The 71,557-nt window shown below is 41.3% G+C and overlaps 4 protein-coding genes across 5 annotated transcripts in view; 2 read left to right on the top strand and 2 right to left on the bottom strand.

Moving 5' to 3' along the window:
• Positions 1-4,490: 4,490 nt before the first annotated feature.
• On the bottom strand, positions 4,491-8,002 carry socs6a (suppressor of cytokine signaling 6a). The gene is made up of 3 exons (XM_080864924.1): positions 7,602-8,002; positions 7,079-7,148; positions 4,491-6,746 (listed from the first exon to the last, which is right to left on the bottom strand). The coding sequence occupies exon 3, from the start codon at positions 6,618-6,620 to the stop codon at positions 5,010-5,012; it is 1,611 nt and encodes a 536-aa protein (XP_080721050.1). The 5' UTR covers positions 6,621-6,746; positions 7,079-7,148; positions 7,602-8,002; the 3' UTR covers positions 4,491-5,009.
• A 14,910-nt stretch (positions 8,003-22,912) lies between these two features.
• rttn (rotatin) lies at positions 22,913-58,377 on the top strand. 2 transcript variants are annotated; one of them, XM_080864170.1, is made up of 49 exons: positions 22,913-23,055; positions 23,328-23,515; positions 23,831-24,020; positions 24,203-24,283; positions 24,380-24,470; positions 24,710-24,824; positions 26,339-26,489; positions 26,775-26,943; positions 27,556-27,746; positions 27,995-28,107; positions 29,002-29,169; positions 29,254-29,466; positions 30,513-30,625; positions 30,718-30,844; positions 31,180-31,305; positions 31,552-31,668; positions 32,225-32,364; positions 32,976-33,147; positions 33,232-33,331; positions 35,274-35,359; positions 35,903-36,020; positions 36,608-36,704; positions 36,796-36,861; positions 37,001-37,192; positions 38,041-38,283; positions 39,645-39,801; positions 41,347-41,513; positions 41,922-42,141; positions 43,193-43,321; positions 43,466-43,576; positions 44,366-44,524; positions 44,924-45,001; positions 45,745-45,943; positions 46,123-46,220; positions 46,306-46,393; positions 46,716-46,917; positions 47,268-47,358; positions 47,657-47,807; positions 48,049-48,186; positions 48,854-49,056; positions 49,244-49,349; positions 49,579-49,676; positions 49,918-49,995; positions 50,396-50,522; positions 52,707-52,900; positions 53,077-53,347; positions 57,608-57,711; positions 57,958-58,027; positions 58,146-58,377. In XM_080864170.1, exons 1-49 carry the CDS (start codon positions 23,025-23,027, stop codon positions 58,223-58,225), a joined length of 6,717 nt encoding a protein of 2,238 aa, XP_080720296.1. In that variant the 5' UTR covers positions 22,913-23,024; the 3' UTR covers positions 58,226-58,377. The 2 variants fall into 2 exon arrangements, with proteins under 2 accessions (XP_080720296.1, XP_080720295.1); XM_080864169.1 differs by having other exon boundaries at positions 27,992-28,107.
• A 285-nt stretch (positions 58,378-58,662) lies between these two features.
• cd226 (CD226 molecule) lies at positions 58,663-63,315 on the top strand. The gene is given in 7 exon segments (XM_080864171.1): positions 58,663-58,724; positions 58,727-58,870; positions 59,511-59,834; positions 59,995-60,372; positions 60,777-60,879; positions 61,193-61,247; positions 61,700-63,315. Coding segments are annotated over 7 exon segments (1,170 nt in total). The 5' UTR covers positions 58,663-58,696; the 3' UTR covers positions 61,838-63,315.
• A 3,161-nt stretch (positions 63,316-66,476) lies between these two features.
• Positions 66,477-71,557, bottom strand: part of dok6 (docking protein 6) — a gene marked incomplete at its 5' end in the record, with an annotated part of 58,775 nt that continues 53,694 nt past the window's right edge. Inside the window, one exon of the mRNA XM_080865817.1 lies at positions 66,477-69,443. Coding sequence (XP_080721943.1) covers positions 69,289-69,443 — 155 coding nt within the window. The 3' untranslated portion in view covers positions 66,477-69,288. The remainder of the gene's footprint in view (positions 69,444-71,557) is intronic.

The following is a 71,557-nucleotide window of genomic DNA, read 5'->3' as shown; positions in this document are numbered from 1 at the left end:
ACCGCAAGAATTTATACTATATTAGTTACCAACGGTTTTATTAAATCACACACTCAGTGTGATTTGAGATATTTAAGGAAATCCTGCTATGCAGTTCTGGGGTCATTCCAAACTGTTCAAACTGCCAAAAGTTGTAATTTTCTTACCAAACTACTTTCTGGTGTTTTTATAGTCCATTCGAGCCTTGTGGAAATAGGCAGTCTTGTTCCTCACATCCTTTAATAGATCTTTGGACTTTTTTTATGGAGGTCAAGTTAAAGATGTATACTAGGAGTGCTGGTATACTACTCAACAAAGTGGTGCAATTAACTGTGAATGCTGCCTTGATAATTGTTAATAATTAAGTTGAGACTCGTTAAAACTCATTTCCCTTATTCCTTTGTGATTTTGTTGATACATTATATTTAGCTATAAAATGAAACTGCTCATTTCTCTGTAAGGGGGTGTAATTATAAATTAATCACAGTGTCAAATGCTCATTTCCTCCCACTGACCACATTACACCAGACCAAACTGTGATTATTGACTTTCATGAACATAAACTGTAGATTGTGTATGTTGGACAGAATGCACTTAAATTTCCATTAATGTGATGTGTCAGGATTGCTTCTTCAGAGGAGTTAAATGCTGAAGCAGCATAAGCGACGACAAAAGTGACAGCATTTCTTCAAAACAGCCACACAAAAGTGATGTACACTAAAGTGAGGAAACGCAGGCAACTTCCTGGGTATGAGTTGGCAAGGTGAATGAGGCCAATGTGACGTCTGCAGACAAATACAAAACTGCTGAGATGCTGTGTCACAATATGACAGGCTGCACTCTGCCAGCAAAGTTAAACCTCCCCCGCTATATTCTGAATATAAACAGTTTGAAAAACTGCAAATTAAAAAAAAAAAGAAAAAAAAAAAAAAAGGTAACAGTGGAAGGCAGAGATGAGTCCTTTTATGATGGAGGCATCTCTATATGACATGCGACCACCAGTGTGCGCCATGAATAAATCATCCCGAACCGGGCGGCGAGAGTAAACAGTTGTGTATCTTCACCTCAAATGCCTAGAGAGGCCTGTCAGACACAGCAGTTAACAAAGCCTACCTCCTAATCATCATGCGAACCATGTTTCAGCAGATCCAAGTCCACAGCTGACACCATTACCCCACTCCCATCTTCTCCTCTCACTTTACAACACAAGAACTCACTCAGTATTTCTCCAGAGTCAACTTAAAGTGAAGTTAAAGCAAGATGGTAGCATTGCTGTTAATCTTTCCCCAGAGTCTCTGCTTCACTCAGTTGTATTCAAAGACCGCCTGCATTGTCATTGTAAATTAGGAAACCGGGGCTTTGGGATTAGCTGCCAATTTGCACCCACTGTGGAATGAATCTCCTCAAGACCTCCGTGATTTACCCATTAACACGGCTGCACGCATGACCCGGCTCTTATCGAGTGCATCGCTGGAACAAAGTATGGTTTAAAACAAAATCAGCATGCTTCATCCTGCCATAAAAAAACTCTTTAAAAACCACTTTTTTTTCTAGAATATAGTTTTATTTATAATTTATAATTGGCAGATACAAAAAACTCTTCAACTGTATCCAAAATGTGCAATAAATCACTGTTGATTTTTTTTCCCCAAAAGAAAAATACAAAAAGACCATCTATTTTGGAAAGTTGACAACCAATGTAAACTGGAGTGAACTGGTAATTCTACAGAGGGTTTACTAATCGCTACTAATTCTCCTTTGACTACAAATCTGCTTTGCTCTCCCAAGATGAAAACCAAAGTCACTGTGTGTACATACATCTACATTGGTGACATTCTATCCCCGCCCCGCCCACACTGTTAAATACAAGAAAGGCAATCATATCTATAAGCAGCACAAATGTGTATAACACATTAAAAGAAAAAAATAATAATAATAACAAAGAGTTTTCAAATTGTACCAAGATATTCACGTGAGAGAGGGTAAATAAAAGGGAGGGGCATGTCCAAACGTAATGTTGTAAACAATTACCTTCACTCACCGAGATGCACAAAACAAAACAAAACAAACAAAAACTCGAAGCTTGTTTAGTGCTTAACAGCTGTTCTCACTACAAAAAGCGTCAGCAGTCTGAACAAGCATCAACCTCTGGAATCAAACTTTGAAGGTAATAATGCTTAATAATAAACTAGTATTTCGAGAAATCACAGCAGCATACCGTATGAAACTGGCTCCTGCGTGTCAAAATTTGATAACAGATTAAACATTTTAATGGCAATACATTTAAAAGAACATAGTATTATGGGAAAAAAAAAGACTAACATTTTCTTTTTCACATTTCAACTGAAACACATACAAACACACTGAAAACATGATTAATATCAACATTCATGCTGTGATCCCATTCCTTGACAGCCAATGAGCATTTGCAGAGGCTTTGAAATGATGCTGGTGAACTACCCTTTTTATCCCACAGATATGACAACAAAAACTCTTTTTAATCTTGACAGTTATATGAACACATTGGGACAAATGTGACTATTTAACCATTAAAATTAAAAGAAGAAAAAAAAAACCAAACACATACACACACACGCACACACACCATCTGAAGGAAAACTGTAGGCAGGAGAGGATCCAAGTATAAAAAATGTTCAAGTGCAAATAATGTGTCAATGTAGTTTTTATGCTTCCCATGCTTTCTGAAAATGGTCTGCAGGCAGATAAAAATGGATACCTCAAACAAGCGCACATTCCCTCTATACAACCACATCCCCCAGATGGCAAATGTCACAAAACAAAATAACCACAAAAAAAAAAGAAGAATAATCAAGAATTCAAAAAGAAAGAAAAACACATTTCTTGTACAAAGAATATCCAGCCAATGCTTGTGACAGAAACATCTCTCGACACAGCCGAACGCACGACCCAAATCCTTCATTCCTATACAACTCAAAAGCTTTAAAAGGTTACGTTTTTAAACATGCAACACCATTCAAAGTTCCTATCTAATTTCTGCTGTGCTAGATTCATAGTAACTTCCGCAGACACCACCGTTTCCAGCTAACAATCTAGAACTATGCGCTAACGACCTACCAATGTTGTTCCAAATACTTTTAAGGACACTGATGTCAAAAAAATTATAATAATAATATAAAGAAATGCTCATTCATAATGTGAAAGCACAATTCCCTGTCAAGTATCCATATAAAGCACTTGCGTAGCATACTGTGTGCTCTTCCCTTTACTCTGGCAGAAACAGCCCAGTAGAGAGATAATCCGTGGGGTAGTGCAGTTCTGTGGAGACTGAGAACAATGTGACTGAGCAATGACAAAAACTGTACGCCTGTTTACATGTCCTGAAAACCCATGTAACACTAATGACAACATGCAGCTGTGACTGAACTTTTGTCATATGCTGAAACACTGGCATCACTCCGAGATGGCGAGGAGGACTCAACTCTGGCTTTCCCAAATCCGCTCACCTAAGCATCCTCAGTTTTAGGATTCTTTTGATCTGTGTCCAGCTCATTGCAGGCATTAAGAGACTAAGAAACAGCCATCCCTACATTCAGATTGTCAATTGACTAGAGACCTGTTTTTTTTTTTTTGTTTGTTTATTTGCACCCCCCCAGTCATAAGTTAATTGAGGGCAATTTTGTCTATATATAAACTGCCCAAGGTAAATGCAACTGCGCATTTAACAGCCTTTTACTCAGTGTCGCGCTTTAATAACAGCCAAAAATCCCCCCCCCCCCCCCCCCCTTTTACTGTGACATCTTCTCTCAATTAGTGTAGTTCTACATTGCCTTTAATTGACAGTCTTAAAGCCTTTATAACATGCAGATAAAAGCATTACACATAGTGACAAACTTGTTAGGCCTGAGCTGCGGTGCAGTTTTTGTAACATTCCCAAAGCAGATTTTTTTTTCACTTTTAGCATATTTTAAAAAGGTTTATACATAAACTTTATGCTGTTACCACAAACAGCACAACATTAAAATCCAGCATTATCAGTACCTTTAGGCTTGCACAATGTATAATGGCTGCATGCAGCCATATAATTTAAAGCTACATCTCTCAATGATCTGTTTGAAGGCTCTGGCAGGCTGGCAGATTGTGGACATCTTTTGCTATACAGTTGTAAATCCTGGATACTAAAGGTAAACCTTTCATCAACAGATAATCATGTTTATTAAAGCCTATGTGTTTAACAGTACGGCTGAAAATAAGCCGTGTGACAAGCTCCAAAAGTAAAGTCGGTCCCATATTAAGACAGAAGCATTTAAGTATTGGTTGTATAACCGTTGCCACGTGCCAATAAAGGGTCACGGAGAAACTTAATCCTCTGAATGAGGAGTTAGGTTTATAATCTTTCTTTTTGCAAATTTACAATCAGAATAATAGGTCAGTCGTTGCAAATATGATGATGCCCTATCTTTCTATTTGACTAACAGCACAGTACAGATGCATAATGTTCTCATTTGCAGTCTGAGTGTTGTAAGTGAAGGAAAAAAAAAAAAAAAGCAAAAGATGAGCCAAATTGGTCAGTCTGCAGAGACCTAAAAAAAAAAACACCGCTCCATGTTGGAATCATCCTTCATATCTACTACAGATTGAATTTAACAAGTGATAGAATTTTAAAGGAATATTCTTTTCCCTACTCTGCAGTCTCAACGCCGATATAATTTCTTTTAAAAAACTAACAAAAAACTGTTACACTTGCACAGCTGGATTATTGTTAATGTAACCAACATCAGCTTCTGCACTTGATGCATTCGGATAAGATTACTTGGCTGTATATCTCTGCTGTGTTTTTGCGATAGATTATGTGCTGGCCTACATTTCTGGAAGTAGAGCCTCCTGCAAAAAACCCCAGAATAGTGGAATGAAGGGCCGAACAGTGACAGGGTCACACGGACACAAATCAAGAGCCACCAGAACCAATCATCTCAAAACTGTAGTTGTCTGTAAACCCCTTTTGTAAATCTCTTAACTGAACACAAAAGTGCAAATTACCATCCGTATCCTCAGTAGTGCTTCTCCTGCAGATAATCTTTCATCTTGTTAGGTAAGGGCAGTTTTTGGATAAGGTCTATTCTTGTGTATTGCCTAATGACAAAGCGGCAAAGGTACTGCAGGGAGCGCACTTGCATAAACCGAGATACTGGGTTGGTTAGTCTGACGGGGTAGGTTGCAGATCCTGGTAAGCGAGATCTGGAATAACAAAAAGCCCCATTCTCTGAGTCTTTGATAGAGTGTTCGATTAAGTCAACAATTGATGTGTGTCCCTCCACGTCGGGCTGCTCGTAGAAGCTGAAGCGTCCGTTGGAGTGTTCGATGCGGGTGTGGAGGGTTTTGCTCTGCGATCTGAAACTCAAGCTGAGCAGGTATCTGTCATCAGAGCTGTCTCTGACCAGAAATGATCCATCGGCCAGGTTGACCAGCTTTTCCTCTGCCTCCCAGCGTGTGATGGGACCCCAGTACCAGCCCTGCCTAGCAAGCTTCTTCAGCTCCTCCGTCAGGCTGGTCACAACCATGGGCCCGCTGCTCTGGACTGAGTCGTATACCCGACTAACCCCAGGAGCCGAATTTGGGTCAAAGTTGAGGTGGTGTCTTACCCTCTCAGCTACCTGGCTGTCTGCAGAGCTAAAGCCCGAAAATGTCCTTGGAATATGTCCATTACTAGTCATGGGTGGCAGGAGTGGAGAAAGGGGAGGTGGCATCTCCACTCTTGAGTTTTGGAGCATCATGCCAGCAGAACCAATAAGAATACTATTGACTGAAGTCTCCATGAATATATCTGGAGGCATCCCATTCACCAGTTCATGCTCCTCCTGTCCCTGCTCTGTGTGGAGGGACCCATTGTCTGCCTCTGTCACCACCTCCATAGGAGAGGAACCTTCCAGGCAGAAAGAGTGAGACCCTTCGGGATACATTCCCTCATCTAAAGGCATTGTGTACTGGATGTAGTCCTGGGGCGTCAACCCCAGCACCACAGGCACATCATTTTCATCAATATTTAGATGCAGCTCACCATTTTGCGGTTGCTGGAGATTCTTTAAGGACTCTGCTTGGTCCTGAAGGAGCCCTTCCATCTGGAAATCATGAAATTCTTTCCGGACACCGTTTAAGTTGGGACTTGGGTTAGGAGAGTGAACCATGGCTTTAACTTTTACCTCCATTTTGATGCACGCATCATCAGAGTTGACAGACCGCAGAGGCCACGGAGAAGGGCTATAATGGTGACTCCGGAGGGATGCAGATCTAAGGGGTCTCTGAGCTTTTACCTCATTGAAGCTGATCGGGACAGAATTAGATGAGAAGGTGTCTTCATCGTCCACTGAGCCTATGGTCGAGGCGCCGCCTTTCACTTTCGCCTTCTGTTTGGTAGACAGCCTTCTCTTTAGCGATCCCATCAGAGTCTCACTCTTTGAGCGGCCCTTGTTCTGTCCCCCTTTTTCATCTTCGCTAGCAATATCACAGGCAGAAAGCTCTTTGGTGTAGCAGCCCCCAAAAAGTGACTCATCCTTAGAAAACTCTGCAGTCACCGAGGGCTGCTGGAGCATGACAAAGTCACCCTCCTCTTTGCCCTTTATGCTGAGTGACTTGCGGATGGTCTTAAGGCTTATCTTCTTCATTCTGACAGGCCCTCCAAAATGAGGGCATGAGATGGCTCTCCTGGTATCCTGATGAAAGTACTATCCACCGTGTCCTCCCATCAGGCCACATGAAACAAGTCATGCACACAATGGAGCCATTAAACCCTGTAGTGAGAGAAAAAACATGCAAGATATTCTTTGTTTGACTTTTAAAGCACACTCTGAGATTGTTATTTATTATGTTCATAATATTGACTTAAGCCCTTGAACCACATAAAGAAAAATAAAGCACTGAAGAAGGTAATTGTGGCCCTTAAACAGTCTCCCACTCTCTCTTTTAAGTTGTACATAACCAAAAAACAAAAACAAACAAACAAGCACACACACAAACAATATCATCAGTTTTAATATCTAATTCACTAAATATTTCAAATTTAAGATCCTCAAACACGAACAGATGTCTGATAACCAAAAACAGCAGCAACCTGATTACTCACCATGATGAGCAGGAAAATGGTGACTCAGTTGGCTGGGTCAAGTTCCACTTCCACCACCTTTCATTGGATGCTACCAAAAACAACACAAAGCCAGCTCATTTGAAATGTTCACGTCTGATTAACATGTAAATTTACCAGAGGAAAACGTGCATCGTCAATCACGCACATTAACATTTAAAGTGGTTTCTAATAACCAGACCAAGCTCAGCTACATTTGTCCTTACCTGAAAAGGCCTGCGGACACAAAAGCATGGATGTAGCTTAGCTCCGGTTGTTAGCCTTTCACTTTAACGCCAATATTGCAACACCGATGGTTACAATGATTACCATTGCAACTGAAATAGCAACAACAACAAACAAAGCCAACCGAGATCATATCCGATGCCAATGTGAGAGCTGCTGTGTTGCTCAGATGCTATAATAAAAATTTTGCTAACGACCAGTGTTAGCATGCTTACAATAAAAGTGCATTTGTAAATACCTGTAACCACTTATTGTAAACACGCACGATATAGCCTCTTACCTGATCACTTCTGCTTGTACTGATGGCCAAGACAGCACGAAGGTTTACGCATTCGCCTTGCACAACACCTTCATTTAAGCTTCGCTCCTTGACGATTGTTGGCTAATGTTAGCTTGACTTATACAGGCTTAGTACCTGAGCCAGCTAGCTTTGTTAGCGCTTTCTGTCGAAAACATTACCATCACCTTCCCTTCAGTCGGCTCCCACGCAAAACAGAAAGCGCAAAGCGATTATATGGCAGGACCCTGTGCTACTCTAAACATATAGCTTTAAATTGCCGAGCAGAATTAAACAATAAGTTGACATCTTCAAGCCTAGGTTGGCTAACACTTTCTAGCGTTCGGCCTCTTCCTTTCTTCCTTTGTTGCCTGTTGAATTGTGGGAGCAGAGTCAGAGGACTCAGATGCAGCGAATCAGACACACAGCAGCTCCAGCACAACCACACACAGCCCTGCTACTCCGACATCATGTGCACATCAAATCAAGGAGGAAAAAATTTATTAGCATGAAAATATATTTTTTTTCTGAGATTTATTTATTTATTTATTTATTTATTTATTTATTTATACCCTTAAATGTGAATCTGGGAAAACATTTAATTCTAACTGCTTTAATGCAAGGAGTTGTTAATGCTTAATACTTTGGGGTTAGATGCAAAAATAGAAGATGTAAAGATGTCTGAAAGGGTACCTGTAGGCTAGAATTCAACACACTTTCAATTTAGCTCAAGTAAACGTATTTAAGATGCATCCTCATTTCTGTGCTGCATCAGAAGTGGAAGTGTTACACCACAGGAAAAACTGAAAAAAGGACTGCTGAAAAAGCTACTGGAAAAGAGAAAGTGCTTAAACTTGGGTGGCGGGGGAAGTTGTTGCTTGCAAAACTTGCCCATTCAGTTCAGTCATGATTGCAGACATGAGCCAGCTTTCTGGGCCGTGTGAAGTTATTAGCGATGCAGTCTCTGGGGTGATTTTGCATTTTAACAAATGACTAAAAGATTATTTTTCATAAGGTGCAACCACCCTCTCGCAGACAGTGGTTTTTAAAATGCATGATCCAAGCTGTTCGGACTTTTCATAATAGAACCGCAGCACGGGAAGATTTAGTGTGACAGAAGTTGCATCTATAATGAAGGGCTGAAGAGTTTTGGAAGTGGAGGGGTGGGGGTAACTGTCCTTAATCACTAATATGTAGTCCAGTCATTAACCCATAGTGTCATGTCCTGATTGTTTATTGTAGAGAAATGTAGAGAAATGTAAAACTTTAAGGCATTGTTCTCAGCTTTGTTTCTATTTGTTTTTTCTTCTCAAATTTCTGTAAACAGGAAACAGTGTGTGAATATGCATAGCTGCTAATTAATGTAAGTTGGCCACATTCCTGCTTATTCGCATGTGATTTACTTCATATGGCATGTAAAGTCCCCAGTTCAGCAATCAAGTATCAACTTCCCACTGCAGATATCACATAACAGCAGAGCTACAAACCTGTTTTTGTTCCCTAATGCTGGCTGTGCTTGGCCTCTTTGCAGAAAGGTCTTTCTAATTTGTATTCGCACGACATCAAGTTGGCTCTCAAAGTACTTCAAGTACTTGATACAGCAACTAAAACTTGAACTCTGAAATGATACATTGGTTGCCTAATTAGTGTCAGTATTGTTTTAAAGTAGATTGTGTTTACTACTGCCAGGCTAATTTGGTCCATATACTGAACATTACATTGTTTTTTTCCACACTGTCAAGTGTATGGCAGTCCTTACCCAACCTGCTTAGGGCAGCTGCGTGCAGACAGGCTCTATGCAAAGACTCTAATTATCGGGCCCTATTAGGGTTGATCAGGCTGCCTTCGCTTGATGTGTTGGCACGGGAGTGGAGGGCTGGTGGGGAGAGGCTAGAGAGGAGGGGTGGGAGCTCTTTAGATATAACACCAAGGACACTGGGAAGCAAGGATGCGATGTTTCTACAAGCTAAATTAGACCTGACAAACAAACTGTTGTGTGGTTGGTATTTGTTGGCAGGCTGTAAAAACAAGTAAATGCTTCACTGTGGGAATAAGTCTGTTTTGTCATGACAGCACAAACAGATCAAATAGTTGCTAATAGCAGGCTGTTTAGAATTTACAGAAAAGATATCTTACTCTAATGGGAGCTGAGTATCAGCACTGTGTTATCAAGCGCCACACGGCACAACATATGACCGTCTCTCGCTCCCTCCCTCCCTCCCTCTCTCTGTCTCCTTCTCTTTTTCAGATCAATATTTCCCAAATAATTTGAATTTATGTATAAGCACGATTCAAAACACCGAATCGCAAGTCAGGATGGAAGACTGTACGCGTGGAGCAGGCTGCGCTGTTTTAATGAGACATCCCTACACGAGGGGAGGCTCCCCGCATTTCATCTTAATTTCTAATGAACACTGTATCAGCCATAAATTATTTGCAAAATGTGGCTACGCTTGCCTCAGTTTGACTGAGGCCTCCGACTTGACTTCATTGCCATCGGGGGATCGTAGGGGGGGCTCCCCTCGGTGCCCACCTTCATATCCTCAACACTTGCAGCAGAGCGGAAGACGGGTACAGCAGGCATGTCAGATTGTGACAGGGCTTGTGGGACCACTTGGGTTTTGTTTCAGGAGTGACTATAGAATAAGACAGGAAGTGTTTACCTCGAGTAGGATCTGAATATTTTAGGTTAAGATGATGGCGTAGCGCTGTGATCTCATGGGTTTTCTTAATCACATTCATTTTACCTTTTTCCCTCCTCAGATTTTTAAGGAGGTCTTCTGAGATGTGCATTGATTGTTGTTACATGGACTGTGACTGCATACAAGGTAATGACTCAGTTATATAGCTGAGTCATAGAGCTCAATCACAACAGCAGCCTGGTTAAAACAATGAATAAATTGTCCATGCTTGCTCATCTTCTTCTTTGGGCCCGTTATGCCGTCACCCTTGATTTCACATGGGTAATTCTGCTAGTAGCTCATTTTATTTTGTTGCCATATGGGCTGCTGAATTTTGGACAATTACAATAATGGTTTGGTAATTAGCTGAGCTGACCTGGTTTTACGCATGAAAAGCTGTAACAGCAACACCTAGCAAGCTCTTGTGAAACATGTGGACATTTTTGTGGATTTTAATTCAACGTATTATTAGAGAGAGAGCAGAGGTTAGAGAAGATGATGTCTCCATTTTTTTTTTTACTATTTTTCAGCTTTTGAATATTTTTGCTAAAGTGATCTTTTTCTTTCTTTCTTTTTTTTTAACTTACAAAAAAAACTGTTGATTTTGGGGGGGGGGGGGGTTGCATAGCATCCAGGGGCCATACAAATGAGGTGTAGAAAAGAGAGCAGGAAATTAACATGCAGTCATTGCAATCAAACTGGGGAGCTACCAAATGGCCAAATGTGCCAGTGTGCCTTTACCAGCTACTGAGTCACCTCTATGGACTGTTTGAGCCCTGGCCTAAATAGTTAGCTCCACAACCATGAAAAACACATTAAAGGTGGATCTAAATGGTGTTTGTGATAATTACCCCCCTTCCCTCCCATTTGGCATGATTGCAAAGAGTTAAAAAAAAAAAAAGGTTCTTGGTGTCATACCAGTATGTTATAATGGCATTTTATTTTATTATCTATTTCTTCTAAAACAGGAAGAAATATTTTTAGTTTTTGATTGCAGCTTCCAGATATTCATAAACTGTTAATCTTGCTTCTGTTAACCACAGTGTAAAAAACAACTTCTCCTTTCTAATGATAAGAAGAAAAAGAAAGAAGAAGAAATGTATTTGTCTGCATTTCTCAAAACAACCCGAGGTCACCTTCAAACACTAAACTAGCAGCAAGCATAATGGAAAACACGACTAAATATTATAGTTGACATGCAATTTTGAACTGTGATTTAGCCTGTGTAATAGAGTGTAGCTGATGGAGGTGGTGTAGTAGTAGTTAGTGTAAAGTATGCAAATGGGTTTAAGGATGAAGGAGATCTGAGAGATAAAGGGGAGGGGTGGGGGCCCGTGAAAGTAAAGAGCAGATACTTGTGTTGTATGCAGTAAAACAAAAAACAGAGCAAATGAGGTGAAGCCGAATGAGGAGAGGTGTGATATGATCGATGGACCTGGCGCTGATAATGATCCTTGCTACTGAATTCTGTGCCATTTCAAGCTGATTAAAAAGTTTGTTGGGGAGGCCAGCACGAATGACAGTAATCCAAGCAAGTGGTGACCAGGGTGAGAGCAAGAACTTGCATGTTGCATTGAGGAAGAAAAGAATGTAGTGTTGAAATAGTACAGTAGAAGGCTGAACATGAGACATTATTGATATGAGTGGAAAACAAGAGAGTATTACCCAAAATCACAGTTTTTATGACTTTTTTCTCCCCCATGGAAAAAGCAAATGGGCATATTTCTGGAAGATGCGTTCTTTCTGCCAATGAGGATGATGTCACTTTTATTGGCATTTAATTTGACATCATTATTTATCATGCTGGTACTGATGGCCTGGAGGCAAGTGGAAGTAATAGTAGGAAGAGAGGTGCTAGATTTTGTAGGGATGTACAGTTGTGTGTCGGTTCCACCAAAATGAAGCCTTATTAGCGTTTACACCATTTTTTATTTATGATTTGCCCTTTTTCATACTTTAATGAGAAAGTTAGTTAAACCAAATCAGCACTGTAGTTTGAGTTTGGGAGAATGTTTGTTTTTTTCATTTAATAAATCAAAGGAAAGATCCAAGGAGAATATCTGTAATGTGGCAGATCTTGCTTTTATAGTAAGATTCAACCATGCTTATGCTATAAATCTCTATGGGACTTTTAGTCTCTGCAAGTTATCTTAAAAATGGAATAGACATCAACAGTTTAGTGCTCATTACTTTTATTTGTGCTGCCCAGTACGGACTGGCACAAGTAAATGACTCATGATTGGCTTTAGAATCCAAACGCTGAGATGTTTTGAGAGTAAATCTAGCTTCAAAGTATTTAAATTGGCATGCTTTCCACTCAGAGAACGGGCTTACATTCGTAAACTGCCCGAGGTGGTTTCTGGCATATGAGTAATTTAGCCTGATGTGAAATAGCTGACAGATAACAAGTAGCTCTTTCTGATTTACAATGTTAAAAATCCTTAAATTGACCCTCACCCTGTCGAGTGGGGTCCATGCAGATGCATTTTTGTCGTATTTCACAGGTGGGTTTTTGTCTATCATTCTAATTTGTTTTCACTTTTTCAGCCAATTTATTCCTAGTGATGTTACATGATTGTTTTTCATTTCTGCTTTGATTAGTGCTTTTTAAAAACAGAAATATTTGGGGGTCCCAGGAGACCTTTCTTAGTTGTCATAAATGGAACTATTTATTTAGTTTATTTATTTAGTTATTTAGTTGTTGAATTGTGCTATACAAATAAACTTGCCTTGCCTTGCCTTAATCTTTGCTATCTATCCTAAATTAAAGAATCACAAAGTATCAAGGTCCTTCCCTTGATACTTTGAGATACTTTAATTTAGGATAGATAGCAAAGATTAACTAAATAAATAGTTCCATTTATGAAAACTAAGAAAGGTCTCCTGGGACCCCCAAATATTTCTGTGGGAGTACTTTGTCAGTCATTACAAACAAGAAAGATTCCTTTGCAGCTTTCATCATCTGGATAGGGAACTTCCCAGATTCAAAGTTATATGAACGTTGGAGACATCCCTGGATCTACCTGAGACAGCTGGAGTGTGCTGCTCTCCTTTTCATGCCACACATGAAAAGGAGAGCAGATACCGCTCCGTTACAAAATCAACACCTTCAAATTTGAGCATGACTGGAAGTTTTAGCTATCCATGTGGACGAGCCAAATGCCTTCCTGTGAAAGGTTTTATGGTCAAATGAGGCAAAGATTGATCTATTTGGCGTCAATGGCAAGCAACCTAAGAACCTAAGAACACTGTATGAACTGTCAAGGATGGTGGTAGTAGCGTCATGCTCTAAGGCTGTTTGCCACCATTGTTAAATTGTACAAAGTGGATGAAATAATGAAGGAGGGTATGTCACACAGCGGAAATTTGTGTTTTTATGTTTTATCAATCTGTGTATTGGTACATAGTGTTGATTTTATTTGCATGATTTTATAGTGATATTTATATTGCATGTTTGTTTATTGATATTTATACTGCATGGTTTTATCCTCATATTTATATTGGTGTTAATGTTGTACCATGTTCCTTTAACCCACTGTGGACTAAACAGACAATTGTAGGCACCTGTGAGGTGGGGGCGTTCTCCAAGGTGGCCTATCAGCCGCCAGGTTGACCTGTTAAAGGGGATGGTGAGCGCAGAGACAAAGGAGAGAGGAATGACGCACGAAGGGAGAGGAGGCGAAAAAGGAACGCGTGCAACCCCGCACGTGTGTGGAACGAACTGCTGCCTGACTGTGGGGCGCCGCGAGTTGTTCGGCGATCCAGTCCTAACGGCAGGAACGGCAACAGTGGGTGGCGATGGCTGCAATGCACGACAGGGCAGGGATGCCCCTCTGCTTGCATCTGACGGTGAGACGAGGGAGGCCGTGTTCAGGTGTGGAGTGGGGCGGGACTGTGCGGCGACGCGCTGTCAGGAGGAGACAGGTCTGCGATAGGAGCCCCCTCCCTGGTCTGTTGCTGACGAGTTTTACCATACTGGAAGAGAAGTTCCTCTCCTGTCTCTTTCATATAAGGACCATTCGCCCATGTGTGGCTGGACTGTGGGATTATGGGACTATGGGAGAGTAATTTTAGTATATGGAAAACATGTTTTAGCCTTGTTTTAATAGTGTATAGTTATTTCTGCCGGCAGGGTTTTTAGCGGGTTGCAACACTATTTTTATTGTATACGGGGATTTTAGCTTGTATTTGTGACTCTGGCTGTGTTTTTTTTATTATGGAAATAAATGGTGTTTGAAGCCAGCTTAGTTTCTGTGCCCTGAGCGCTGACCCACCCACTCCCCTTTTTCGCTTGTATGTATAAAGAGGTGGTGGTGAAGATTTAGGTCCACCAGTTTAGCGGCTACATAATTTTGGCGTTGTCGACAGAATACAAGTTTGGGGAGCAGGGTTCAGCAACCGGGGTACAGATATAGATGATAGAATGCAAAGCCAAGTGTTTAAATCAGTTACCCTCGCTGGGGGTTGTGAGCAAGGGGTGTACAGAAAAGACTTTTTATTGCCACGTGAGTATTCATGAGTAGTGTTTGTCCACAAGGGATATCAGAGGAGTTGAGCTTCAAGAGTTGCTGGCTGTGGGATCGTGGGTTGCTGCTATGCAGTAGTGCTTAGGAGAAGCACGAAGACCAGGTTATGCCTGGAAGGATCCCAGCAGTGCCCAGCTGAGAGGAGCCAATGGTCTGATAATCCCATACGCTAGCTATGCTATGTGGTCACGAAATCGAATAAAAGCAGGTTACCTGGTTGTGGCAATTGGACTGTATAACTCCCCTATGCTCTAACTTTTCTAGGATGCATTCGAAAGAACTGACTGATTGGTAGCAGATTATTGCTGATGTGTTATGTGTACAGAAAGTAATAACAAACCGACAGTATCCAGCAGGTTCAAATGTTGGCCAGCCACCCTCCCGGACAGAACACCTGAATGCTGTGACAGGGACTGTCACAGTTAAAATATGGGGGGATGTCACACAGCGGAAATTTGTATTTATCTTGTATATTGTTTTTATTCTGATTTTTAGTGTTTATTTATGAGTGTTGTTTTGTTTGCATGGTTTTATTCTGTTTCTATTGCATGGTTTTTAGTGTTTTATGTGACATGGTTTTTATCCACTGTGGACTGGCTGCACATGGGACAAATTAGCTGATAGGGACCACCTGCTGAGGCAGGGGTGTGTCCAGAGGTGGCCTATCAGCTGTGTAAAGACCTTTTAAATACAGGCTAGCTGAGCACTGAAGGAGAGAGGCCCCAGACTGGAAGGTTAATGCGGCGACCAAGTCCTGACCTCATGGAGCGGCAACAGTAAGAGACAACGCGTGTGATTGGCAGCAGGGCAGAGGTTTACCTCTGCCTGCATTTGTGAGTAGGGTCTCTACTGTTGTTTACTGGGTGCAGTTGGATTGGGGGAGGGTCACCATGGCCATGAGCCAGGGCCTCTTCTGGGACCATTGTTCTGGCCCCTATTTGTTATGTTACAGGACACCAACGCAAGGGGAGCTGTGGCGGTGGTCGCATCATGGACTGGGTGCAGAATGCAAGCCGGGCTGGGAAGTGATGGGCCAGCGGAAGGACAAGAAGATGGGTGGCTCTTTCTTGTCTGCCGAAGACGGGGCTGGTGTGGACTCTGCTCTAAAGGAGGAATTCCTGGCCTGCGGATGGACCCATAATGAACATGTGGCCTAATTATAGCAGGGGGGGGGGGTTAGTGAATGTAGAAAATGGTAGTTTTACGGGTTTTAGAATTGTTTTTAGTAGAGAGCAAACATTTTATTACGTACATTTTAAGGGTGTTTTATTTGTGCTCCCTGGCCTAGTAATAAACTGTTTCTGATCAGACCTGCTTCCTCTCTGTGCCCGTGGTATCTGACTCGCTTGCTCCCCCTTGTATTTTAAAGAATCTTTCTTTTTAGCGTGACATTCTGGCGCGACCGCTTTAGTGTTCGCCACGCGCTACAGGTACTTCCAAATTCTACAACTTCATCTTCTACAGGCAGAAGATGGAGAACCAGCTTCAGCAAAACAACGTTGGTGAAGTCTGGAGAGGCCTCAGAACCATCTCAGGCCACAAACAGCAGAACTCTCTGCCTGGGAGGGATGTGAGGTGGGCAAATGAACTGAATCATTTCTTCAACAGATTTGATTCAACCATGAGACAGTCTACAACATCGGCTGCAGACTCACCCACCCCCACTGCTGCTGTTCCACCTCTGACACCTCAGACACTTCACACCTCCTCTATTCACCCTGCTCACTCCTCCCCACCCCCAACAACAGCATCCAATACACACTCAACACAAGGCTCCAGCCTGTCTCTCTCAACCACCCAGGTTAGGAGGGAACTGAGGAGGATTAATGGCAAGAAGGCAGCGGGCCCAGATGGCATCAGCTCGAGGGTCGTCAGGTCCTGCGCGGACCAACTGTGTGGGGTGATGGAGCACCTCTTCAACCTGAGCCTGAGGTTGGGAAGAGTCCCACAGCTCTGGAAAACCTCCTGTGTTGTACCAGTGCCAAAGACTTCACGCCCCAAGGACCTCAACAGCTACAGGTGGCTCTGACATCCCACCTGATGAAGACCCTGGAGCGGTTGGTCCTGGCTCAGCTTCGGCGCCTAACAAGCTCATCACTGGACCCACTTCAGTTTGCCTACCAGCCTGGCATTGGCGCGGATGATGCCGTCATTCACCTCCTACATCGTTCCCTCGCTCACCTGGAGACCGCTGGAAGCACTGTGAGAATCATGTTCTTTGATTTCTCCAGTGCCTTCAACACTATTCTTCCCTCGGTTCTGAAGGACAAGCTGGAGAACTCTGGAGTGGACCATCACCTCACTACCTGGATCCTGGACTACCTCACCGACCGACCACAGTATGTGAGGACTCAGGGCTGTGTGTCGGACAGGGTCGTCTGCAGTACGGGGGCCCCACAGGGAACGGTTCTGGCTCCGTTCCTCTTCACCATCTACACTGCAGACTTCCACCCAGTGCTTCCTGCAGAAGTTCTCTGATGACTCTGCAATAGTCGGCCTCATCACTGATGGGGACGACAAGGAGTACAGAGGACTGACTCAAGACTTTGTGGACTGGTGCCAGCTGAACTACCTCCAGATCAACGCCAGTAAAACCAAGGAGCTGGTGGTAGACTTCCGCAGGCACAAGCATTCTCCACTGCAACCACTGAACATCCAGGGTATGGACATTGAGGCTGTGGACAGCTACAGGTACCTTGGTGTTCATCTGAACAACAGACTGGACTGGACTCATAACTCAGACGCCCTCTACAGGAAAGGGCAGAGCAGGCTGTACCTGCTGCGGAGACTCAGGTCGTTTGGGGTGGAGGGCCCACTCCTGAAGACCTTCGATGACTCTGTGGTGGCTTCTGCTATCTTTTATGGTGTGGTCTGCTGGGGCGGCAGCATCTCTGCTGGGGACAGGAAGAGACTGAACAGGGTGATCCGAAGGGCCAGCTCTGTTCTAGGATGCCCTCTGGACCCAGTGGAGGTGGTGAGTGACAGGAGAACGGCGGCTAAGCTGTCATCCCTGATGGACAACGTCTCCCACCCCATGCAGCAGACTGTGACAGCACTGAGCAGCTCCTTCAGTGGGAGACTGCGGCACCCACGGTGTGGGACGGAGAGATTTCGCAGGTCTTTCCTCCCCACTGCTGTCAGACTCCACAACAAAGACTTTAACTGAACAAACACACACATCCACACATGTGCAATAACACTAAGTGCAATAATCTTTTCTGGCATCGTTGTATTTTTACTCAGTTGTATATAGCATTCGTATTCTATTTTTATCTTATTGTATATTTTTATTCTATTTTATTCTACTGTATATAGTATATTATTTTATTCTATTCTGTACAGCTGTGTACTGTATTTATTCTTATTGTATTCTAATTTTTGCGTCATAACTTTTGCACTGTCCACTTCCTGCTGTGACAAAACAAATTTCCCACGTGTGGGACTAATAAAGGTTATCTTATCTTATCTTATCTTATCTTATCTCAAGTAAACAGCTAGACAGTTGAAACGTGGGCACAGTCGGGTGTTCCAATAGGACAGTGATCCCAAACAGACATTACAACTGGTTTTGAAATGGCTCATTACTCGAAACAGATGGGGTGTTCCCTGGTCATGCACACATGAAAAGGAGACTTGATACTGCTGCGTTGCAAACCTTAATCCGAAACTACACCTGCTGACATGACTGTCTGGCAATATGGAAAATCTGCTTGAAAAAGGTATTACCTTTGGTCTCAAAACAAAGATAGGAAGGTAGAAAGGCAAGCCCTGAGCTTAGAATGAGACAGATTGTGTGCTATAACTGCCTGTAGTGTGTGTTTACAGCTTTAGTTGGTGCTAATTTTTTTCTGGTTGCTATACAAATGTAGTGAAATCTTGGTTTGCATTTCCAGGAAAGTTTCTGACTCATTCCTGGTGGGTACTGCTGTCTGATTGGGCTGCCCTCTGTCAAAGATTCTGCTCATGCCTTTTATGGACAGAAATTCTAGGAGGATGGATGGTGTTGGATTCTGGATCTCATCTCTGCTTTTTTGAAGATGACTGTGATTCTCTTGGCTTTATCAGGGAGTGACTTCCATCTCACACTGGGGTGGCTTGCAGCTGAGTGAGAAGCATCTGGGATGAGAATTAGAACCATAGCTTCAGACTAATTCTGAAGCTGTGGTTCTCAGCTGGAAAATGGGGCCTTACCCACTCTGGGTCAGGGATGAGTTGCTGACCCAAGTAGAGAAGTTCAAGTATCTCAGGGTCTTGTTCACAAGTGATGGACAGACAGATTGGTTTTGTATCAGTAGTGATGCAGACACTATACTGGTATGTTGTGGTAAAAAGAGAGCTGAGTGAGAAAGTGAAGCTGTCGATTTACAAATCAGTCTACACTCTGGTCACGAGCTGTGGTAGTGATTGAAAGAATAAGAAGGTGGATACCAGCAACGGAAATGAGTTTCCTCCAAAGGGTGTCTGGGCTTACCTGTAGAGATATGGTGAGGAGCTTGGCCAATCAGGAGGGGCTCTGAGTAGAACTGCTACTCCTTCTCAAGGGTGAGGAAGAGCACCTGAGGTGGTACAAGCATCTGACCAGGGTGCTTCCTGGACACCTCCTACGTTAGGTATATTAGCCATAAACTACCAAGAGGAGGCCCCAGGCCAGACACAGACAGAGATGACATCACTGGGCTGCTTGTGTTTATTGTGTGCCCATTTCATTGATTTACAAGCCCAGTAGGTTTCATCATATAAATCCAGCACAAATAATGTTTACTTAAAATGACTGAAATTTCAGGGATACCAGAGCGAAAGGATGGTAAATAAACTTTTAAGTATTAATGTGGATTGTGCTCTGGATAAAAGCACCAATTTGCACTAAAGAAAAGTACAGATTTGCAACTGTGCAATAATACTAACAATAACCTGCCTTTTCTTCTTTAGATGACATTTATTACTTAACTAATAATGCTCTGAGAAGAAATTAATTTTCCTATAATTATTATTTTGCTATTATGATTATTTCTTATGGTTGAAATATCAGGAGGGTTAAATATGTCATCAGGATGAGTGTTAAATATAAATTAAAAGATGGGAGTACAAAACACCAAATAGGGAGATTTTGTGTAAATATCAGAGGGAAAAACAGAGTTCATGACAAACAAACGGGATAATGAATAACACCATGTTTTCACCTTACCCCATGTTTTCAATTATTCTGTTTTTCTGTTTTCTTTCCTGTCTGGAGCTGGTGTTAACAAGTGATCCAAGACACAGCGTGGTTGTCAAACAATGAAGAGATGTACTCTTTGGTGAATACTCAACAGCTACTGAAAACTCCTAGTCTGACCTAGGGCAATGTATTTTTCTTCCAGGTAAAAGAAGACCTCCTCAGCTGCTCGGATGTCAGAATTCTCACTTTGTATTCTCATTGTACATCTGTAGAATGTCAGAAACATTCATAAAAACTCTGTCCTGTGTACTATATCAGAGGCTGAGAGAACTGGAATAAATCTTTTAACCTCCACAGGTCAATGGACCCTCTGGCAAGCCCATCAATATGACTCATGTTGTGCAGACAAGCTCTGTTCCAACCCACAAAGCATTGTTTTCAATTCTGGTCAAGATGCAAAGGTTCTCAACAACAACAAATGCATTCAAAATTGAATAGATGTATAAAAGTAGGATTTTGCATTTAATAGTACAGCTATGAAACATCACCTTAGATTAGAATATCTGGCTTACCTTGTTGTATGTTTCATACGTGGCTCTCTGGAGCAATAAAGCTGTATTTGATGTTGGCAAAGACTGTGATGGAATAAAATGTTGTATATACATTTGAAGCAAGCTGAGAAGAATCTATATGTGATGAAATTTTTAAAAAGAGTCTTGGATTAGACTTTATATCCATTTTAATGTTTAATGCATTAATATGATAGTAAAACATGCCCTATATTATCTGGCTAAATTAATTATGGGTTTAAATCCTCCTGGAATTTGCAAAAGCTGTGTGATTATATTATTAGGATATCAAATTATCATTTGCGAAGTCTGTTAATTATCACCCTGTCTGCGGATCACATCCACGTCCCATCTCGAGTGTGAGAGCTTCTACAGCTGGAATATGAAAATAATTTACACCTGTAGTCGTGTTAAGAGGTGAATCACATCAACTTTGATTTTTGAGAGCATCTGTGTTTAATGACAGGATAACATAGATGCTGTTAAGATTTAATTTATTCAGTATGTCAGCAATGCAACAGCCTTTCAGAGTTTTTGAGAGATGCCTTGAAACACTGCAGATGCTAGAAAGAGAAATTGCTTCAGGGTGTTTGTGGAAACTTTCAAAACATCAAATGAGAGTGGTCTGTAACCAAACTGCACATCACATGGGTCATGACAAACAAGATGCCGACAAGAGACAGACATTTGTTGATCGCCTGTGATTTACAGTGCATGCATCTCCTAAGCAGGTCTCAGGTCCCTCTACTAAAATGGTTTCAGGACTTTTGTTATAATACAGTTGTGGTTAGAAATGTATCTCAACTCGCCATAGGCTTGAATTTCATGGCAGGTTTCAGCTTTTAGTTTGAATTTATTTATGATTTTCTCTAATCCACACTGATCAAAATATACATACAGGCTCAAATATATACATACATCCCATCTGATATTTTGCTAAATGTCCCTTAACAAGTTGCACCTCGACCAGATGCTTTTGATAGCTTTTAACCAACTTCTGGTCTAATTCTGGTTTTATATTCGACTGCTCTTGTTAGTAGAATTGGTAAATTTCATTTATATTAGTTGATTTCCTGGTACCCTTTTAAGCATATTCCACAAATTTTCAATAGGAGGTTGAGATTGGGGTTTTGGAAAGTCCACTCCAAAAGCTTAATTTTAGCCGGCTTTATCCATTCCAAAACCAGTTCTGAAGTGTGTTTGGGATCATTGTCCTGTTGGAACACCCAACAATATCCAGGTTTCAACCATCTAGCTGCTGAACTGATGTGAAGTTGAAGAATTTAGAGACAGTGCCCGTCCTTCATTATTTTATTCATTTTGTGCAATGTACCAGAGCCGAGAGCATGATGCTAACACCACCGAGTTTGACATTTGGTACAGTGCTTGTAAGTTTGAAAGCCTCTTGCTACTGTGGCTCAATCTTTGTCTCATCTAAGCATAAAACACTTCTCTAGAAGACATTTGTCCTGTCTGTGTATGCAACTGCAAATTTCAGTCATGCTTGATCACTAATGAGAAGTTAGCACAACTTATTACAACTTATTAAAAGGTTTAAGTGAATGTATTTATTGTGTATATATTTGAGCCTGTATGTCTACTACTGACCCAGTTTGAATGAGAAAAAATTCAAAATAAATTCAAACTTGTCCACTCAATTCTTGTTGTTTAAAGCTATCAAATATGTATGCTGTGGAATAATTTCACCCTGGAAAAAGAACAGTTCACAGAAATCATTAAAAGACCAACATTATTTTGACATTCATGGCCATGATGAATGTATGTAAAATTCTGACTATAACTATAACACCGCAAGTTTCACTACTATAAAGAAAAATAGATGGATCCCTGCCACGTATGACCACTGGGGCTTGTTAGAAACATGATGCCACTATCTTCAAAGGCCAGGGAATATCAACTTTCAACAAACCCTTGCTTCAATACATTAATCTTACCCTTTTCATTATAAATAAACTTTAACTTTTTTGTCACTGTCTGAATGTAAGTCTACTTTCTATACAGTTAAAAGACACACTGTTTGTCTCAGGTCGATTTATTCTTATTACTTTTTAAGGTGTTTATTTATTTTTTTGCAGCTGCTGATAATTTATGGTCCCTCGGGATTCTTTTGACCCTTTAGTGGCGTATTTATTTTAAATGAATGAAAATGTTATTATGTTATATTATGATTATGTGATATACGAATATTTTACTTTAAGTTAGTTGAAATATTTCCTCCAAGGTAACTTGTGTTAATGTAAAATAAAATAGAGCTTTAATTCTGCAGTGTATCAGTTTTCCTACACCGTTGCTTCAAGTAAACGCACCCGGTCCTGACCTGCACAGGAAGTGGAGTGACGCTGGCGCGGTAGTTGAAAACAGACGTTGTTGACATGACGCTGGCGAACAACAGCTCAGCAGATGTACAAACCTCGGTCGAAGCTTTTACTTAACTTTAACACAGGAGAACTTATCATAACTTGACACCGAGCATGGATTTATCTTCCATTATAAGGAAAATGGGTGCGTTGAACTGTTAGCTAGGAAAATACCGCGCAAGAAGCTGACTATAGCTTACTTTAACTAATGATGACAAAACCCGTTAGCCGCTAACAATAGCAGCTCCCTCTCAACTTTTATATGTGGCTGTCATTGTTTGGAATAACAGCACTTAAATTATCATGAAACTGTTTAACTTTGTAAAGGAACCCCGAGTCAGGGAACCTTAGCTGCCTTTGCTAACTCTGCTCCAATTTTTCCCCTGTTTAATATTTTTGATTTCTCATAACTTTCAGGTCACTCTCTGGTGGAGATAAGAGCGCGAGCATTGAAGAGCATCTTATGCAAGCTGGATCTTTCCCTGATTTCCGTCCATGATATTGTCCAGGAGAAGATGCTGTTTGTGTATCTTCTGGAGTGGTTCAATTTCCCCGAGGTGCCAATGAAGGAAGAGGCCCTTGAATTGCTTTTAACCTTATCAAAGGTAGATAAGAAGTATACTGATAATAGATGCAACGCAAGGTGAATAAATCAAGAATTGTAGGTAGAGAAGAGCAGTCTGCCAGATGGCAAATTACACTCGTGAACTTTAAATGTAATTTTGGCCTTAGCTTCAGTATTTTTTTCTTTTTCCAAAAGCTAACCAGGCTTAAAATGCATAATTAATGAAGGATTTACTTTTGTTCTGATTTTCACCGCATGATTCCAAAACCTTATGTCACCTGTATAAAATTTACACAATATCAAACCAAGACATATAATTTCCAGTTTTCTGATTATGCACTATTGTGTCTTGGAGCATCCAAGTGCAGCCCAGATGCTGCGAGACGTTGGGGCGGTGGACTTTCTCACCCAACTGTCTCCTAACGTGGAGCCCAGCCTGCGAGCTGTCATTGATGGAACCCTGGACCAGCTGTTCCACCTACCAGAACTCCTCCCCAGTCGCGTAGTTGTCTATTCACATGGACCACGTAGTACATCTTCAAAAGGTGTTCAATGTTAGGCCAATTATTTGTTTAACTTTAGCATCTGTCATTCATAAAATACTAAATTTTCACAATATGATATTAGAGGCAGTTTGGTTGAAATGGTCTATATTACCAAACTGCTTTAAACTTTCTTGTACGGAGATATTATCCTAGCTACAAGTCTCGTGTCTCTGTTGTTTCAGCTCAAGAGGATTTGCCTAAAATGGGTTATTTCCACAAGAGCATGCCAAATAATATGGATATACCGCCTCACAAGATAGCAGGTACCTTTTGCTTGAAAAAAATCTTTCTCTAATGTTTTATGCATGATATTTTTGTTTCCTTAAAGGACTCATGCTTTATCCCTCTGTGTTATATAGAGCACGAATCTGTGAGATGTCTGAAGTTTTCTGTGTTTCCATGGCTGACTTTGACAAACACAGACAGGCACATACTTTCTTCCAATGAGAAGTAAGAGACAAATGCATGTCTTTAAGTAGTAGCATATTACACTTTTCACCCAGTTTAATTGTATTATAATTAGCTTTGTTTTTCAACCATTTCTGAATTCAAACCTGTTTTTATTTGATGCCCAGTTCTATACATTGCATAGTATTTGTGTTGTTCTTTACTGCTGAAATTCTTTGTATTAATCAACTCCACAAGCGTGTGAGACTAAAAATAACTCTGTTGTGGTTCTTTTGAAACAGTTCCTTGGGGAGCAGCAATCCCAACCTAGTGCGAACGACTTGTGAACTTCTGTGTGATGTCATTATGCAAGACTTTCCTGCTGAGATCTTTCTGCAAAGGCCGGGCATTGTAAAGGTATTGAATCTGGGTGTTTTTTCACTGTTATTGTGTACACATGTCTATTGTCTCTACATTTATGCTGGGGGGTTTGTAGTTTTTTTGTTTGTTTTGTTTTGTTTTTTTTTTTTAACAAAGAGAATGTTCACACTCGACCAGAAAGAGACAATGCTGTAGTGATTGCAATTTCCATTATTTAATTATCAGGGCATTAGAAGAGCTCTCACTGTTTTTATTTTATAGACTCTATGATTTTTAGCAACCATCATGTGTAGTGCTTATGTTCAGAAACGATCTCTGTACTGAATACAAACGCTGCTCTCGCTTGGTTTGAAAATGCTTTATTCACTGTCGGTTTCCTAAGAAATGAAGTTGAAGATGCCAATCAAAAAATCAGAGTCTGGTTTTATTTTCTAGCCAAATGGTATTCACATTGATTAGATGCAGTGCGCTGTTTTGAGTGGCTAGCGTGACCAGCTCATAGCGGATTTATAGGATGGTCACTCCAACCACTGTCAAAATAATAACCTGTCAAATGGTGTCCTTGAACAAAGCATCCATTTATAATTCTGCGTCCCTGATCTTGTAGGAGGCTGTGAGGCTCCCGAAGGCTTACTTTGGTTGAGCAGGTACTAGATTGCTGCTAGGATGTAGTTTTGTCATGATGTACCTCTTGCAAGGTGTGAAAGTCCTTGGTAGAACATTTTGCTTCTTCCCTCAAAGGCCTCCTTGAGCAGCAGAGTTTCTGTATAACAGGACGCTGTCAGGCACAGCCTTTGAACAGTTGTCGCCCTCGATGGCCCTTGCTGGCTTCTGCTGGCAGCTGATCCATGGGGTCGTAATACTCAAGTCTGCAATGAGTTTCCACTTTGTACAGCTATACTTACTCCGTCTCCATTTCTTTTAAAGCGAGCAACACCGTGTGATGTATCTCCCCACTGTCATCTTGGTAACAAAGCACATCAGTTCTGTGAGCTCTTTTGTTTCACTGGCATAAAAAGAGTTTTGGGGGAGACATCATTTTGCCCTGATGAGCCACAGTGAACATTACTATTTTGCTAATAAAGTGGTGCATTAAATTACATCGGTCTCACGGTAGCATTAACATACTGTCACCCAGCAGTGTCATCACCAAAAAAGAAACGATTACAGAAAAGTACTTCTTGTGGCTTTACTTGGTCCTCTTTCGAGCTACTGCAGCCATTAAGCAAAATTAAAAGGCTTGAATTTAGATACATGACATCATTAGCTTCAGAGGGCAGGGAATCTGAACTCTGAACAAATTGCTGCTTCAATAATTCAATTCCATTTGCCCTTTTTATCCAGTGAACTTTATTACGGCTTTTCTGTCAGTCTTGACTTTAAGTCTGGTATACAGTGTGTTTGTCTCGGCGTAGCTTTGTAAATTGACTAATATGCAGTTTTTACACATTTGCAATAAACCTTTATTGGATATTACAAGGTGTTCATCCACTGAACACCTTAGCAGTAATGTAATCTGTTATGCCGTTAATGTCCCGTTCCATTTGCAGAGCCTTCTGTCCCTATTGAGGCTGGGTCCAGGTAAAGAGGAGTCAGGCTACATCTACTTGTCGGCTCTTTCCTGTCTCCGGCAGCTTTGTGTGGGATTAAGAAGGCGGCTGCGCTTTCATCAAGACCCAAGCTTCTACTCTGCGAAACAAGGTAGCGTGCCCTTTTTACTTGTTTTTAAATAATGATATCAGTATCTTCCACTGTCATCTATGTGGTGATTTTTCAGCTATTTTTGCATGCTTATATAAGTAAATCACTACCTGGTATCTATCACCTCTGTTAATCAGCTGTATTTTTCTTGTAACTCAAGTCTAAAACTGATCTAGAACATATTGCTTCCACAACGTGAATTCCTAATTTTTATATTCACAAATCAATGTCTAACAAATATCAAAGCATTTAACTTATTTGTTTTATTTATTTGTGGGTGCATAGATCCAGTTTCTCAGAACTCGTCCTTCTCCTACACCCAGGAGGTTCTGGGGACCCAGCGTTCGGGGGCCTCCTCTCCTGGGTCCGAGTGCTCTCCCCGGCCTTCTTTAGTGGGACGCACAAGCCAGAGAGCCAGAGGAGATGGTCAAGATGGAGACGCAGCTTCTAATAGGTACGCGTATGAAATCGACATGACTGTATGTTTGAAATATATACTTAAAAAAAAAACAATAAAAATGTGTCTCTTTTTGTGTATCTTTTCTTGTTTAAGGTATTGTTTGCATAGATGTTAGTAATCATATTGGCTCCTAGAGTAGAGACTCCCTTTAGCTTTTTGTCACACTTCTGAGGCGTGCGTGGTATTACGTTAGTCATTCTACTTTGCTTGTAGAAATGATATTCTTGACGTGATTCAACATTTTCGATTCTTTTCATTAGGCTTAAGAAGTGAGTCTTACATTTCTTTGAGAATTTGTGCACAGTAGGGTTTTCTGCGGCTTTGATAATGACAAAATCACTAGTGACGCCAGCAGCCCACACAAGACGATAAAGCAGTGTGAAAGAAAAGAAAGACTGTGAAGGATGTTCTTCTAAATATGAAAACACTAGGAGCCCTCTAGCGGCCGGTCTGTAGTGTTTAAAAATCAGGTTTGATTCATGTGATGGCATATTCATTTTTATGTTCCATCCCTATACAGCGGATACGTCACTCCTTGCATTTGAATGGTCCAAGAACAGATCACAAATTTACAGTTGTCTTTTCGTCTGTGTGCAATTCATCCAGTGGCAGCTCACACAGAAGTGGAGGAGCAGTCCAGGCCCCCAGACAGATGGCCCATTCACCTGCAGATGTGGCCCATGTGGAGCTTCCTGATCTGGGTGTAGAAGATGTGTTGGAGTTGCAGTTACGGCAGCTCACTTTGGCTCAGTTTACTGTTGCCTCTATGGAGTGTGCCATACCACTGCTTAAGACAGGTAAGTGTCAGTATGCTTGTCTTTTTCAAATGATCTTATTTGGTCAAATATGAGTGGTAAAACTATTTTTTAAGCCATTAATCAATAATCTCAGTCTCAATTGTTTGTTTGTTTTAATTTTTTGAACTTAAGATTCCCTCACCTGTTTCTCTACATTGACTGGATTCTCTCCATTGTTATTTGATCACGTCAAAACATTTCTTCCGCTCTTGCTTTGTTTTCTCTCTCACTCTGCTGTTTCTCAGAAGGCTTGCATGCTTTCCATCGCGTTCTGGAGCTGCTGTGTGACGCTGTCCTCCTGCTTGGGGACAGCGTTTGTGAGCTGGTCTGGGACGATCGCAGCCTGGCGGGGATGGAGCTGGCAAGTCAACACAACTCATGACAGCCTCTTATGTAGATGAATAGACACTTCAGTGAAAAGGGGAACTGACTTGGCCACCAGACAATTTGCCACAGGCATACGGTACTCGACTGTCAAGGAGAACTGCGGGCACGTGATTGAGCGTTATGTGTTATATAAAGGTTACAGAGGCTTTCTGCTGGTTATAAAGAACTTCTTGCATACATGCAAACTTCCCATCTGTACCCTTGGGTTTATCCCAGCACAGAATTGCAGGGCTAGTAAATGTCTTCATTTATTACATGCATAAAGTCCGCACAATAGATTGTGTTAAACAGGTGTATTTTTTTTTACCATGCAGAATCATTTGTTATCTTGCATGGCTGTTTTAAAGGGTATGTTCCTCTGCAGGGGGATTTACACACTTGTCAAGTCCAGGCCCCTGTGGCCCTCTGCTGTTTAATACATGCCCAGAGCCTTGCAGCCTGAGAACTATTTTGTCATCTTTATGTGGAGAGCAGCTTTTGTGTGCCAAACCTCTAGGTTTTTCCTGTGGGAATGGACCAAACTGTTCATGCCCGCCTCAGCAATGCAGAGGGCATGTACTGCCCCCTGCTGGTGTTCATCTTCCATTGAACAATTTTTACACCCAGAACAAAGTGGCTGAGAATAGATTGTTCCAATTTATTCATACAGAGATAGGGTGGATCTGTATCTCGTCCCAAAATAACCCTGAAATCTGATTACATTCAATTCCTAACCCCTGGAACGAACAATTTTTCTCTTGGCTCGCAGCCAGAAGCTGTGTCTTGAGTGTGTGTGAACATTCACACAGTGCGAGTACATGTGCACGTATTGGTGCGTTTGTGTGGCAGTGTGTGTGTTTGTCTACATTTTTGCTTGTGTTTATTTTAGAAAGAGAAGCTGCAAACCTGCATGGAGCTACTGGGGGATATACTGAGCTATCACCACAGCTGTTCAGTGGATATTCCCAACAATTCTCAGGTTCACCATAGAATAGCCTACATAGGCGCTGCCATATTTACCATTAAACTCCTACAGACCATCCTCCCACCCGAGAAGGTGTGTGTGCTTGTGTGACAGAATCACTTTGATTCAGTTACTGTTTTCCATTTGAAAGTTAATCATTCTATGAACATCACACAGGCTAGTGACAATCTCCCAGAAAACACTGCAACAGCTCTTTTCCACTTATGCTTGGACACATCATTGGGAAGTTTGTTACCCAGCATGCAAGAGACAGCAGTGGCCTACTTGGAGCAGGTGAACTCGGACAGCCATGAAATCTACAGGAGGGTGACCCGAGCTGCCCTCTGGATGGAATCCACTTGCATCTTTCTCAGGGAAGCACAAGCGGAGGTATAATCACCACATCAAATACAAATACTAGGCATCCTTTATACGTATATATATATGGATACACTACACACTGATCAGGCATAACAATATGACAACTGACAGGTGACGTGAGTAAACGTGATTATCTCAAAGGTGATGTATTAGAAGCAGGAAAAATGGGCAAGCGTAGGGATTTGAGTGTAAGGATCAAATTGTGATGGCTAGGCAACACGTCAGAGCATCTCCAAAACTGTAGCTATATATGTCTGTCTGCAGTGGTCAGTGTCTATCAAAAGTCGTCCAACGAAGAATAGTGCTGAACCAGGGACAAGGTCATGGGTGGCCACGGCTCATTGATGCACGTGGGGAGCAAAGGCTGGAGCAATTCAAGAAGATTGGCTGGTTTGATGAATCACATTTTCTTTCCCGTCACATGGCTGGCCGGGTGCATCTTAGGATGTGCCTGGGGAACACCTGGCACCAGAATACACTATGAGAAGAAGGCAAGCCGATGGAGGCAGTGTCATGGTTTGGGCAGTATACTGCTACGAAAACCTCGTGTCCTGGCAACCATGTGGAAGTTACTTCTAAATGCACCACCTACCTCAGGTCCAGACAACGTATAGCCTTTCGTGAAAATGGTGTTACCCCATATTCCCATAGGCCTCTTTCTGCAGGATGGTGCGCCCTGTTACAAAACAAAAACGGTTCGGGAATAGTTTTAGAAACACAACAACACGTTCGAGGTGTTGACTTGACCTAAAAATTGTGCAGATGCCAATCAAACCTCTGTGGGATGTGCTAGACAAAGACATCTGATCCATGGAAGTGGATCAGACCTGGTGCCAGATTCCACAACACACCTTCAGAGGTCTAGCGGAGTCCATGCCTCAATGGGTCAGAGCCGTTTTAGCAGCAAAATGGGGACCAATACAGTGTTAGGCAGGTGGTCATAATGTTATCCCTGAACAAAGTATATGATTATATATGACTATAGTGAAGTCTTTTCAGACTGTATCTCATCACTACTTGACTGTTAATTAAACATTGTATTTTTTTTTCTCAAGGGGGAGAAGAATTGGCTGGAGTTAGTGGAGCTGGCAGACCAAGCCATAGATGGCCTTCCATTTCACCAGCACTTGCCTATCATCAAAGAATGTGTTCACATTTGCTCTTATCTGTAAGACATCAGATCTGAAGTCAGTCATAGTAATGACTTTTTTTTTTTTGCTAACGAAGTTAGTTAAAATCCATTTGATTATCTTCTTATAGGTGGAAGTTTGAACAGCCCAGTCCCCTCCTCCAAACGGAGAGCCAGAAACTCCTCCTCAAGCTGCTGGCCCATCCTTTACTGCCCGTCAAGACAGAAACATATGAATGCACTTTAAACCTGGTCAAGGTTAGAGCAAGCCATCTTATATAGACAGTCATTGTTTGGATGAGTGCGGAGGGTCATGGTTAAAATATATGAGCGTGATATAGCCTTAATGTGAGCCTGTTTAGTGGGGCACCCATATGTAAATAAGTGGGATGAAGATGGATGAGTCACAGCTCTTTGACAGGCCACTATAAAAAACCCACTTGACATTTGAAATCAGTCTTTCTTTTCATTTTGCCAATTACTGACTAGAGTGAGTTTCTACATTTAAAGTGAATTGAAACTCTTATATGCGAACACAAGTGAGAATAGTGAGAATTTATGATGTGCTCTGGTGTGATTACATATACCCCTAGGACTGCCTTGGCATCCAAAATGCGACACGTCAGGAACCAGGGGCATGTGCTGGAGTTAGCTTCCTCCTCCACCACAGGGTGCTCTATGAAATAAGCACCTTTGGACTCCAAGATTCGGCACAAAAGGTAAATGTACTACTTATACCTTTCAAGTTTTAGACCTTTGAGAGAGCTCATTCTGATAATGGAGTACAGTCACTCACAGGTAATCATGAGATTAAAAGCAGAGGGGTTTGTGGAGGGGGTTTGGACATTACATGCTAAACCTGTGTAATTATTCAGACATTTCAAAGTTGTCACATGGAGTACTTGTTAGTAGATGTTTTATCAGCAATGCCTTTGTGAACTCAGCACTTTACCTGTGATCTATAGGTGAATGCTCTTGCCAAGGATATCCTGCTATTCCTGCTCAAGGGACGATTGATGATGACAGCATCAGCCTGGGACAGATTCAATGAGGCACTTTACCCGGTCATGCCCATATTACAGGTGTTGTAATCTCTTCAGAGGCTCAGTAGTATTTGCACTGCAGAGCTCATAAAGCGCACATCTCATTGGAGCTTATTAAACAATATTTATGGAAGGGAAGAATGGGTGTATGTTGCCTACAATGAGAACAGCTATGATCAAAAGTGCAATATTAGCACTCTTGGACCACAAAGACTGTGCATTGAGCTGCCAGTGAGAAAAATTTGGTTATTTTCTCATTTACATATTCTGTTATATTGTTTCCTTTTTGAGTGGAGGGGGAAGAGAAACAAAAACTTTTTATTAATTGTTCAGTTCCAGGGAACAGAAAGCCAGGAAATTCTTCATGAATAAACATGAGGCTTTGACTAGGCTGTCAAGTGTGATTTAATTCAAGAAGGCCATTCAGAGATGGGCCCACCATGTCAACAAGAGACAAAACGAAACCACCCGTAATCAAAGTGATGCATATTTTATTTACTTTTGCACCGCTTTGCTGGAATTCCCCATTGTTTGCTTTATTGTCTGCCAAGGCAGTCTTGAGAATTGTGTGTGTTTGTGTGTCTGTGTGCGGCAGGGTTACGCCAGCACCGAGGAGTCACTGGGAAACTGCGTCCTGCTGATAAGTGACATGTCGGACATGGCAAGAGACAGTGTGTTCCCAAGTACAGCCAAACTAAAGGCGGCACTGCGACTCCTTTTCACTAAGCAGCCCGCGTGAGTCTCTTCTCTGGGTCTTTCCTTTGTTGCTCTTTCTTGTTGTTTCTCTCTGTGCTCGTTTGAGCATTTTGTGCCTGCCCGGAATTGTGTGCATATCAGAAATGTGTGTGTTTGTGCCTGTGATGAGTATACTTGGATGTCTGGCATGTTTCTTTTCTTTTTTCCGTTTTCCTTTCGTGGAGTTGTTTGATGATTTTGACGTCGGTTCTCGGGATTATTTGTTAGCCAGACAAACACTCAAGAGCCTGAAAATGTACTCTCCAACTTGTGGTGGGTATATTAGGCCTCTGTGTTGCTGTCAGGTGCTTGTCATGTCAACCAAATGCTCTTCGAGGCCTGTGTAAAACACTTTCTCATCCGGTCCCAATCTATGAATATTGATAGAAATGGAAATCAACACCAGAGAAGCCCTGGTAAATTCTGGCAGCAAGTAATAGAGCTGCCGCCTTCACTGCCAGCTATTTCTTGAGTTGTTGTTTGAAAAATCAAACTGTAAATGTTTTTTTGTTTTGTTTTTTTTGCTTCGCCGCATGAATTAGGTTGTTTTGCAGCAATTATAAGTCCTTAACCACACCTGCTTATATTCTTTCATTATTCATTATTAACAGTGTGAGAATAGCAGCAGTGCAGCAATTCCTGCCCCACCTCACTGGAAGCGATGATTCAAATACAGCCCGGCCAAAACTGGATCAACAAATGATTGCCTCGCTCCCCAACCTCTTCTGCCTTAAAAACCCTTTAGACATCACACTTGATACCAGCAAGAAGTCTGTTTTAAAGGTATAATCCTGCATACATAGCACAAAACTGATGTGTGCACTAATAAAAGTAAGTGCTTACCTATGTGTTTGTTTTATGTCTTAGGTGGAATCTGTTGAGAAGCTGTTTAGTATCCTCTACTCAGACATGGTTGATATCACCTTGAAAAGGTCAGCTGCAGAACAGCTTTCTGTGGTGCTACAAGGTGAGATATCTGTAAAAGCTATATTTATAGTAGTATTATAAACTCATCTTTTGTCTGATTTTAATATTTTTCCAAGTTAAATATTTGTTCTGGCAGGTTAAAGCTTGTAAAAGCAACTTATCAGCCTTCCTTTGCAAGTTGCTTAATATTAGATTAGACTACATATGTAAAAGTATATTTTAAGATCCTTCTGTCATTGTCTTTTTCCTCAAAATTACATATTTAGAAGCTTCTTTTTTTTCAATTATAGTAATCCCTTCATGTCTTAAGTAGCTTAAGATTTGTGCTCTTGCATTGAATCTGCATCATGGGTATGTCTTAATCGCAGACCTTTTTAAAACTCAACGCCATAACTTAAACTATGATCTAACGTGCACTACTATAGGAATGTGAGTTGTGTCAACATGTAGTTACGATGACTTTGATTGGCCCGTTCATTACTGCCATTTAATCCTAAGTTACTACTCAAGCTACTTCTTATGCCATCTTTTTTTAATCATCTGGAGGAAAACTCCACTGCTGACTAGTGTTTTGGCAGCTAAATTGCAGAGCAACAGAAGAACGCCAAGTGACATCAATCACTCGTGTAGGCTATGCTCCACCCTCTACATATACTTTGCACATATGTATAACTCACACATTTAATGCACCGATTTGTCTTATTTGACATGTGAATTGTGCTAATATTGCTGCTTCACCATTTGGATGCCTGCTCCAATCTACATCTGTGAGCCCCAACAACAAGTTTTCTGGCTATACAGTTCAATGCAAAATTTAATTTTTTATTTATGTAGCTCTGAATCACAACGGTCACCTCATGGTGCATTATATTATAAGGTGAAGAGAATTCAATGATATCGAGAAAACCCAAACAATTAGATGACCCAAGAGCAAGCACTTGGTGACAGTGGGAAGGAAAAACTCCCTTTTAAGAGTAAGAAACCTCAGTTAGAACCAGACTCAGGGAGGATCGGCCATCTGCGACCGGATGAGGGTGAGGGAAGAGACACACTGTGGAAGAGAGCCAAAGATTAATAACTAATAGATTGTTATTCGTTTCCTTCTGTATATTATTATACAGAAGGAAATGTACTGTCTACATTCAGCTCTTTCAAGCGAGAGAGGGGGAAAAAGCATGGGCTATATTCAGCAATCCACATTATCTCAAAAAACTGTCATTGTCAGCTGACCATTTGCACAGAATAAAATGTTATTCTTTGCAAGTTTTACTTACAGTAACTTGGTAAATTGTCATCAGCTCCTCTGCTCCGTGTGTGTCTGTTACACAAACACATGTATTGGAGTTTGGAAGACACATGCATGGTGCCACTGAGAGCAGATGAGAGCAGCGAAACAGCATCAGAAACTGTCACACTGAGCTGGAATGAAACGAATGCTCATAGAAAAGATGAATCCTCAGCTTATCAAACAGCAGATAATGTTTTGCAAAAGTTAGACAGATTTAGTTCCTTATTGTCAGCTCTCAAAAGTTGGAATATTCCCTGCAAAATGACAGAACTTGTTCCTTAGGTTTGTAATGAATAAAACCCTGGTGGTTTTCAGATACACTGCTATTCCACTGTGAGAATGCTTCGCTTCAGAAAAAAATGCTTTTTATTTTTATTGAAATGATTTTTTTATTGGGAAACACTGACTTTGGTGGCACATCCAGGCCAGTTTTAGAATGTGATAATACAAGGATTTAGAGATGTTAATTTACATCTGGATAATTGATGATTTGAATGTCTTATTACTCCCAGAAAAAGCTTTGCAAAAACTGCATTCACTAAAATGTAAATCAATTATAAAAGTCTGTGATACGCAAAACGCTGTGTTAAAACTACAATTTGTAGTAAGGGCACCAGTGTTTGTTGTTTCCCAATACTTTACTGTGTGTGTGTGTTTTGACATATATTGAACGGTTTTCTTTCTTTCCCTTTAGACACAGCAATGCACCCAGTACTAAAGAACCTTGGAATAACAGATAAAGTCCTTTCTGTAATTATGGAGTGTGTAAATGGCAACAAGGTAAATAGGAGAAACAGACTGTGGATGCTTACTGAAACAGTTACTATTGAAACTCAATAACCCAAATATATAAAGTCACATGTTGTCTCGTTTATGTATATGTCCATGTTTATGTGTTCACGTGAGTTCATGTGTGGATGCAGGAAAACCACTGAGCCGTGAATGATAGAAGGATGAAATGGCGTGTATAAATATTGTCAGACAGGCCCTGGTCAGCAGTGATTTCTGGCCTGTAGTTGATGCAGTCTGCTGACCATTCCCAGGCTTTTAATCAGAAACTGCCGATGGTAATCGTCCAACATGTCTCGCTACATGGATGTGGAGTAACAGGGCTACAGAGAATGACTTGTATTTGTTCCCAACCTCCCTTGCCTGCAACCTTCACAGTCACAGAATTTAGGTATAGCTTATGCGAGCTGACACTAAAGAAATCCTGTGCATTTGTGAGAGGCAGAACAAGGCGAGGCCGACTGGCAGCGTGTGGCTTTGTTTGTGTTTTCCTTGCAATTAAACACCGAGTGAGTATGTTGCTGTTTTCCCCAGAGGTTTGATTGTCTACTGGAGCCTTGTGTATGTATCCTGAGAAAGCTGGTATACGCTGATCCATCTCTGAGGCACAGCCTGGCACAGCGGCAGCTCCTGCTCCTCACACTGCTCAGGGGTACATTCACAAGACAACTCATTAAATAACAGCTACACACATTGTGTCGAGTAGCTCGGGGCCATATTCTCAAGTCATCCACTGATGCATAGCTTTTAACCATGCTGTCACACTGTAGTAAGTAGCATATTAGTATGATGCAACTTGTTGCCACAGAGCTCGGCTCGGCAGCAGTGCACTTTTAACAGCTTAGTCTTAATAGTAGTTGGTAATATATACAGCAGCTCTAATATTTGTTGCATAAATTTGAGCTAAAATGTAACTTGGTTTATAAATTAAAAGACATTTAATTCAAGTGATTTTATGTATATTTGCGTAATGGTTTTAGTCAGGTCTAGACAGAAAATAGAGCTTTATTGAAATTTATTCATGCAAAAGATATGCAGTGTTTTAAACATAACCACATTTTAAATTCAGTGGAGTCTTACATTTAATAAGAAAAGTGTTTGCAAGTTTATTTTTGCAAATAAATTCTTGCAATATAAACTACTACTTCACTATTACTTCTGTAATCTTCTTATGGACTCAAGTGATAAAGTTCTGGATGTCATTGTTATGTAAATTGCCTATTTTGGTCTTCATTATAGCATCGTTCATATTGAAGGAGAACAAAAGCGATGGAAGTGAGAATGCTGTTCTGATGAGTTTACTGCTATTTGATGAGATCGCCAGCACTGACTTATGGTGAGCATAATTTTCCTCTCTTTAAATTTCCATTTGTGCATGCATTAATGTTCATCCTTTTAATACTGCAGTGCTCTTTTTCTGTCATCAGGTCTGACACGTCCACCACAGAAGTGAGCGTCACACCATTCTCCCTGCCATTGGCAGTAACACGCAGGTAAGACCTTCATAAACTTCTGGAGGTCAGCAGCAGTGTTAAATATTGCCTTGTGCTTCGTTGCCACTTTTTTTACTTCCCTGTCATTAAAACACTTGACAGACAATATTCACAGTTTTGTTTTTAATCTTTCTTCAAGGTACAACGTTCCATTTCAGGCAGCAACTCATCATGCTGTTAGTCCGTACCGCTGCGTACTGGTGCCTTCGTCTGACCTCCAAACTCTTAACCCTGCCCGCCAAGCCCTACAGGTGGCCTGGAACACTGCGTGGCATTCTGGGATAGATAACCTCCTTCAGGAGCTTTGTGGCATTGCTAGAGATGTCAGCGAGTAAGCTCCTTCATATTTCCAACTGTATATGTGCAAATGTTAGGTGTGGCCATTGTACTAATGCGTTTCATGTGTGTTCTTTTTTTGTGTTTAAAAATTAGGATTAAATTAGAGATTGGACACCATGGTAGATGAATGTTTCTGTGTCAAGCAAAGTAGTCTAGTAGACTGCCAAAGAAACTTACCTGAGCAATAATTCTGTGACAGGATTTTTTTTTTTCTTTTTTGAGAAAAGGCTTTGAGTTATAGATATCACTCTTTTAAAACATTCCCTGTTGTAGAGCATTGCGGTGAAGTTTTAGATTCAGCCTTGCCATCTTGTGTTTCATCTGTCTTCATTTACTTCTAATGTGACCTAATTCAAACAAATGAGAGTGTCTCTCCCAAATTCAGCCAGTTTGATTACAGCACAGATGTTTGAAGCACACCATGGATGGATTAGTCCATCTTAAACTGAATTTCACACAATGCTGTGACTGGGGAAAACAGCACTTGTTTAAGATTGATTAGTCAATAAAATAGACGGGTGTCTTCTTTGTACTTAGTGTTTATGTGAAGTATAGCTATGTATCAAAGCGATCAGCTTCAGATATTGTTGTTTTTTTGTTACCACACTCGAAAAAAACATGGCTACCTCTGCTTTAATCAGTTGTAAGAAATTCTCAAAACTTCTGATGAATCATAAATGTCTCATCCCACTAGACTGGTGATCAAATATGACTGTTAATGCAGTCATTAGTGATTCTGAGGCTGCTGCTTAAGCAATAAACTTGCCAGCTCATCAGTAGTCATGCGCTTTAATTTGGAATATATACATTTTTAAACCATTAACATTGTATTCCCCTTAGATTCCATCCCGACTTAAAGCTGTCAGAAACACAAGTTTTGTGGCTGAAGGCAGTGCACCTTCCCACTGCGCTGCAGGATTGTATCCAGGCCATCGTCACCGCATCAGGGCACAGTTCTGTGGCCTCTGCTCTCTCCAGGCTCAGCATCTACCTGTTGATTGACAGGCTGGCATTCCCACACATTCCCACCTACAGATGCAGGGAGACCCTTCACTCCCTCAGCTGGCAGGCTGCAGTGACCAGGTACACTAGATAATTATAATCAAGGATTTATGAACTTTTCTCACACTGTTACCATAACCAGTAAATGTAATCCTGTGTGTAAAATGTAAATAAAGATAGAATTCAAGGATTAAAATTCGGTATAGGCAATATGTCAAATATGGAAAATGAGATGTGAAATGTTTATACTTTTAAAAATGCACTTTATGTTGTAGCACAGGCAAAAACTGAGCACAGACCTGAACAATATATTCAGGTCTGCGAGCAGCGTACGCTTCCATTCAGACAATGTCTTTTTCAACTTGCTTATTTCAGCAAAACAATGCCAAGTGACATTTGTGAATGCATTATAACAGCATGACTCTGTAGTAAGAGTGCTAATTTGACTTGCCTGCAGCTCAGACTTGTCATCCATTCAACACATTTGGCACATTATGAAACCGAAAATATGACAAAGAAAGCCCTGAAATGTTGGTCTGCTCAAATCCTAAGAATGCAAAAATGGAAAAACATTGTGCTCTCAGAACTACAGCAACTGGTGTCCTCAATTCCTAAACACCTACAGAGTGTTGTTGAAAGAAATGGTGATGCAACACAGATATAAGCTTAGCCGAATGAGTGGGTGACATCCAATTCAAAATAAACATGTATTTTTTTCAACATTGTATAAATGTTTTTTGAACTATTCTCCCTTAATTTAGGATCTGAATAAGCTGGAAGCATTGTGTTTATTTATATTTACACAGGTTCTCAGTTTTTTTGGAAATGGGTATTTAGCAAAACTGAGTGAGACATAGACACTCATCTGCCACTTTATTAGGTACACGTGTTCATCTGCTTATGAACGCAAATATCTAATCAGCCAATCACATGATGGTAATCCAGTGCATTTAGTCATAGAGATATGGCTGAAGTGTTCAGGTTGCTGGTGGTGTAATAGTGTAAAGCATATCTTTTTTTCTTGGCACACTATGGATCACTTAGTACCAGCTGAGCATAATTTAAACACCACAGCCTACCTGAGGGTCATTGCTGGTGAGGCCAACAAATCTGCAGTAGCTGTGTAATGGTAGCATGTCAGTATGGACCGAAATCTCTGAGGAATGGTTCCAGCACCTTGATAAATTTGTGCCACGAAGAAGGAGAATTAAAGTAGGTCTGAAGACAAAAGGAGGACGCAACAAGGTACTAAAAAGTGATGAATGAAATGTAATACTTCAGTAACAATGAAGACATTTTGGAATAAGTCTCCATAAACACAAACTCACATATGTCAGTTATTTCTCTGATCTGATCAGTGTTATTCAATCAATGTTATTATCCTTCTCAACCATGGTTTTTCTTCTAATGTTGTCTCTTTCTCCTCCTCTTCCTCCCTGCAGGTTTCTCCAGGTGCGCCCAGCCTGTGTTGAGGATGAAAGGTTGCTGGTGGGCATCATTGCATTTTTGAATGCCTACTTCACGCAGATTCACACTGAATTTGCGGCCGACTCAGAGGACGAGGACCTGCGCTGGATACTGGAGCTACTTCTCAACCAGGTACACATCATGACATGTGTGAAAGAAAAACCTCACTTTAAAAAAAAAATCATTATAGTTTCATTTCATTTAACAGGAGCTATGCTGTTTAGCATGGTTCAAACACAGACAGCTACAGAGTTTGTAGTGATTACTGTTTACTTAGCCTGGCAGGGCGAAGGACACTGTCTCAGCTGAACTCTGGACACGCACACACGTACACATACAGACATATATGCACATGCTGATGTACACTCCCCCCCCCTCCTCCTCCAAACGCCTTCGACACTTATTCCCTTCCGATGCTGACGGTGGATCAAGGAGACCAGCGCATAGGCTGCAGGCCCGGATGTACTGTCTACATTGGCTGTCTCTCATCCTTTACCCATCCCTGAGCTTGTTGTGTGTTTCTCTGGTGTATTAAGAGTGGAGCTCAGTCTGGGGGGAGTTTTTTTTTTCTCCTTATCTTTCCTCATGTGGTGCATTTGCCATTGTTATACCTCTCTGACGAGGTCTTCCCCATGTGATGTTTTTGTGTAATGTATGTATGGTCGGAGGGTAAGATGGCACCGCCATTGCGTGCAGTATGTCGGCAGCCTTAACATGAAATTTCCCCTTGTGGGACTAATAAAGGTATCTTATCTTATCTTACTAATGTCCAGCCATTTTACTTTAGTTAGTTCCTAGTTTTTTGGCACAGCGTGTACACATTATTTTAGTTATGGATTCATTGAGCACTCTAGTTTCCCATTAAACTAGTGGCCATCTTATCCATACATACCTTACTCATCTTATTTATGTGTCACACCATAGCTCACCTTGTTAGTACCATTAAAATATGTGTGTATGTGTTTCCATTAGCTGGTAATCTGGTTAGAAGCAGAAAGCTATAAATATGCAATCAAAGCATGGATAAATCACTCACACACAAACACACACACCGTCGCACAACCATATTACTTTTTCATAACTGAAAATGGTTTCGTAGCTTTCTACCTCAGGCCTGTGGCAGAGATTATTTCCTTATTTCCTTAAAACAAAGTCACATTCATAGTTTTTTTTTTTTTTTTATACCTTAACAGAAAAATCATCTCACTTTTTCAGTGCTGCTTTTAGGATTTAATCAGTTTCACCTTGGCTTTCTCATTAATGTGTGTGTAAACAATAATTCCTCCCCTGGCAGCTAACGAAGACTCACACTGAATGCCTGGCAGGGGTGAGCAGTGCTGCTCTGACTTTTTCTGTAATTACTGAGCTGTTTCAGGAACATCTGTCACTTCATAGACTTGGATTAACTACCCACTCTGTGTGCACTGCTCAGTATGAAATTCTGCTGTTTGGCATTGCAGAGGCAGGTTTTTTAGGGAGAGAAGGAGGTGGTTGCTTGCATACACTTCTCGCCCTTCTCTCCATAATACTCCATAAGTCAGTTTTTCTTTTCTCCCTTCAGTTTAAAACCTCTATAACTAAAGTAAATACACTCAACACTACTAGCTAGGAATGCACAAATTATGGGGGTGAATTTAAAATAATTACGTACAATTCAACAGTATCCGTATCTTCCAGGATGCTGTGTCTCTGCTGAATTTGCTGCTTGGTGTGGAGAACCAGACCTCAACTCAGAGCACAGGGGAGCATCAAGAAGTGAAGAACCATGTGAGCCAAAGACTGCAGAGAGAGCTCACCCACTTCTTTAAAACCTTACTCCGCTGCCTATCACACACCACTGACAGGTAGGTTTTCACAGACACACTTGTGGCTTCCTTAGGTGAAGTCACATATGACAGCCAGTGGTTCTTTTTTTTTTTTTTTTTTAGATTAAATAATTTGAACTTTTAAGTAAAACACAACTTTGTAATTACATTGGACAGGTTAGATGTTTTTTTTCCTTTTTACATTATAACGTGATGCGTATCATTGAGATTTATCTGCTTCTAACATATCAAATACTTTTTCTCCACTACAGCTGAGGCATTTTTTGCCTTACCAAAACATTCAGCCATATTTTACACAAAATACCTTTTTGTAGTGCTAGGTATAAATAATTCAGTCTTTATCGCTCTTTTTCTGCCTTTTTTGCCTTTTTCTGTCTGATTTGCTCGCTTCTGTCTTTCTCGTTCTCTCCTTTCCTGTCTGTCCAGGCTATGTTTGGCATTAGCCGGCCCCTTCAAGAGCCAGCTGGCCGTCCGTTTGCTTCAGAGCCTGCGGGTGTCTGATGCACCGCGTTTTTATGGCCTTCCCAGCCTGGAGAGGACACTGCAGGGCATGATCAGCGTGACTGCCCAGCCTGGCTGGAGCTCCCACTGCCCTGACCTGGAGCCCAGCTCCCTTTGCTCCAAGTATCTCAGTGGGTTATTAGAGGTATGTGTTTGTCCATCAGTTTGTATTTGCATGTGGCATGAGTGTCAAGTTCTTTGTCTGCACAGTGTGTGCGCATATGCTCGTGCGCTGCATTGGCAAGTGCCGAAGCTTTTCCCCTCTCATCAGATACGAGAATGCCTACAGAAATGAAGAAAAAGGCAAACAGAGTACTTTCTGTGGAATTAATTAAAATTAAGCAAAAATGTGGTTACGGGACATGAATAACAAAAGGTAAAAAACATTCATTGATTAGACACGCCACACTGTGAAGATGCTGATGAGATTAATCAACCTTGCCTATTCCATCTGTTCAGCTGTTCAACGGTCCATAAAACAATAGCGTAACTCAGTGTAGACCAGCTTGCACAGCAGTCCAGAGCACAGAGGTGTCCACATTTAGTTTTGCTTTGAAATGAAGACCCCCAAGGAACAGACAGCTCTGTTTACACGGGAACAGCCTTTTGTTTGTTATTTGGGGGGCAGCTTTTATTGACATAAATTAACATTTAATGGAGACTGAAGGTTAATTTGCTTTTGCAGTTAGGATTTGTAATGGCAGCTTCGGTCTCTCAGATTCCGATATCGTCCTCTTTCATCGTCGGCTTTTTAACCTTTTCGCCCGCCTCTCACCTGCTATAGATCACCTCGTTGACTCCTCCCCCACCTCCTCCTGGCAAAGTAGAGGCCCAAATCTCAGCAAGCCTTGGGCTCCTCTCTCTCTTCATCTGCTCATATGTGCAACCACACATCCTGATGGCACACCAAAGCAAAAATAATTAGTCTCAGCTGTATTTAATTTTCATTTGGATGCATTGGGCTGCATGACAAGCATACAGTTTGCATTAACACAGAAGCAACTACTCTGTTTGCTCAACTGACTGTGCCTTTGGTGTTCACACTGAAAGTAGGTGTAGCATTGGATAACAACTACATACCAAATATGAACGACCTCTGCACTGTATCTATGTCTTTTTAGATAGATAGATAGTGTCATAATCTTAATTGGCACATAAGGATATAATATTTCCAATATATTCTGTTATCTACCCAGGTGATATCCTCATTTTACGTTGAGTGGGGTGGCAACTCCTTGTCGTTCATGGGGAAAGGTGTTACCAAGAATGCAGTCATCTGCTTGCTTCACTTGTCTCATGAGATGATGTCTGAAAACAAGGACAAGGCAAGTGTCAACATACTGCAGTATACAGCAGAAAACATGCTCTAGAATTGAGATCCTACTGTGTTTATAGTTAGTGAACACTTTTCTGCAAATTATTAAAAGACGTTGGAGTAAAACCGAAGTGTTTTTTTTTTCCTGCACTAGGACATGATTCCACAGTGGTCTTTGGGGAATGAAGCAGCTGCCGAGGAAGCCAGTTCCTCTCAGCTGGGTTTAGCATGGTTGATCCCGTTATGGGTGGACCGAGATCAAGAGGTAATGAGCGCCACTTTTATATGCAAACATAACACGAAAACTATGTTTACTGTGTTCGGTTGATTATTTGTTTGTTGGAAATAAATCCTAATATTGTTGGAAGGCGTGTTTATGTCGCTTTAAATGGTACGGAAAATGCATTTGTGGTTTGAGCAGCAGCGTTATGCCCAATAAAAACTTTCCAAACAGCTTATTCTGTTACTGACTCTTAATTGGTGTTGTTTATTGGACAACTATGTAATTTATTGCCAAGTAGCACTGTTACAACAACGAAATAATCAACCAAACACAAATGTCCTTACTTTTTGGGCTATGTTTATTTAGTGTTTATACTTCAATATATGAATTTGCTGTAAGAGAGTAAAGGAGTTGAGTTTACATTTGATTTTTCACCTTCATTTTTTGTAAACCCTGTCTGTTTTTAAAATAAAGCTTTAGATGTTTGGCTTCTGGGGCGGGGGAAGAACCCTGTAACAGTTGCACAAGAGCTCACAGGCATAAAGGAAGTACATGACAGCTAGTCGTACCAAATGCACTGCTCAAAAATGACTTCCCACACAAGTCAGTCTAAGAGGCTCCCTTGACAAAGAAGACTATGTTTTCAGTTTAAATGTCAGTATGATATTATAGTAAAAATAAAAACCACCATGACCAAATTCACATTTATTGCATTAGATGTGTACCATAACATTAACATGTCATGTTTTTGTTTTGTTTTTTCTTTAACAAAGCTTCATCTCAGTGTTCTCTCTTCCTCGTTTCAAACGTGGGTTTATTCTTTCATGTCAGGTGAGATTTGCCAGTTTGAGTTTGGGTGCAGCTCTATCCTCGATGCCCAGCGGGTGCCAGGCTCTGTGTGCCAGCTGTCAGAACATAAGTGGAGGCCTGTGGGGCACATTGCTCAACATCCTCTTGGATCAACAGGAGAGCAGCATGGTCCGCAGAGAGGTACAGTGTTTGAACTGCAACTGTGTTGACTGTTAAAGCCAGAAATATTCTGGGTTATTGATTATTATCACTAATGGTTTAACCTGAGGACTCTTGGGTGAATATATAGAACATGCAGAGATGATTAGTGATAGGTAAACTATGAGTTGCAGAGTATATATGTCTCAGTGGAAGGAAAGCAAATTTCATTTTCACCTAATGAGTGGTCAGAAAATGAGTCTGGACTTGAATGTATTACCAGCCAAATAAAGGCAGATGGCACTGTTGCTGATTTAGTTTAAGTTGACTCAGTGTGTGTGTGTGTGTGTGTGTGTGTGTGTGTGTGTGTGTGTGTGTGTGTGTCCTTTTGTTTTTTTTTTGTTTTTTTTTTTTGTTTTTTTTAATTGTTTGTGTGTCTAGGCTGCATTTATCCTGCAGAACTTGCTGGTGATGCCTATGCCTGCCAACGCAGAGGAGGCCAAGGACTCCCACTGGCAGGTCGGCAGATCTGCCAGCCAGTTAAAAAGCTTTTATAGACCATGAACTGTTTTCACTTTCTCTCTCATTTGGTTTTTCTCTCTTTATATCCCCTCTCTGTCCCTCCTTTCCATTCCAAACCATCCTCTCCTCTCTAGTTAAGCCCTGCAGGGTTCAGGGGTGTTGCTAGAACTGAAGCTGTACTGAGGGTGCAGGCTTCCAGCACTAAACCCCCCCAAAAATCACATTTAAATCTGTCAAAACATCAAACTAATTCAGCATGCCATTACTCATCAAGGGAGCTGAAAGTCAGAAATTGAAAAAAAAAAAGAAGAAGGTATCGTGTGTTCTTATCTTATAAAAGCAAAGCTTGTTGTTTACTAAATCTGATGCACACAATATTGCAAAGTACAAAGCAGGCCAAGTGCAAAAAAAAGAAAGCAGAAACGGTTACACTTGCTGCCTAGCTGTGCAGGGGCTATATGAAAAGAAAAGAAAGATCCAAAAACAAAATAAAACTAGGACACAAAATGTCATCCTGTAGCTATGAAGTGACATTTGTAAAATGAATGAAATGTCTTACATCAGTGGCGCAACTTAACGAATGCCCTCAGCCTCTACACTTTGTCCTTTTCTTCAACTCTCTTTGATTTCTTTGTTTTTAATTTGTAAATTTCAATGGGAATCATAATTGCATCATAAAAATATAATGTTTGCATTAAATACTGAAACATCTATTCTCCTGTCGCCCTCTCATCGTCCAGCACCCGTGTGTTCGCGATGAAGTGTCTGGGGTGTCTTTGGTGGGTCTTCCAGCACTGCAGGCTCTGCTCTATCACTGTCAGTATTTCCAGCATGTGGGTCTCTCTGCCTCCAGTTGTTACTGTGGCAGGTACACTTTCTACATCCAGCCTCGTGTTGGCTCTCACTGTGGCCCAAGACTTCAGGAGAGCGCCTCATCGGGTAAGCTAATTCTTTTGATTTTCCTTAATTACTCTCTTCAAGCCTGATAATGTGGATTTGTTCCAGCAGTACACATCCACACTGACTTTCATTATTGATTTTCTTCCCTTTTTCCCCCTACATTTTCTTATAACACTGCTGTAATCTGTATCTGTTGTTTTGTTTATATGCTTGTGTAGATTCTGAGAATTCTCTGTGGCTTTCGGGACGCAACCCACCAGCACCCACAGTCAACTCCAGCAGACCCTCCAGCTCTCTCTCCACCTCTAGCACTGTGGTCAGCGCAGCAATATGCATACCAATAAATGAACCGCTGCATTAAAGTTAAATGGATCCTCACATCTTAATGTTGTCCATTATAGATAAGAGATTCAAGGCCACACTCCCCAAAGGCTCCCTCCCCACTGAGTATGACACAAGATACCCCTGTCAGCAGACTGATGGCTCAAGGTACTGAAATGAGAAATGTCTGTGGATAACAGCCTCAGTAAAACTGTGTGTTTACTTCTTAGTACTGCATAAACCTTTTATTTTTTCCCTTCTGAAACAGCGGCTCTCAATATGGCTACTGATTGTCTTAAACTAAACCAAGTTTTGTGTTTATGTGAGCATCCTAAATACACAGCTGAGAAAGTAGTGCAGCTTTTCTTTGGTTTACTGCTTTTGATTATGTGGTCAGTGGTTGGTAGCCAGAGACAGAGACGTGATTTACAATATGTGAACCCTTTTTCAGGAAGTGTGTCTGTTAGCCCTCTATTGATGTGTCTCGCAGGCCAGAGCGACACAGACACCAGCAACTCTATTACCTCGCAGGACTCCCGACAGGGCGAGCCCTTGGCCATGGAACCCGTTGTCAAGGTAACGCCTGACCTCCTGACGGCCCACTGCGGCCTGCTGACCAACCTGCTGGCCATCCTGCCAGACTTCACCCTCACTGCCATCCGACATAACCAGCTCCTTCAAGCTCTGGCCAGGTAAGAGGTCACATGCTGAGTCCACATGAACACCAGCTCAACCACCCTTGATGTATTATCATCTTAAGCAAGCATTGATTTAAGTGTTTGCGCTTTTAAGCAAATAATCATTTAAGGGAAAGACTTGTAAAAAAAAACAAAAGCAGAAAGTTTTTGTCCTTGTAAACACAAAAACCATAAAATACAGATACAAAAACTACACCTTGCATTCCTGCACCGTTTTTTTTCACCATTTAAATAAAAGTGTGCATATTTGACTATAGAATTTGCGTTAATTGTAGCCTTAATCCCCCTCTAGCTGGTTCCTTGCAAGCACACACTTTCTCCATCATGTTTATTTTCTTCTTCAGTCTGGTGGCTCTTGGCTCCGTTGAAAAGTGTCTGACTGAGCTGAAGACGCCAAACATCCTTCCAGGAGAGAGAGAGGACATCAAACGCCAGGTGAGGATTACTGCGTTAGATGCATCTAAAGAAATTTTTCCAACGTTTTTAACATTTCTATTATTATTATATCTTACCACAAAAAACTGTGGGCTGGTTTGAAAAAACAAAGCAAAACAGTGCATTTGAGTGCAGCACGAGGTTATCTAAGAGCATCTCCAGATTTCAGTGTGGGTGGAATACTAAACAAGCTCATATTCAAAACATACCATTGTTTTGGACATGTTTTTAATCATATGATTTTTTTTTTTTAAATTTTAACTGTTCAATAAATATCTGCATTATTTTTCCTTTCTAGTTTGTCACCATACTTCAGTTCCTGTCCAGCTTTTCAAAACTCCTGCAGTCATATGTCACAGTGAGCGAGGAGCCGATTGGACAGATGGACTTCCTGAAGAAGCGGTTGTCTTCTCTGGTGGCTGTGCTCATGCTGGATACTAATGGTTTAGGTTAGAAAATCATATTATATTTAAAGGAAACAATGATTTAGACTGTTTTCCAAAATTTGTATGTATGCCATCATTGGTGACTCCCCCCTCCCCCCCAAAAAACCTAAACAGTTCTTCAAAATCAAGTCCTTTTTGGACATTGGTCCCACTCTTCTTGCAGCATGCCCTGTAGTGCACTCTGTGTGTCTCTTTGTGGCTGTCTTGTGTCAGAAAATTTGTGACTCACCCTTTCCCTCCTCAGACGCAGGTACCCGGGACGTGGTTTGTATGTGCTGGGTAGACGTGTTTATGCTCCTGGCTACTCTGGTGAAGAGGGACGGCTCAGCAGCGCACCCATCTGTCTGTGCTGCGCTGGGGAGACACTGGCGAGCGTTTGCAGGTACGCAGGTTGCTCGGCTCAGTATGCGAGCAAAACTAGGGGGGTAGAGTAATGTAATAACTGCAATTTGGACTACAGAATTTTATATTGTAATATTGATCACTTCTCATATTGCACAATTATATACTATTGTGAAATTATGTATTCCATTTGATTTAAACAGCCCACTGAGGTTTAAGACACAAGCTCTTGCTTGATGAAATGCGGTCTTACATCATAAAAGACTGATAACCGTGATTAGGTGTAATTATGTTGATTGCAGTAACTGACTAAATAATCAGGATTAGCATTTTAGGTGTAATTGTGCAGCCTTAAATCTGATGCAGAAAAAAATCAATTCTGTCTTTTTAACATGCTTTTTGCATCATTACTATTTGTATTAACTTTCCTGAACAGATGCTACGATACGATAATTGCATCCTGTCCTCATACTACCCCTACTTGTCTTCTTGTGTGATTAATGGCGCAGCAGGGAAGTCTGATGAGTCCAGTGAAATAATGCTGAGCCTTTGTGCGTGTAGTTTTGAGTTTACATGTTCACGATATCTTGGTGCCATTCAAATAATTAGTGTGCTTACTTCTCGCACCTACTACCTCATTCATGAACAAATATTTAGCTATCACAGGGTTGCAGTTTTTTACTCTCATTTTCCCCGTGTGTCTACAGGAACGTTATCGGTGTGCGTAAATGAGAGGTTTGCGCAGCCTCTCCTTCACACGGTGGCTCTGCAGTTTCTCTGTACAGTTTTCACAGAGGAAACAAAGAGCCGCAGTCAAGAGGTCACAACCTCTAACTCAAAGTATGTCAGATCTCTCTCAGATGTCCTGAATAGTCTCTCAGCCAGCGAGCTGTGTGAGCTCTTATTACAGGTATGATGGGTTGATGGTCTCTAAAGTAATCAGCTGTGTTGTTAGCTAGCTTTGTGTTCACTAGGAATTATTTTGGAACAAAAAATCAAGTTACATGCTTTTGGTCAATGTTATGTAAAAAAGTTTGAATTTGAAAGTGTGTTACTGTGCGGCGCAATCACTGTCCTGCTTCAACTTCTGCTGCCAGAGCTTTGAGAAGAGGACCACTCAGGACCCTTTAAAGAAGCTTACAGCTAGAGCTCTGATGACACTGCTAGCCTGCAGCCCCACAGCTCAAAACTATGCAGTTAAAGGTAATCCCCCAAACGTCAGGCTGGAGTTAGATTATCACCTGTCATTTACTCTGGTTTCTTTATGTTCATCTATCTTTTTAAACCGTGTCCCTAAAAGTTCATCTTTGAAGCAAACCTGTTTTTGAGCGATTTTTGTGATTGTGTTAAAAAGTGCTTGAATAACAGTAGAAACGTGGTATCTTGGTGATAGTTTAACCGAGTGTGAACCTCGGATTGTCTTGTGTTCTAGCTGGTTTAATTGACACCTGTGTGGAGCAGCTGAAGCAAACTCATACCCAGCTCCACTTGGAGTCAGTCCGGCCCAGCAAGGCTTCCCACCGCAAAAAGGTGAGCACAGACTGGCTGGAAATTTCCAATCTCAGCATTTCTTTTCCCTTTGGATAGAATAACAAACTGAATTGAACACGAATGAGTTTTTGGGTAAATGTTATGAATATGGGTTGTACTTGTCAGCAGAAAGTCTGCTTACTGTTCTTATAAGCTTTTAATGACTGCGGTAAAGAGTGTTTTTAAATTTGGAAAATGAAGCCTATTGGACTTTATTATTTTTGTTTTCCCATATTATCAGGAAGAGGGCTATTTGAAGGAAGTCAAGCTGACTGTGGAGATCCTGCGGAGTGCTCTTTATTGCAATGATGAATGCAAAGTAAGCCTCTGTGCCTACCTTTTAATTCCCCACTGCTAATTGGTTTTTAATGCAACCCCAGAGTACCGGCGCTGTTCTGTGAATGAAATTTGCCTAAATGCACACGGCTCAGCTAACATCTCAGCAAGTTTAGCTTCTCGCACCCTATAATGTCATTACTTATGAGGCTTTTTAGCTGGTTTTCATTTTCTAAGTGGCCTTTCAGTCACTGTCGGTTAGCTCAGACTAAAAAGCCATGAAGGCTCCACTGCAGTGTTTACCCTGCCATCAGTCTCCGCCTTGTGTGCGTTTCCTGCACGCTTAGGAAAATATTGAGGCATTTTAAGTTGATTACTGTCATCTTTGTTGGAGCTGTTGTATAAATCATGCGCGTGTGTGTAAAATCTGTTTGCGTTTGTAGGTGGTTGCCACAGATGCTCACCTAACACAGGCGCTCAATGCCCTTTGGCCTTGGCTCCTATTGGACGACGCAACTATGGAGGCGGTTCTGGAGCTTCTGTGCGTTTACACGGCCAACTGCACAACAGGTCTGCATGTTTGTGTGTTTATGTTTGCCTCTGTGTGTGTGTGTGTATGCTTGTGTGTTTGTGTAGGCATTGTGCCTGGCCCGTGCCTGCCCATCGCCTCTATCTGTAGTTGGCAATCTGACTGAGTCATACACACTTTGCACTGAGAGTCCCATTGTTCTCTCTAATAACCACAGAGCTGCATTGCATCTCAACTGTATAAGACCCAGTGCCTTCTTGCTTGCCACTCACAATAGGCACAGTGTGGCATCCAGAGTTCAGGCTGCACAGCTGTCTCGCTGTATGCAGAGCAGCCAGTTTTAGAGCATGATGTGGGGAGGAACAGAGCATCTCTGTGCTGCTCGAGGTACCAGTATTCCATCATGCAAATGTAAGAACCATGTATGTGGAAACCAAAAAGACGTGCAAGAAAAAGAGAAAAAAAAAACTTTTTGAGTGGAAAAATTGAAAGATTTATAGGAAGGAAACGGTTGGGAAAATGTACTTTGATAAACAGCCTGTGGTACCTTTGATGTGTTTGTGTGCATGCATGCGTGTGCGACTGGCTTAGAAATCAGTTTCATCATTGGTGGTGTGTGTGTGTGGAGGGGGGGGGCGTTATGTGCAACACTTATGAAGGTTTCTAAAATTGTGTGCATCTGTGCGTGCGTATGCATATCTCTATTTGATTGGCATCAGTTCCTCAGTGGGTGCGTGTGCACGCTCTGATCTAAACTCCCTCGCTTTAGACCCCCCATAAGCTCAAGCTGTGAAGCACCAGAAAGCAGTGAAGTCGGGCACAGTATTTCCCTAAAGGTTAACTGAACAGCAGGTTGTGTTCAGCCTGCATGCAGCCAGGCTCAGTATTACACCATACACCCTCAGGCTACCACTCGGTCTCCCGAGACCACTACATTTCTGCTGAACCTTTCATCTCCAGTCTACCTCCTTCATCCAAAGCTTTGTTAACGCTGCTAGTTCGAGTCAGATTGTTGTTTTCATCTGTGCCACACATATTTTCCACAGATATTTTTGGAGCAGCCCAAAACTTGCTCCCTCAGACACACAGAAAGTAAAACAAATGAAAATCTTTTTTTTTTCTCCACTTACATGTAGGGATCTCTCCTTTTGAAGTATATGTTGCATGGCTGCAAAATAATTAATCGGCAGCTGACTCGTATCAGAGAAACAGTTACTTATTAAAGCAGATCCCCCTTGTCAGTTTTATGACACACCAGGTTTCTTGACAGGTATTGAGATAACCGCAGGCTAAGATCAGCATATGCCTGTTTCCAATCCAGGATTAGCAAAACCATCAAGCTGTCATTTTCTCCAACAAGAAATGTCAGTCAGTTTCAGGCTGCCTCGTGAATTCTCTTCAACTTAAGCTTGTTAATTTCTGTATTTTGTGTGTAATGTACATCCATGCCAATTAGTCATGTCAGTTATGCTGATGTGAATGTGCCTTCTTAGTAGAATTGTAGCTACATGATTTACTTCCCACCCAGAGTCAAACGAGCCTAATTGTCATCACTCGAGTATTTCCGTGGTGACTGAATATTAAATAAATGAAGTGCTTTTCAAAAGTGTTTCTGAAACTCTCCGATTTCACCTGTGAAAGGCTTAAAGTTACTTCAGGACTCTTTTTTTCATCATATTTTGTTTTTCCTGGCTCTTAACTTGTGCCTGTCAGCACTTCTTCCTTCACATATATGTTATGTTCTGTATTGGTGCACAAGTTCCACTTGTCTCCATCATTTTGGTCATTTAGCTAGACTGTCTTTACACCAAAGTAAGCTCTCCATGCAGCCGCGTGGAGATGTTTAGGTGTGGTGGGCAGACAGCCGTGCAAGACAAGGCCTGTTTATGCAGCTACTAGTGCTGCTGTCTGGCGAGCTAGCCAGCATTAAGGTAAACAAAAAAAAAACCAGAGAGTACTTCCAACAACAAGAAAAAATTGGTTTCACTGTATGTGTGTTTGACTTTTTTTAATGCTGAAATTGGCGAGAGAAGTTGTGATTCCAGTCCAGACACAAGATTTCAGTGTAGTACAGGCATGTGATTTTATGTGTATTTGATTTTGTGCGTGTGTGATGTAGATCCAGACATCCACAAAGGGCAAAATAATGTTTTATTTTAATGTTCTTATAAATATAAATGAATATAAGCAGATTAATAAAGCCATTTTCCTTTTTCTGTTCCCAGCATGCAGTTCTCTTTGTGGCAGTGGCCCTGGCCTTGTACCAGGATCTAAAAGCTCCTCCACTAGCTCACTGATGCACTCTGTCATGAAGCTGGCTTCAGCGCTTGCCCCAGATAACAGCATCATCCAGAATCTGGCTTTCTCCCTCTTGGCTAACCTAGTCATGTCCCGTGACTGCAGATGTCTCCTGCAGAAGGTAAGAGACATTATGTACATAGAATTAGTGGGCAAGACAAGTAGCAGATTAAAATGAAAAAGGTTAAAAAATGATGTTAGGAAATCTCGCTCTTGCCCTCTCTAAAACTCTTTCACTGTTGTCATGACTGAAACTTTAATCTCTGTTCACTCTTGTTTCATTTCTGTGATTCTCAGAATAACTTCCTTCAAGCCTTCTTGTCAGTACCGGTGCCCAAGGCTGCTGGTGTTAAAGCCACGTCTGTAAGTAGTGGTTGGAGCCTTCTGGGCCTATGGCTGAGACTGCTGGCCAGTCTCTCATTCACAGAGGACGGCCAGCAGAGTATCCTCAGGCTGACCGGAGCGCTGGAACTGCTGGCAGACTTGGCACCACATCGACGGCACGCGCTGCTCACCCTTCAGAACCTCTGCTTCTGCCCTGCCAACAAGTCACACATCATTGCCAATGGTATGGAAGTTAAGCAAGGATTACATTTAGGAATCGCACTCAGGGATATGAAAAAAAGAAATAAAAGATCAAAAGGGGAAGTTCAGTAAGCAGATTTGTCAGCATTGTGTGTCCACAATGCAAGTCAGTGATTAGGAAAAAATTCAGTGCAGCTAAATGTTCCCTGCTGAGTCACTTTGTTCACTCTTCGTAAAAGTCATCAACCACAGAGGGACTTGTGGTGCACCTAAGGTATGTGCTTTCTGGTGGTAGCCCATTTGCATCAGTAAGCCATCTTAGATCAGTTTCTCTTACTTCTGTGCTACCATCATAAAGTTCTTTAACTGCAACTATAAAATGCAAAACAAAACATACCCGATTTTCAGTTTACCCAGAGTTACCCTTTCCAGGTCATCTTCTTATGAACTTGTGGATCTCTTTTAGTGGTCTAATGTTTTTAAGTTGCTCTGTCCAGGTCTCATTATTTGCACTTCTGTGCATGAACCTCAAACTTGTAAAAGAGTGATCATTAAATTTAAATCAGATTTTCCTTTTTAAACAAACCTATCTGTAGAGTTGCAAAAGCTTAATGGGCCCACACGTTACAGTGGGGCAAAAAAGTATTTAGTCAGCCACCGATTGTGCAAGTTCCCCCACTTAAAATGATGACAGACGTCAGTAATTTGCACCAGAGGTACACTTCAACTGTGAGAGACAGAATGTGAAAAAAAAATCCATGAATTCACATGGTAGGATTTGTAAAGAATTTATTCGTAAATTAGGGTGGAAAATAAGTATTTGGTCACCTCAAACAAGGAAAATCTCTGGCTCTCACAGACCTGTAACGTCTTCTATAAGAAGCTTTTCTGTCCCCCACTCGTTACCTGTATGAATGGCACCTGTTTGAACTCATCATCTGTATAAAAGACACCTGTCCACAGCCTCAAACAGTCAGACTCCAAACTCCGCCATGGCCAAGACCAAAGAGCTTTCGAAGGACACCAGGAAAAGTATTGTAGACCTGCACCAGACTGGGAAGAGTGAATCTACAATAGGCAAGCAGCTTGGTGTGAAAAAATCAACTGTGGGAGCAATCATCAGAAAATGGAAGACATACAAGACCACTGATAATCTCCCTCGATCTGGGGCTCCACGCAAGATCTCATCCCGTGGGGTCAAAATGATCATGAGAACGGTGAGCAAAGATCCCAGAACCACACGGGGGGACCTGGTGAATGACCTGCAGAGAGCTGGGACCAAAGTAACAAAGGTCACCATCAGTAACACACTACAACGGCAGGGAATCAAATCCCGCAGTGCCAGACGTGTTCCGCTGCTGAAGCCAGTGCATGTCCAGGCCCGTCTGAAGTTTGCCAGAGAGCACATGGATGATACAGCAGAGGATTGGGAGAATGTCATGTGGTCAGATGAAACCAAAGTAGAACTTTTTGGTATAAACTCAACTCGTCGTGTTTGGAGGAAGAAGAATACTGAGTTGCATCCCAAGAACACCATACCTACTGTGAAGCATGGGGGTGGAAACATCATGCTATGGGGCTGTTTTTCTGCCAAGGGGACAGGACGACTGATCCGTGTTAAGGACAGAATGAATGGGGCCATGTATCGTGAGATTTTGAGCCAAAACCTCCTTCCATCAGTGAGAACTTTGAAGATGAAACGAGGCTGGGTCTTCCAACATGACAATGATCCAAAACACACCGCCCGGGCAACAAAGGAGTGGCTCCGTAAGAAGCATTTGAAAGTCCTGGAGTGGCCTAGCCAGTCTCCAGACCTCAACCCCATAGAAAATCTGTGGCGGGAGTTGAAAGTCCGTGTTGCTCGGCGACAGCCCCAAAACATCACTGCTCTCGAGAAGATCTGCATGGAGGAATGGGCCAAAATACCAGCTACTGTGTGTGCAAACCTGGTAAAGACCTATAGTAAATGTTTGACCTCTGTTATTGCCAACAATGGTTATGTTACAAAGTATTGAGTTGTATTTTTGTTATTGACCAAATACTTATTTTCCACCCTGATTTACGAATAAATTCTTTACAAATCCTACCATGTGGATTCATGGATATTTTTTTTTCACATTCTGTCTCTCACAGTTGAAGTGTACCTCTGGTGCAAATTACTGACCTCTGTCATCATTTTAGGTGGGGGAACTTGCACAATCGGTGGCTGACTAAATACTTTTTTGCCCCACTGTAGTTGCTTAGGCTTCACTGACTCAGATTGTAAGAAGGGAAAATAAAACATACCACTTACCATTGCTTTGTTTTAAAAGTTTGCAACATATCAAATGTACTGAAAATGAACAGTCTGGTCTTTATTTAATACTCTCACGGTGTTTATTTGCTTAGTTTTACATCATGTGCAAAAAAATAATCAAAACAAAACAGACTCGTGCGTGCCAAACTTTGGCACGCTTGGACTGGGATATATTGTCAGGACTGCTAAACTGAAACCAAACAGAAAGTGACATTTGAAAGTACACACAGTATGAATAGTATCGTATATACTAGGTGTAGTGCACATATTATATTACTGTGATGCAGAGCTTCTGAATTGAGAATGGAGACTTGAGTGGTATCAGTAACAGCTTTGAGAATTTAAGCTACCAAAAATATATTAAGCCCTTTTAAGTTTATGTTTGCAAATGTGGGCTGAATACAACAGAGATCTGACTATCAGTGATTCTACAACACAGAGATGAAAGCGAAGGAAGTCTGTGAGAATGAAAGACCGATCGTGTCCCCCATGCAGTGCACGCTGCAGGTGGGAGTTGTGGGACCAGGTGCAAAAACTATGTGACCGTATATCTGGTTTCCTGTGGAAAGATCATGTTTCCTGTGTTTTGCATACAGCAAGATTTCCATCAATCACAATAGAGAAAATGAGCAAAAAAAAAATCTCATTGCTTGATCGAAAATCAGCAAGATTAAATAAGTTACGGACTTATGACTAATGTTGCTGCGAGATATGCCACTCAGATAATAGCAGAGGAGGAAAAAAACGTTTCTCCTTTGTTCACTTCACTGCACATGAAATAAACTCTTTTCCTGTTAAGTTAAAGTTAATTTCAGGGTCTAGACTAGCTTACAACAACCTTCGTTTAATAGAAAATATGTGCTATTAAAATTACTGAGCAGAGGCTACTGAGACTTTCAAGGAAACTTTGATTGCAATAATGCTGTGAGACCTGTACTGTAAAAGCAGATGATGCACAGCCAGTAATCCGGTGATTAATATGTTCTTGCTATGTTACTCTCCTCTAAGTTTCAGTGAGTTGTGGTTGAAGTGGGAAAAAAAAAGTCTGTCAGGTTTTCCAGATGTGTTTTGAATACAACAAGGCTGAATTCAATGACCGAACCAGGCGCCTGCTCTCTGCATGCTCCAGGTTTGGGTCCAGAACTTGTTGCCTTTATGTCTTCTTCATCTTTGTTTGAGCACGTTGTCTTTTTGGAATCTTGATTCAAAGTCAGTTGGAAAATAAGCAGACCAACCTTACAAAGCTTAGAGTACCATTTCCACAGCTCTGTTCAGAGTTCCCACATTAGATCAGTCCAGATGTGCCGGGTGGAAAAATCAGATGGCACGATTGCGCTCATTGTAAACACTTGATCAGCTTCATGTTGTTTACCCTGTAAAACTTTAGAAAACAATTATCCTGAACTTTTCTTGACTTCGTGATTAATCTGTTTACATTAAGAAAACAGCAAGTTTTTCCCCAGGTATCTGAAACCTCTGTCGGTTTGGGACTTTCCACAGCGTTGGTAGTTGAATCGGGTAAAAATGATGAGCACTTTATTAAACATAGTAATTGTTTATGTATGTCATAACTATTTGTATTATTATTTATTTCTTTTCAACCCCCTACAGTGACTTCATTAGAGTCCTATACAGTGAATCAAAGTCTTTATGTTTATATACTGATTCAAACGTCCACCACCTCTTATCTTTTGGTGGATCTCCTTTGCTGGTACGGATGTCATATAGAATAAGTTCCAGCTGTTGCACGCCTGGAGACGAGTGTGAGTGGAGCGAATTTTCCATTGTAGAACAAGGTTGTTGTTTTTTTTCTCCATTTTATAGCGTGTTGCTTACAGCTGTGTTTTTCTGGGCTCTCTTTTAGCTGGAGCTCGTTGAGGTCTTTTCTTCATTTTTATGGCACTGAAGAGACTTCCTGCATCTAGCATGTGTCCAAAAAAAGTCATTTTCAAGTCTTATTGAGTTGCGAGTCCCCCATAACGATCTGCGCGTCTTTATTTCTTTCAGACAAAGCCATGAAGGTGCTGCTATCCTGCCTCGAAAGTAAAGTGATGGAGACCCGCTGTATGGGAGCTTCTGCAATTTGGGCATTGCTCCATAACAATCAGAGGGTACAAACACACACACATCCTAGTACTAAAACTTTTATTTTAGTGCTTTTATGGCTGGTATTTGAGTTTATGGCTGATCCGTGGCAAATGAAATCCTCTGCCTGCTTGATTGTCTGCCTGTAAGAGAGATTTGCCTCACTGTTCTCTCACTTTCATCCAAGATGATCAATGTTTTTTAATCTCCTGATTATGGAAAAAAACAAACTACTATCCTCTTTATAATCTGTTCCTCATTTTCTCTCAAAGGCCAAGACTGCTTTGAAGTGTCCTTCTGTTAGATTGAGAATTGAGAAGGCTCATACCATCGCAAAGAAGGGTAGGCATGAATTTTGTTTCGTATCAGGGTCTGTCTCTGTACCAAATTTGTACATTTGAAGGTTTTCCACATTCCACTGTTTGTGCTTACTTCTTATTTATTTATTTGTAAAATGCAGATGCAGACAGCAACCAGGAACACATGAACACCTACCTACTGGAGTGCCTTGAAAACATTTCTCAGCTGCTAAATACTTGAACGGTGTTTGTTTTTTATGGATTTTTGTACCACGTTTCCATCTGTAAAATGTGAATTATATTAAAAAAATCTTAGCTTGTCGTGTTTGGTCTGATTCCAGTTGATACATTTTCATTTTGAGACCACTGGTGTTTTCAGTTCACCGTTTGTGGTGGTGGCAGTGGTGGTAAGGTGCTTTTCCACACTGTGCCACGTTTGGCTTACTGGTGAAAATCGTCACAAAGTATTCCAGAAACACAGGGAAGAAATCTTTGGTGTTCACAGGAAACTGAGTCAGGGCATGTGTTCCTCTTTCAGTTTCAAGTTTGTAATATGTTATGGATTTTGATTTTTAAATTATACTTAGATATTGCTCTAGAAAAACTTCATCATGAAAGCCACCAAGCAGTATTATGTCACAAGTTTGCCATCCAATCCCAGTCCTGGTGATAAAGTGCTCCTCTGTGTGGAAGGAGTAAACAGTGGGCTATCATGAAGTGCGCCCCAGTAGCTCAAGTGCTTCAAATGCTAGCAGGAAGTGTAGCCTGGGTGCCTCCACTCGTCTCATCAATGCAGCTTTCATTCTCCCTCTGTGGGGCAAGATGGAAGCTGTACAAAAGGACTGCTGGTACTTCGTGGTACTTATCTTTCTCCCTTTTCTTAAAGGTATGGGTTTTATTTTTTAATTCAAATATATTTCTTTGAATTTGCAGTGTTTGTTTTTTAATTGGAAAAAGTGCTGTAACAAATACTTTTACTAACAATTTTAAAACTGATGGCTTTAAGGCTGTTTTAAAGTAATCTAACAAAATCATTTTCTGATATCTAAATCATTAAAAAACAAACAAAATGTAACTTTTCATTCTTAAAGTCGATAAGCCTGTAATCATAAGTCTTTCTAGACATTATTATTCCAGACTTGGCTCTCCCAAGGGCTTCACTGGATTTGAGACAAATTGTCATTCAGCTCAGATAAAAGGCTTTGAAAAACTTGGAGGCTTGATCACCAGCAATTGTCAGCTGTTTTTATGTGTTCTGGCTTAAATTAGCCTAATTACCATAGGCCGAGGGATGATCTCAGAGTTTTGAATTGCTCTTCAAGTAGAGGGCTCTCATTGTGTATGTGTAAACCCGATAGAGGTTCTCTGCCAGTAAAGGAAAACTATTATAGAATAAACTGTATGAACGTTAGATTTATTCCTTCCTTCTTAAAAATGTGTAATTTTGTAGCTTCATGGCTATTTTGTTATCTGTGTTGTGTCATGACTCATATGTTAACAACAGAAAAAACAATGCCTTTGTCCAGTTGCTGTCCAGCAGAGAGTGCCTGCTACAGTTAGGCTGGAGGAGGGGATGGTTCTGCATTGCTTGTGCCCCTGGGATGGCAACCTCAGCATGGTGTCTTGGACAAAAAGGTCAGAAAAAAATCCAGTGGCTGTTTTCCACCCTGATTTTGGAGTGGTTTTATCACATCGTTTCGATGGGAGAGTGGAGTTCCTGAAGAACGGTCCCATGGATGGCAGTATTTCCATAAAGAACGTTACCCATCAGGATATCGGGCTTTACGAGTGCTCTGTTCAGACCTTCCCTCGGGGACCCTGGACCCGGCACATTCAGGTGGAGGATTTAGGTAAATATGGCAGAAAGCGTCAGAGCGCATGTTCTGAGCTGTCTAGTATCATTCCCACCTCCCCCGCTTAGTGATTAAAAATGGTGAAATATGAAACCTAGAAAGGTGCCATACTGTAGTTTCCATCACATATTATTAGATTTCTTTCTTTCGCTTACAGATGAGCCACCAGAGGAAGACCCCACAGAGCCCACTCCCACACAGGAGGCCGTTTCAAACGAAAAGCTGCTAGTAGAGCAGAACAGCAACCTGACCATCAGATGTAACTATCAGCATAATGGCACCGTTAACCAGGTCATATTGGAGAGGATGCTGCACGGCCAGTCGTGGACCATTGTTGGAGTGTGCAAGAAGGTGGAGGAAGGCCTGGTGGCGGAGGACTACAGCGACAGGGGCCGGGTCAGCTGTGAGGACAGCCTGGATATGAGTCTGCACTTGACTGACGTGACACAGGAAGACAACGGTTTCTACCGCTGTACTTTTAACACCGATGCAGGACAGCAAACTACCACCGTGCAGCTCACCACTGTGGCTTCAGGTACGAAGCAGGCACCATGAAGTTGAAGACATGCATACATTCAGCTGTGTGTGTGTCTGTGATTGTTTAAATTAGTTGTGAATTGACATTAAGAAGTGGATGGAAGTAAATAAGGCCAGCGATGATAATGAAATTAAAGAAAACAAAGCATGTGATGTCACTCGCACATTCACAGCTGCTCAGTGCGCTGAAGCCACAGAGGTTTGTGGCTAAAAGTCCGAGCTTTGTCACTGCGTATCTGAAAAAGCACTGGTTGCACCATATGTGTGTCATGGAACCAATTGAAAACACTAATCAGACACTGCTGTATAACATAGAATTATTCAGAAAACAAATTTTCACACTGTTTTGTTCCCTGTTTGATTTTTGTTTCTTCTGTTTTTCTCGCTCCTACACATAACCAGGTTGGTTCAGCCTGTCGTTATACATGATGTACATTTACATCGGGGTTGGAGCTGCTGGACTCTGTCTACTTATTGCCATCATCATAGCAGTAATGAGGCACAGGTAAGATATCAGCAAACTAAAGTAAGGGGTGCTCTGTCAATAAACACAGATAAGTACGGCGGGAACACCGATGGTTCAGCTCATAGTGTGATAACGCTGACACACTGATGTTTAGCAGGGAGCATGCTTCCATCTCAAGCTCCATACATGCCTATCAAATGTCACTCTTTAAGTGTTTAAACCTGTGCTCCTTGAAGAAATGTGTTCATAAGAAAATATCATTACTATCTTGGAAATCTTCTGATGCAGCGCAGTTAAGTTTGTTTTTTTTTTGAACAGTAATGAAAATCCTTTTTGTCTGAAAACCCTGCAGAAAGAGGAACAAGAGAAAGGAGTACAGAGTGAAACTGCATCCATCCCAGAGACAGGTAGGCATCGCCACGTTCATTTTATCTACTCTCCTCTTTACTCTCGACACCTTTAAGGCACTCCCGTACCTTCTCATCAGACTTGCACTTAATTACAAAACCATCACCCTTTACAGCTAATCTCAGCTAATGGCACCGCCCACTCATTTAACTAATGCTAATTAACTTCAATGTTAACTGAAAGTGTCTTTGAAGACAAGCAGCTTGTTAAAATGTTATTACAGTATTGATGTGCTGAGTTTGATTATTTGATGTAAATAAATACACAAGCTCTTTAATAATTAGCTGATCTTTTTACACATTTTTGATATAATATGAATGTGTTATTTATTAGCGTGAGCCCATATTGGTGGAAAAAGTAACTACATTTTGCCAAGCTGCTTCACCTCTACTGCCTGTTTTGGTGTAATGGCTTAAAAAGCATTAACATTCACTTCCTCACATCCTCACAGCCAAACTTCTATGAGAACATCCCCATGTGTCCCAGGATAAAGAAGTCCAGACAGATCAGAAACTGTCCCGTTTATGCCAACGTACAGACCGTCCGATCCATGAAAACCACATCGCACCAACGACAGTGTAATAAATAAACACACCCACGAATGCGAGGTACTGGATGATGTCGATCTGTCACAGCTTTGTGTGCGTGCGCCTTCCAGCCTTTCACAAACAAAGCGCATCAAAGTTTATCTGAGAAAAAAAGAAGAAATCCACCTGTGTTGACATGAACAAATAATTTATTTGATATCTTGTAATTATATGTGTGGATCACGCTGACACTGATTAGCATTCACGCCGTGGTTTCAAATGAGCTAACAAGTTGGTGCTTATCTGCGAGTCAGAACGCTGACAGGGGCTGTTTGGGTCCAGCCTTGCTCGCTCTAATTAAATGTAGTATGTACTGCATAATTACTGTTGAGGAAATATTTGTTTTGGCCATAACAGTATTTGACAGTAACAATCACGCAGAAGACAAGACAAAGGGCCGTGTAATCGTTCTTTTTACTTCTCTAACCCCCGAGTAAAACGACTGACAAAAGCCTTTGTAATTGCCCTCCTTTTTACTTTCATCCCTCCTGGTTTCCATTCAGGGATTGACAATGGTGTCTAATCATCTAACGGAAGAGAAAAGCAGTCACTCAGCACTGTACCATCACTTGAGACCGTTACTTACCCCAACGGGCTCTGTGTCTGGGATGGCTGCATTCTAGTTACATCACACTCTGCGCGCAGGAGCTAAGCTCTAATTAGCTAATCCTGTGCTTACTTTGTAGCTGCTCAGACTTTGTGTGCCTGCTGTTTATTGATGAGTGTTTGTTCCTGTCGTTGTTCTCCTGTTGTAAAAATGATTTTATGATAAGCTGTCAAAAGTTTTCCAAGCTGTATTTATTGTTTTGTTTCCAGAGTTTTTCCGAGCTTGCTTTCGTAAATCAATATTTAGGGTTTATGATGCTGTAGTACTGTTAAGCCGTGTGCTGTTTGTGTAATCTAATTCATTTATCTCCATAGAAGTGGAGGCAGTGGCAGAGGCAGTAATGGATATGCGGGCTATTCCGCTAAGAACAAGACAAATGTGGAGCATAAAGGGACAATATAATCAGTTTGTTTTTTGCTTTCAATTCGCTTCCAATTCAAGAATCTGCAGCTGTACTTTCTGGGATGGCACTAAAGATGACGCGAGCGTGACCAACCATACTGAAACTGTTGTGTGTGACTGTAAACGATTTCATGTGGTACGAATAAAACTGTGTCACTGCCTCTGCTTCCTTTTGTTTTCCTGTGTTAGGTGTAGTTGAGTTTGTAGACTAATTGGACAGAATCATCGATGACTGTAGTCGTTTCTAAGAAAGCAAATCATTTCCTGTAACCCACAAAGAGGTACCAGGTGACACGTGGGCAAAAGATGAGCCGTGATGATCTAAAAAGGAAAGCAGCCCGCATAAAAATCCAGCATTTTGCAAAGCGGCGAGTGACTGCAGAGTCTGTTCGATTTCATCAGACAATTTGCGAGATGTCTGCAAATTTGAACGCCTGTATATAATTTACTGCAGGTGGATTTTTCTTTCCCGTTGATGACATTTTCATTGTAATCTGTCAAATTTAGGTTACGTTCTAAATAAAATTTGTAACTTCAGTGTCTAACCCTTTGCTTACTTTTTAGTGTTGGCTCTCTGAAAAAGAAACACAAAACGATCTGTCAAACCACCATATGAAACAGCCAAGATAAGAAATGTGCCGTACATCTGTTTGTGAACCAAAATGACAGATGCAAAGAATGAGGTGTTTGCTTCTATCTGAAACCTCAGCTTGAAAGCGTAAGTCAAAGAAGAGTGTGTTAACCACCACCCGCAAAGCCACTAATGATCTGAAGAGGCGCTTTCTGGCTTTTAGCACGGCATGCACAGAAACAATGTTAAAAAGTAGAGTAAGGGGCTCGTGTTTTTCATCTGAACGAAACTGCAGAAAGTGTGAAAACACTGTTTTTGTTCATCTCTCACTGTGGGGTAATTTTCGCTCTTCATTATAAAGAAGGCATTTGTTTATGGACGGCTAGTTTAAGGTCCCAACACAGCATTTCAACCAGGTTGAGGACTTTGACTCGGCCTTTGCAACATGTTGATTTGTTACTTTTTCCACCATTGTGTTGTAGATTTGCTGCTGTAGTTGGGATCATTGTCCTGTTGCATGACCTAGTTTGTCCAACTGTCAGACAGATGGCCTCACATTTGACTCTACACTCTTTGGTATACAGAAGAGTTCATAGTTGACTCAAAACGAGCCTAAATCATTAGCCCTCCACTGCGTCTGACAGTTGGTATGAGGTGTGCTGATATGCTGGTCTCATCTGTCCACAGTCCTTCGGCTTGTTTAGATCCAAGCTTGCAGTGCTGCCATGCTCCTTTTAAACAGGAGAGGCTTTCTTCTGGCATCCCTTCTACAGGGAGTGCAGAATTATTAGGCAAGTTGTATTTTTGAGGAATAATGTTATTATTGAACAACAACCATGTTCTCAATGAACCCAAAAAACTCATTAATATCAAAGCTGAATGTTTGTGGAAGTAGTTTTTAGTTTGTTTTTAGTTTTAGCTATTTTAGGGGGATATCTGTGTGTGCAGGTGACTATTACTGTGCATAATTATTAGGCAACTTAACAAAAAACAAATATATACCCATTTCAATTATTTATTTTTACCAGTGAAACCAATATAACATCTCCACATTCACAAATATACATTTCTGACATTCAAAAACAAAACAAAAACAAATCAGCGACCAATATAGCCACCTTTCTTTGCAAGGACACTCAAAAGCCTGCCATCCATGGATTCTGTCAGTGTTTTGATCTGTTCACCATCAACATTGCGTGCAGCAGCAACCACAGCCTCCCAGACACTGTTCAGAGAGGTGTACTGTTTTCCCTCCTTGTAAATCTCACATTTGATGATGGACCACAGGTTCTCAATGGGGTTCAGATCAGGTGAACAAGGAGGCCATGTCATTAGTTTTTCTTCTTTTATACCCTTTCTTGCCAGCCACGCTGTGGAGTACTTGGACGCGTGTGATGGAGCATTGTCCTGCATGAAAATCATGTTTTTCTTGAAGGATGCAGACTTCTTCCTGTACCACTGCTTGAAGAAGGTGTCTTCCAGAAACTGGCAGTAGGACTGGGAGTTGAGCTTGACTCCATCCTCAACCCGAAAAGGCCCCACAAGCTCATCTTTGATGATACCAGCCCAAACCAGTACTCCACCTCCACCTTGCTGGCGTCTGAGTCGGACTGGAGCTCTCTGCCCTTTACCAATCCAGCCACGGGCCCATCCATCTGGCCCATCAAGACTCACTCTCATTTCATCAGTCCATAAAACCTTAGAAAAACCAGTCTTGAGATATTTCTTGGCCCAGTCTTGACGTTTCAGCTTGTGTGTCTTGTTCAGTGGTGGTCGTCTTTCAGCCTTTCTTACCTTGGCCATGTCTCTGAGTATTGCACACCTTGTGCTTTTGGGCACTCCAGTGATGTTGCAGCTCTGAAATATGGCCAAACTGGTGGCAAGTGGCATCTTGGCAGCTGCACGCTTGACTTTTCTCAGTTCATGGGCAGTTATTTTGCGCCTTGGTTTTTCCACACGCTTCTTGCGACCCTGTTGACTATTTTGAATGAAAGGCTTGATTGTTCGATGATCACGCTTCAGAAGCTTTGCAATTTTGAGACTGCTGCATCCCTCTGCAAGATATCTCACTATTTTTGACTTTTCTGAGCCTGTCAAGTCCTTCTTTTGACCCATTTTGCCAAAGGAAAGGACGTTGCCTAATAATTATGCACACCTGATATAGGGTGTTGATGTCATTAGACCACACCCCTTCTCATTACAGAGTTGCACATCACCTAATATGCTTAATTGGTAGTAGGCTTTCGAGCCTATACAGCTTGGAGTAAGACAACATGCATGAAGAGGATGATGTGGACAAAATACTCATTTGCCTAATCATTCTGCACTCCCTGTAAACAAGCCACACATCCGTCTTGTTGGAATGAACTTTAACATTTAATGTATAAACTGAGGTCTGTAGAGTCTGAGAGGTAGCTCTTGGGTGCAGTGTCAGTGAGCGCTGCACAGCCTGACCTCGTGGTGAATTTGCTGGGACATGCAGTCTTGTTGTGAATCATCTTTCTCGCTGCAGAATCATGGACTTTAAATTGTCTGGAAATATAACCCTAAGAAAATGACTGACGTCTTTCGTCCTTGGCTAAATAGTAAAACATCAGCTTTCATAGAGGTTCGCAGTTCCCGATGATCACTGTTACTGAACCTCATAATTCTTGTGGAAGCAGTAAGCTTGTACTTTTTTTTTTTCTTTTTTTTTTTCCGCACACTGCTTCTGAATTTGGCTCAGCCATTATCGAATGAATAACAACACATATGCCAGGGTAACATGCAGTGCCTTCTGATTCATCTGAGGTTGCATTTACCCGAATTTAAGACCTGTTATGTACCACCTGATTTTTTTTAATCCCTCCTACGTAAAACCTTAGAACTGAAAGAGGGGGTGCTTTCTTTTTCACATGACTGTACTCCTCTTGTGTGTTATTGCAAAACTTTCCCCATTACAATATTGTTTTCCCCTAAAGCTTAACTAAAGCGTAAAGAATAAAAAGTAAAAGAATGCTACATGTACCTAATGAGAATCCTGATGGCATAAAGGGCAAAAAAAATCTGATACATGGCAGAACATTGAATTTATTACCTTTTTTTTTTAATCATCAAAAACATTACATATGTACATTTAGTGAAAACTGTAGGCCTACACTCATGTATTAAAAGTGCTATTATAATCTATGAGAACAAAACATGGCAGACACAAACACAATCATATAGTAATGATAACAACTTTTCATGACACTTCTACAAACAAGTGAATAGCTACAGTGAACGAAAATAAAACGGCAAATGACAAACACAATCAACTAGAAGTTTCTCCAGTCCTCTCAGTACAGCTGCCAGTGCAATGGAACTACTATACTGGAGCTAAGACTCAACTCAGTTATACAACAGCTTAGTTAAATGTGGCCAGCAACTGTATCAGTGGACTCTGTGATGCAGGCTAACAATCATCTGTGGCTTAAATTAATAAAATTAATTACATGATTGCGGTTTTTCTTTTTTTAATATAATATTTTGCACAAAATAAAGTGACGACAGCGAAACACAAAATAAGCGCTTGTACTTTAGAAACTGTTCAAATGTAAAACCAAGACAAAAGAGCATCAGTGTCAAAAAACAAACAACAAAAACACAACCCACCTTTAAAAATGATTACATTTGACACTGAGAGACTCCCATGTTGCCTAAAACTGATTGTCATTGGAAACTTTTGTGATTAACCCACAAAATGCTGTAATTTCAGTATTGGAGAATGAACAAGAAAAAAAAAAAGTCATAATTTTGATGCATGAAAAACACCACCACAAATATTTAGAGATGAATTCGGGTCTAGTGATTGCCACCCACGGCTAACAGGTTATACTCAGTATTGATGCTGTTACATGGCATTTCACAGCCGGGAAAAAAGGAAATGTGGCAAAGCGGTTTTGAAGATTCCAAGTAAACTTTCCGGTCAGCAATGGTAAACTCAAAACCCAAAGACGTTGCTTTGGTTAGATCTCACAATCCACGGTCTGTGTGTCGGAAGGCACTTCTTACTCAAGGAGGACGATGCAGAAACCATAATCACAGCAGTGTTTCCGTCATGCTACAGAGAGGAATGGAAGCGGATGGAAAAAGGGGGCTGCAGGGAACTAGCAGGGGTAGTTAGTTGTTAGGCTGCTGGGTTTGAAACTGCGTGGGCGTTTTTTTGTTTTTGTCTTCTTTAAAAGAGTAGATCTGTTTCCAAAGCCATCAGCCAATCACAAAGCCTGGAAACAAAAAACATTAGCCTCACTGTTTCAAACTTGTTACATTGTTTCATTTCCTCTGTACCAAAAAAAAAAAACCCCATGAAAAAAGAAATAATGTGCTGATACACAAAATCAGTTTCCTTCATAGAGCTAAGAGTGGGTTTACTTGTTTCAGTTCAGTTTTTATTGTCGGAGAATGTTTCACTGTAGTTTAGGGTACATTTGTTTCGGTTTGACCTTTAGTCTTTTTAATTACCAGTGTGTGTCGGGAATATGTGAAAGGCAAGATTTAAGAAAAATCGACATAGGTATAACAAAACCCCATTTTTTGAAGGCAGCTGTTCACCATCATGTAGCCATTCAAAGTCTCAATAAACATATCCATCAAAGCTTTTACTGAACTAACAAATAGTAAAACTATGAGTTCACAAAACCATTTCAGCTACTTTTAATTCTTTTCAAAAGTCTAGTTTTTATCATTATTTTAGCTAACTTTGTTTTGCTTAAAAATGTTGGTATCACGTTGTCTCAACTTCAAACAGACTTTTATAAGCTTTGGACAAATATACTGAAGTTGGAAGATTGATTTCTGAGCTTGTGAAATGGGAGTGCCAGGCAGTAGAGTAACTTTATAACAAAGTATATGTTCTCAAAGAAATGCACTGATTTTAATCTATTTTCCCCAAAATTAAACTGTGTTATTAAGTTGAATGAAAAGTAGTTATGATGTTTAATTGCCACAGAGCACATCCTGGACCCAAAATGCCAATATCACCTCTGCTCTGCGTAGCTTACTCCCTCAGGTCGCTCTCTTTACACCTTTTTGCAAATGAACCAGTCCTCAGAGGAACCGGACGACGACGTGCTTGGTGGCTATTAAAATCAAATTGCTCTGGTGAAAAGGTAAGGTTGGCAGTTTTAAAGCAGATGCTGTGCGAAGGTTACATTGGATCATTTCTGACATGACGGTCCATTACTACATCCTTCAAGCACATATCTGAATGACTATTTCCCTTTGCCAGTTGTATTCATTCAGGACTTTAGCTGATCCATCACTGGCGTCAGCATCGAGCGTCTTTCGTGTAAGGCATTGATCAGTTTCACATTCTTGAGAAGAAAAAAAAAAAGGTCAAAGCAGCGAGTGTGGGAGTATTTTGAGTCAAAACTGGTGGAATTTCTCATGAATTGGTTGCTGAGGCTGCACATCAATGGAGCGAGCCTGATGGCATTTCAGGAGTTTTGTAATAAAAGTTGACACTGGTTTACAGCGGGCTGTGGTGTGTTAGTAGCTTTTAGGTTTTGTAAGGTATGATGTAGTGCTTTAAAACAGGGATGGGGAGAATCATGCTGGCTTTAAAAGGATAATGACAACATAAAACACTTGAAAACGACAGTTAAAGGATTTTTTTTTCTTCCTTTTGGTACAATCTTTGAAGCTACTTCGGCTGTCGCACGTCGCACAAAAAAAATAGGTACAATCCTCCTCGAGATCATTTTTTCGCATACCGATCGCTCTACAGTTGACACTACTGTCTGTAAGTTATCACCATAAAATGATATATTACACATGTCGCTATACATATTTCTACATCCTCTCTAAAGCAGTGGGTAAAGTGTTCAGTCCAGTGTCGATGGAGCAATTCTCTGTCATTGAAGGGGTCTCAGGCTGCAACTAGATTCACAGCCACTAGAGGGCGACGGCGCCTCTCGCTGGTGCTGGCTCTCCTCCTGTTCAGGCTCATCAGACAGAAAGCTGGGGAAGGTCTGTGCTCTCGGGATGAAAGTCATCATCAGGCCCGTTCCTTTGAGAGGGAGAAAGAAAAGCTTCAAGTGAGCACATTTTTTTTCCTCTCTATTTCCTCTTTTTTGTTAAGAGGAGTAAAATTAGCCGATCTGCTTCATTTATCTGGAACTCCACTGCAACACAGTATTGTTTCTTAAACTATATAGTCATAGTGCAACTGTTGCTTAGCTACTGTCCATGGAAATATCTTTATGGAGATTAAAGAACGACGCTTCTCAATTTTGCTAAAACAATCTTTTAAAGCCCTTTGATGAAGTTGAAGGTCCTTTTCAGATATACAAAATCTATAAACCCTAACAGGTATAATAGTAACAGATGTGACATAAAAGCAACCTTTCATCTCAGATAAACAACTTCATTCGGCCCTCTCATCCTCCTCGACTGCTGTCGTCTCTCTCTGTCCCCTGCCATCTCCCTCTCCACCTTAATTTAAATTAACTGGCCCAATTTGTTGTGCAGTTTGTGTTGGTAAAATGCACTGAAAGTGAGTAATGGATACTTGTGGGTGGAGTGCTGTTCTTGTGCAACCGCGGGGCCATTAATAATATATTAGAATGCGGTTTGGAGACGTGCACACGGAGGTAGGTTGGGGATAAAGTGGCTGGCAAGCTGCTGATCATGCACCAAACAAGGAGGAAGTGGCCAATGATCAATATTGCAGGAGGTGCGAAACCTAACACAACGCTGTAATCAACTCTAACCTACAGCATACACGGGGCCAGCTAACATAGCCAGCTGGGAGAAGTTGCTGCTGTCAATATTTTTCAGGCATTTCAGATTCACCTATGCAGGCTAATTGAAATTTGATTAACAAATTAAAATTTGATTGTTCTTTTAATATTCCCAAGGGGCATGGATAAAGTCGTGATTCTTACAACTGTTATTGGTGCTGAAATGCTTCTTAGCAGATATGACTTTAAGCTGTGCAAACCATTTGTTATACAGAGAACACACACATACCAGAACCCACGCGCACAGCCAGCAGCACCAGATATCATGGTACCCAAAGGGAACTGGGATCAGACACGCTGCCACTTCACCACAACGCGGAATATAAAACATGACCCAGTCAACCTGGCAATCAATGTCAATTGTGAGCGTACATCAGTACCACAGAGACAGAAGTCTTGTTTTAAAAAAATGGAGGCATGTAAAAAAGAAAAGATGCACAAGTTAAAGAAAGATACTGAGAAGGGAAAACACAGAAAAGGCATTTTTCCTGTGCGAGTTCAGGGAACAGCTTGCAGGAGGAAGCACAGAGGGGCCTGTGTGGGTGTGAGGATGAGACCAACACAGCATCAGCCATAACAGGTGAGTCATACATACACACCTCTGTCTGCTAGTCTTTCCTTTCCACCACTCCCTGAAATGAAGGAAAAGAATAGCATAAGGCTCTAGCTTAAGGATTTAAATGTAACAGTGTCCATGCTGTAGGAAAAGGGGGGAAAAAAACCCACTGCAAGTTTTAAAATGAGGGGGTGGAGGGGGGTGCACTTTGTCTTTCCTCAGCGTTGTACTTAATAGATTGCTGCAACGACTGGTGCGCAACCAGGCATATCCTTTTCACATCTTTGCCAAGACAATCCTTCTCCTCAACCAAGGCCAATTTAGACTGGGTGAGGGAAAAAAAAAAGGTGGGGGGCGGCAGGGAGCCCAGAGCAGACAGAGAGGGCAAAGTGGATCTCATTATCTCCTCAGTGGTAAACAGTGGTGTTTGTTGTGCGGTGCCAGACCCCTGACGAGAGCCACGCTTTCGTAAAGCAGACACTCTTACAAGATAAATAAATAAAATAATAATAATAAAAAGCACTGAGAGCGATGATGGTGTCAGCATCTCCTCTCTTCGTCTATCCCTGTGAGAAGCAGACAGTGATTTGTCAGTGCCTTTTCATTACCAGGGAAGGTCATGTCATTCTATCTGGCCTGGGGTGGCAGCTGCTGGGCCGGAGCAGACAGTACAGGCAGGGGAGGGCCCTCTCACACACTGACAGAATAGCAGAGCCGGATACAGAGGCCGTTTTTCACGTGTGTGTGGACACACGCATGCACCTTTCTCCACCTTCTTTCCTTAAAGTGCAACAACGCAGATGGCATCCTAGAAACAGCTGTAAC

This window comes from Rhamphochromis sp. 'chilingali' (genome assembly GCF_963969265.1).
Source record: "Rhamphochromis sp. 'chilingali' genome assembly, chromosome: 18".
Lineage (NCBI taxonomy): Eukaryota > Metazoa > Chordata > Actinopteri > Cichliformes > Cichlidae > Rhamphochromis > Rhamphochromis sp. 'chilingali'.
Note: the sequence above shows the minus strand (reverse complement) of the source record. Positions and strands in the feature narration are given on the sequence as shown.

What these genes read in the sequence shown, in the direction of transcription:
- socs6a (XM_080864924.1), bottom strand. Translation starts at nt 6,620, where the DNA reads ATGAAGAAGATAAGCCTTAAGACCATCCGCAAGTCACTCAGCATAAAG.
- rttn (XM_080864169.1), top strand. Translation starts at nt 23,025, where the DNA reads ATGGATTTATCTTCCATTATAAGGAAAATGG. An exon ending in ACCGCCTCACAAGATAGCAG is followed by an intron (nt 24,284 to 24,379) that starts GTACCTTTTGCT and finishes TGTGTTATATAG; the next exon opens with AGCACGAATCTGTGAGATGT. An exon ending in TCAAAACTATGCAGTTAAAG is followed by an intron (nt 49,350 to 49,578) that starts GTAATCCCCCAA and finishes CTTGTGTTCTAG; the next exon opens with CTGGTTTAATTGACACCTGT.